Here is a 72,089-nt window from a genome sequence, read left to right as displayed (position 1 = left end):
CAATCTTTTGTTTGTTTATTTTATTTTTTTTATCTACAAATCAATACAAATTTAAAGTTTATATTGGGCTCTCTATTATGGAGCCTGGCAGCAATTCTGTATAGGTCTGGAAGAACTGGATTTTTCTTTTTCTTAGCAATTCAATTTTTTCCTCTGAGTGTATCAGTAAAAGATATCACTCATCTTATGTGAGCAAGGTGAAGTACAAAGCAAGTCAGAAGGGAACTCAGGTAGTGCCCCAGTTCATTAAGCTTTGGAAAATAAGCCATATTTTGTGTTTTCCTTTTCTTTTCTACTAACACACTGAGAAAGAGGAGGAAAATGATATGGGTAAGACAAAAATGAATGAAAAAAAATGACAAGAAAAAAATACAGTGGCTTCTGCTACTGAAGAGAAAAGAGAGAAATACAAAAATAAAATCCCCTTTTCAGGTCTTCAGGTACTAACTCATTAGAGATTTTAAATAAACATAGCTGTGGGGTAGCCAGTACAGTCAAATATGCATCAACATTTGTATAAATACATACATTTACATAACTATTTTTAAGTTTTGCAGGAAAATATAAGGGCAATGATAAGCAGATTAATTTGGACTAGCCAGAGTATTTAAAAATAGTATACTGTTTGTTCTTTTACTGTTTTCTCTGATATGTCTATGAAAAGTCAGTCTCTAGCCTCTTACATAGGAGCTGGAAAAAAGATAGACAATCTTTATGTAGACAAGTCAGTTGGTACACTGAACATTTGATCTAGGATTTTGAGAAAATAACCTACTAACTTACTGAACCACTGACTCATTTTGAGAAGATGATGACACAAGAAATTAGAGGGAAAATGAAACCTAAATAAATATGATCCTGACTCACATCTAACTTCCATCTTCAGAAAAATATTGGAACAGGTTTAAATGAAAAAGGTCACAAAACAAAGTAACTGAACCACCAGGAGTTAAAACTTTCCAAACAAACATGACTGCTTTCCCCATATTCTCCTCCCAATAGATTGATTGTAGAATTAATGGAAAATAGAAGAAGGTATAGATGCACTTTATTTAGATTTTGCAAAATATATAAAGGATTTTTCTAATCTTGAGCCTCTGCCTATTTGGAGAATTTTCCCATGGAAGAGTTTGAATATTGTCAACTATATGAGATTACAATGCATTACGTATGTGTTTTCTTACTGTATATTGTAAGAGTAGAGATAAAATTTTGAAGGGCAAAAATTCTATTTGGCTGCCAAAGCATGATAAATATTGAAACAGCTTCCAAAACAACAAGAGCTTAGCTACAAGAAAATAGGAACTGGTTTTATTAGCATAGCCAGCAGTGAGCCAGTTTTAAATCAGGTGAACCAGGTTTTAACCATGAAGTAAGGTAGATTAAAACAGAATGTTAAAGAAAAGGGTTAGCTATGGAGTTGGAAAGGAAAGCTCTCATCCCATTTTCAGAGATGTACTTCCTGCCACACTTCTTTTGTTTTATTACAAGTCATGGAATCATAGAGTTAGAAGGGACTTCAAGGGCCATGTAGTCCAACCTCCTAGTAATGCAGAATTCGCTTTTCCTAAGCCATTCCAGATGGATCCTTACGCAGCCTTTTCTAGAAAACCTCAGACAAAGAAAAGTCCACAGGTTTCCTAGCGTGGGAGGAACTTCATAGGTAATAGGCAGCAGTTGTAGCAGTGCCATGTGCAGGTCCTGCAGCTTCTCTCTTGGTTGTTCATTGTGTTTGGCTGCAAACAGCTCCAGCCTTCTACGACGTCTTCTACAACAAAATTTCTTATGGAAAGTGTGGGGGCCGAGTATAGCCGGAATTGGGGCCGCACCGATGGAGTGGAATTAGGCACAAACGCGTACTGGTTGACAAACTGACGTACAGGGACTTGCATCGATACACACAGTGTAGTCACACTCCGTTACAGGTTACAAGCAAAAGAAAGAAACCGGATGGCACACCGATGTTTTCCGAGCATGCAGGGTGCGAGGTACGTTGGGACGGTCAGCAACGGGGAGTGGTTGGTGGTTGATCGGGCCTCCAATTTTGCTCCAAGGTACACGAGGAACTCCTTCCCAATGTACACGCCGAGTTCTCCGGCTTGGGCGAAAACTACCCAAGCTTTTATACGGCTAGTGAGCCAATTGCTAGCTGTCGGGTATGAACAATTTACAATGAGCCAATCGGTAGCATGCATCCAAACAGTGCAGCTGCTAGTTTTTTGGCGGGAGCTGATCACTGCACCAAGGCTTTTCCTGCCGTAGCGAGGCATCCCTTGCACCGAGTACTCGCATCGTGCTAAGAATTCTGCTGTGTCAAGACACTTTTAATTACTAAGTACAGACATGCCCCCTTGCCGATGACACAGCTGAAATTGGAGCACGTGTGAGTCGGTTAAGTTGTCGCCTTGCCCAAAGGGTTCATAAGGCAAATAGGTATGAACAAAGGTAGATAACAAAACAAGTTCATTCTCTAAAGATCGGATTAAACAATAACCTAGCAGAACACAACTACACATTAACAAATTCATCACAAAAAGTTCAACCACAAGGATTTCGGTGGGTGTCATGATGACGTCGCACGTCGAGCCCTTGCTTCTTGGAGTATTCTTTCCCTCTTTTGTCCGGCTCCGGCACACGTCTCGGATCTTGGACCTGTGGAGAAAGAAACTCTCTAGACAATTAACCAACTTATCTTACAACATTATTTTAACAAGATGACTCATCATCTAGCTTAACTGAATATCGAAAACCTAGCTCGTATGCTAGTTTCGATTGACTCTCATCTCCCAAAATTTGCAATTGCCATTTCGTGAGTCCAGAATGCTGCAGAAGAAATCCGTACATTATCCGCTCTTCTGGTGTTCTCTGCGGCAACACGTGCGGTTGTCGCGAGCTGGACTTATGCGGGCATACGGTGGATCGATGCTCCGAATCACTGGTTGTTTCTATGCCCGGCTTGATGAGAGCTTGCAATCGTGGGAGTTGACACAAAAGATTACCTGCGGGCCGTCCAACTAGTGGGTTTAGTAGAATTTGGAGAATGGTGGCAGCTTTTCCTCCGTAAACCTCAACGCAGGCTTCCACGCCGTTGAGCATTATCGGGACAGCTCCAGGGTCTTGCAGGTAACGGTGAGGCCACGGTCCTCTTTGCTGGGGTGGTGTCAGTCCCAGTGCATGTGTTCTAGGATTCCAAGTGCAGTATGAGATTCCAATCGTTGCCAGTAAGATTTACTTTATATCAACCTTCAATGGGCAACCTCCATGCCATGCATAGGACTTGCGGCTAGCCTGATCTGCAACAAGCACTGGAAGTGGGATGGGCCAGTGGACATTACACGTCATGATAGTAATGTCAGTGGCGTGTCCTCCTCTCCACGAGGCTCGTCCAGCTAGAAAACTTGCCTTCTCTCTGTCCACTAGGTCGGACCCAAACTCCACAGCCAGGCGTCCCAGCCACATAACCAAGGTTTCTTCAGGTCTCATCTTGGACTTCTTGCATAACTCTTGCAATTCCGTCCAGGTTTTGGTGTGATAAGTGTTGGCAGTGATACAAGTTGTACTCTGCGCACCAATCACTCGGCTTCTCACTGCCACAGCATGTGTGGCCATCTGAGACGTCGCTGCATCTGTTAGGGGAACCAGATACAGCTGTTTCTCTGTTGCCCCCTTGCTGTACTGCGAGGGTGGGGCAGTCGGGAGCGACACAGCCTCATTGGGCGGAGTCATTGACTGAACTTCCGCCCGTCTGTCAAAGGATCCGCCTTTCTCTTCCGGGTCCTCCAGGCAGCTCCCTTCCCTCTCAATGCCATTTTGAAATGGCGGGGGACCGGTGTTTTTTCCCGTTGCCGTCTGCTCAGCCGCCTGAACGGCAAGCAGTCGGGCTTCCAGGTCTGCCTTTTCCCGCATCAAAGTTGTTATCATGCGGAACATTGCAGTTAACATTTTCCCCTTTCCGTGTTCCGAGCCAGTCCTTCTAATCGCGGGGTGACTCTCCCCTTCTAGCTTTTCGCAGAGCTCCGAAAGAAGCTCGGGGTCTCTCAGCTCAGGCGCCAGTGTTAAATTAATCAGCGCCGGCTCTTTGCCCTCCTGCGTGTAGTGCATGCAGCGGGTAAACTCCTGGCTGAGAACAGTAGTTTCTTCGCTCGGCTTTGGTCCGGCGAAGGGTTTTGTGCCCCCTTCCTCTCGGGGTCTAAATAGAACCCGCTCACTTCCCATCACACATCCAAACGCCCCGGGATGGAGATGTACTTCCCACTCTTTCACAGTTTCCTCTTCTCCTTTGAGCGAGAGGTAACTGCTGATGAGTCTTCCACCTGTTCCACCCACTTGGTGGTAGGCAATGTGTGCACCTAACTCCACAGCGTTCTGCACGTGGCGGTTCCCATTGCGCCAGGGGCAATTCTTAATTAATTCCAACTCCATTGCGTCTTCCTCGGATACTGATCCTGTTTGTGATGCCATGTGGGGGCCGAGTATAGCCGGAATTGGGGCCGCACCGATGGAGTGGAATTAGGCACAAATGCGTACTGGTTGACAAACTGACGTACAGGGACTTGCGTCGATGCACACAGTGTAGGCACGCTCCATTACAGGTTACAAGCAAAAGAAAGAAACCGGGTGGCACACCGAAGTTTTCCGAGCATTCAGGGTGCGGGGTACATCAGGACGGTCGACGACAGGGAGTGGTTGGTGGTTGATCAGGCCTCCAATTTTGCTCCAAGGTACACGAGGAACTCGTTCCCAACGTACACACGGAGTTCTCTGGCTTGGGCGGAAACTACCCAAGCTTTTATACGGCTAGTGAGCCAATTGCTAGCCGCCGGGTATGAATAATTTATCATGAGCCAATCGGTAGCCTGCATCCAAACAGTGCAGCTGCTAGTTTTTGGCGGGAGCTGATCACTGCACCAAGGCTTTTCCCGCCGTATCGAGGCATCCCTTTCACCGAGTACTCACATTGTGCTAAGAATTCTGCTGTGTCAAGGCACTTTTAATTACTAAGTACAGACAGAAAGGTAGCAGTGTGCCAGCATCTTAAGAAAGCCCAAGACCCAGTGCCTGTTCTGTGTGTGGTCTGTTGAAAAATGTGCAAAAAAATGAGAGCTGCACATGGAGCAAGAATGACCTGTAGGAGGTACCTAGACATCAGTATACTCGTGTAATTCAAGTTTATTATAGCCTATACTTTGCTGTGAAGACACTAAACCATCCTTTAATCCTAGCCATGGAGGTAGGAAGAGACAGCAAAACATATAGGTATTTAGAATTCATTTTATTTTGATGATAGAGACACTGGTAGGCTTTCAAACTGCTTTAACACTGTAGATGTATCAATAAAACATTGCTCAACTTATCGCTGTTTCTCTGTCTCTCACTCTCTCTTTCTCTATATATAGTGGGGTTTTGGTCTTTTTAATTGTGGAGGAACATGGAATTCAGGGTATTTTACAGAGTGACTTTAGGATTTTTTTATCAGGGATTTTTCAGTTTTCTCCCACCAATCCCCAAAACAGGTTTTAATTCTGAACAGTAGTATATTTTTTTATCTTGTAATAATATCACCGGGTTTTGTTTTCAAAAGGGCTGGCTAGTTTCTATCAAAATATAATCAACATTTTCGTATACATCACACAGGACAAAGGCCAGAATATGTATGTTTGTATTGTGACAATGCTTCCCTAAGGAACAGCAGCTTGTTGTCTAATGCAGGAGCTCCTTCTATTGGCAGGCACAAAATTAAAGACTGTTGCAGATGTAAGGTGGGGGGTGAAAAAAGTTATATGATAGTAGAAGAGGAAAGACAGAGTATAAAAAAAAAGGTATATGTATATAAAATTCTCTTTAAAGAAATTATATACAGTAAATTTTGCACTAGAGTGAACCAAATAATGGCAGTCAAGTACAGTATAGTGTCTTTATTAGACAGTATAGTGCCTTTATTAAACTGTACAGTATACAATTTGGTGCTGTTGTTAGAACCTCAGTTGTTTTAAATATCTGCATCCTCTCGTTTTACTGAAAGACTTTCTGCAGTTATTCTGAAAGATGCAGAAAAGGTAGAATTATGGTTAGGGTCATTGTGAAAAGGACTATGTCGTTGGATAATGTATAATTTTATTAGTATAATCTGTTCAGTCAGACAAGCACAAAGATAGAGTTGACATTTCTGTTGTCAACTGGATCAACTCTGTCTACTTCTGTTATTTTGGAATAAATTGAAGCACAGCTATTTCTTGTTTTATTTTATTACTGTCTTTCTACAAGTTTTACTTGCAAGTCAAGATAACTTTGCAGGATATTGCAAAGTAATTATGGCCACTTCTTTTTAAAATGTAACAATTTTATCAGTTAAATCCTGTAGATGGTTTTTTTTCAGTGGTTTTTTTTTCAGTGGTTGGAGTGGGGGGGCGCAGAGTGAGGGGTTAGCACATATGGAAGTAGAATATCTTGTAAACTGATAACTCGAAGAAGAACATACATAAGAACTGATCTTAAAATAAAAAATAGTTATTTTTTTTTCAAACCTAGAGTATAATAATAATAATAATGCTCCCTCTGATTCCTTAATAGTTTCATGTCTTGACTTTTTAGCTGGAATCTTTTTTTTTTTTTTTTTTTTTTTATTCCAGCACTACTGGCCATTTGAGGAAGTGGTGACAAGATTTTCTGATTCTGGAATTAGAAAGGCGAATTTTCTAATAGCAAATTTTGAGTGAAACGTTTGAGACAAAACCTACCATCCCATTCGTAGCGCTGGAAAACGGAACTCATTGAATGTTTGGGACAGAAAGATGCTAGAAGAAAAAATTAAAGTAAAGAAGACGAAGGTGCAGGCATGATCGCTAACCAGAAAAAAAAAAAAAAGTTTGGTTGTGTTGGCAAGTTGGATTAAGGAAGCAAGGTAAGAGCCAGTAAAGGAGTAACTGAGAAAGTAAAGATTTTAGACAAATCTTTAAGAAAAATGGTCTGAATTTCCATCTGAGGTTACTCTCTTGACCAGAATTTGGGTCATTTTTTTCCAACACTAAAGCAGCAGAGCCAGGCTAAAAGCAGAAACTGTCTCACCTGTTATGACTGCTTTCTAATCAGCACCAAAATACTGGACGAATCTCATATTACACCAACCATCTGATATGTAGGCAGCTATAAATTGCATTTTAAAAGAAAAAAATATTTGTAAAATATTTGTAAAATTGAAACAAGTAAAAGTCATTTTGTTTGCTTTTGGTAACTGCTTTGGGCAGTGATTGATTGGTACCTAATGTACCTGCTTCATTTTAAATCTAAAATCTAAGTATTCTTAAACTCAATAGCAAAAGTTTAATGAAGTTACTGGAATTATGTGATTTACATTGAATCATATAAATGCAAGTATCTTTAAGATCAAATCATAATGATCCAGTACTGCTGTCCTTACTTGCACTGAGTTGTACTTTTCCCAAAAAGCAGTCACCAGCAATTCATTTATTTGTTCATTTGGCTATTATTTGACATTCCTAAATCCCCATTTGTTATTTCACATACATGGCCATGGGTTTTTTTTTTGGTCTTTCAATCCAGCCAAGTAACATAATATATTGCCTTAAAGATTGTCAAGTTGTTCAGAAGCTTCTTTTATTTACTGACATTTTTTAAGTGTCCTTTACTTTTGAAGAACCTGTTTATGGCATGCTGATACTAATAATTCTATGCTATTTAAAAAATAAAAACAAGCAACTAATATTTTCTTTTTATCTATTATCATCAATAACAAATTTTACATCCAAAATATCAGCTATTATAATGTATTAACTTTTTGTATAATTATTGTTATCGTTTAGCCTGACAACTTTATAAGGAGAAAAAAAAACCCCATGGGACCAAAATGTCCTTCATAGCTTGTGAATATTTTGGGGCAGTCAAAATAAGTTTTCTCCGTTGGTGTTCTTTTACTGGTATTGTATATTCTTTACTTGTTTGGATCACTGAATAGTTGCAATGAACTAAAATAATATTAGTATTGAAAGAGAACAGAAGCTATAACAAAAAAAAATATCTTTTAGAAATAGATTTTATTCTGAAGTGATTATTTATATGGTACTGTATTATGGAATGCTTTTTCAGAAATGATTTTTAAATTGTACAATATCAGGTATGACTTTACAGCTGCTGACTCAATTTAAAAACCTGCCCGTTAATACCATGCCTATACATAAAACCACACAGACAAATGCTATTGAAAAAATAAATTTCAAAACGCACATGAAAGTTGTGATCCCTGTATATATGAATTATACATATAAAATAAAATTTTATTTATATTTTCATATTACACATTCCACATTTAAGAGTTATCTTATATTTATGCACTGGAATTTGGGTGTTAGTATTAAGATAAAACCATATGTTTATGTAGAATATTATATATTAGACTATAACATTAGCCCATCTGTGAAAATGATATGAAAAGTCACAGGCTTTTTTTTTTTTTTTTTTTTTTTTTTTTTTTTTTTCAAAATCTTACTAATTTTAAATTAGTATAATTAAAATGTGATCAAATCCCATTGGTATCCTTGTACACATCAAACTAAAAGGCAAATAATAGCATCTTATGTTCATGGATTTAGGGAAGGACATTTGCATAAGGGTTCTTGAGTTGACTCATAGATGTCTGCCATGAAGAACTATTTTCCCAGGCAGAAAAAGCTATAGATCTACAAATCTTTGTATCCGCTCAGGTATCACCCTGGCTTCCTAGTAATTTAATCCCACTAGATCAAGTTTGTAAGTCTTTGCCCCCCTCTTCCCCCACTTCAGCTATATAACCTCCTAGGATCACAGGAAGCTAAGAAAAGTTGTATTTCCCTCACATTTTATTATTTTTAGAAAATATTTCTACACCACCATATAAAGGTTACCATGCTTTTATTCTTTTAACCTGCCAATCCCCCCCCCCCCCCAGCTTTTCCCATCTCCCACTTTATCAGCCCTATGTGCTTGGAGATACACCTGCCAGGTCCATGTATGGATTGCAATTGTTTGAGGCCTTTCCATATGGGTTCCAGGGAAGGATGGTATTGTCATAAATAATGGCGTGCAATTCACAGGGATTTTCTTTTTGTACTGCAGTAATTCTTATGTGGTATCTGGGTGCCTCTTTCAAAAGTGTGATCTATCACTCTGGAGGAGTGTCCTTGTTGGGTGAAAGCCCTTTTGAGATTTGTGAGGTGTCAGTCATGGGTATTCTCCTCAATGCACCACTGAAAGTACTTTCGTATGTTTGACAGAGCCACCTGGATACCATGTGAAGAATTGCTACAGTACAAAAAGAAAAATCTCCATGAATTGTACACCATTAGTTATGACATACCATCCTTTCCTGGAGCCCATACAGAAAATCCTGAAACAATTGCAACCCATACTAGAAGATGATGCAATTCTTCAAGCTATCTTTCCAGAACCACCATCCTAGCCTTTAAACAAGCACCAAACCTTGCTAACCGCATCACCAGAAGCAAACTTCCTATGGGCAAAACCAGAACAAATGGATTCAGATCATGCCAGAACAAGATATGTAAAACCTGACAACGCATCTCCACCACTTCCACAATAACTACACCCCACAACATTACTATTCCTGAACCTTACACCTGCACTTCCAGAAATGTAATATATCTCATCCAGTGCACCAAATTCAGGGATGGAGAATATGTAGGAGAAACCAAATACAGCTGTTTATTAGAATGAATTCACACTGAAAATTCATCAAAGCAAAAATATCCAGTTACCTGTGGGTACGCACTTTTCACAAGACAATCACTCTCTCTCTGATCTCTTAGTTCTAATCCTCAAAGGGAATTTACAAAATACCTTTCATAGACAAGCCTACAAACTTCACTTTATAAATCTACTGGATACAAAATTCATGGATTAAATATAGATATTGGACTTATGACACATTACAACCTGCCTAACATCTGATAACCCCAGGTAACATTCCTGTTGGTGATCAGCTACATTCCTTTACACATCTCCCCCACCCCCCAATCTCTACCTATCGTCTCCCAAACTACCACTCATTTGCATTTTCACAGACCTACATGTTACAAATTAGCTTATTTTCTACCTTGGAGAACACATAACACCAGCAGAGTCTATTCCTGAAGAAGGGCATTGTGCCTGAAAGCTTGCAAAGAACATTTTCCCAACTATTTAGTTGGTCCAATAAAATATATCACATCTACCCAAAGAACCTTGTCTACAAAGCACGCAACTGAGAAGACACGATATGCCTATCAGCTAATGTTAATGTTGATTGGCACAGATATTCTCAGAAATGCTTATATTCATAAATCTGACATTGAAGTACATATTCATATATATTGCTGTACAAATTTCATTTTACTGACATTGCCTTGGAATTTTTTTCTTACTTCTGTTTGCTTAGAAACTGTAAACATCTCAAATGTGGTATAAACAACCTTAAAAAAGAGAGCACATCACTTTCCCTGGAGATATGCATGCTTTGTTTTATAGGAGAAAATTGTCAGTTGTGTAGAACCTTTCATGACATAAATCCCAAGACACCTCATAGTTCAGCAAGCTGAAAGCCTGTTTATAAAGAATATGAAAATATTTAAAGAAGAAAAAAAAAAAAGGAAAGAAATAGTTATAAAAATGAAGAATGTGCTAATGGCATGTTTCAACATCCGAACAGTATAATAAAGGCAAAAAGCTGCATGGCCATCTGTATGTCTAGAGAGGTGTTTCATGGACTCCATAATAATGTATTGCATTCTCTATAAAGTATTTGTTTAATAAAAGCAATAAGTAAGCAAGCATTATAAGGTTGTTCTACATAGGAAAAAAGAGAACAGTGATTCATTTGAGACAGTATCCAATGTCTGATAGTTACCAGAATAAGGTTGCTTCAGAGGGGGCACATCTACATGAGATGATTACTGAGCAGTTGACAAATTAACTGTGCAGTAAATGTCTCAGCGTCTACACACACGCCCCTATTAGGGTGCACAAAACTAATACATTCTGCAGCAGGTTAGGACCAGTAAATACAAGTCCTAACTTGCTGTAGAGTTTTGTCATGCTCAGCAGCACACGTGTAGACACTTCCCTGGCTAGCTGGGGCACAGGGTTCTTCAGTGCAGGGATACTGTCAGGTAGCCCTCATGCTGAAGCAAACTTGTGCCCAGCTGCTCTGCAGCATGGGGAGCCCCATCAAAGCAGCAAGCCTAGGCTTCTCTAATGGGTCTCCATGTGCTGTACTGTGGAGGGGCTGGTTGGCCTCATAGGTACTGCTGACCTCCTCAGATCTCTGCCAGCCCAGGCTGCTCTGACTAGGCTCCACGTGCTGTGCATGAATAAACTTTGGAGCAACACAATTCAGATGGCATGCCCAGGAGCAAAAAACTCTGGAGCAGTAAGCTATGGAGTTTATTTTTAAGCCTTAATCACATGTGTAGACATACCCAGCAAGTTGCGAGAAACTCCTAAATACTGTAGTTTACAATTATGGATTAGCTTGCTTATAGCTAAGAGGTCTTTTTAACACCAACAAGTTAATGGCTATCATAAGTATGGGTACAAAGATTTGATCCAAAGATAGTAGATCCAAAGGTGGATCTAGCTCTAAAACATTCTTAGAAAAAAAAGTCTATGTAATATCATTCATCATATAAAAGTCAAAATCTTAATCCTCTAAAACTCTTTGTCTCAATTAATATAGAATGGTACTAGAATCCACATGTTAAGCATTCACTGGGTAAAAGTTGGTTGAACATACCTTTGTTCCTGTACATAGAACTGGTCCTATGATTTCACCTTAGCCGCTGCAGAATTCACCTCCTTAATGTAGAATTGTGCTCCAAACCCAGACGTTTCATTTTCAAGGAAAAGTTTTTAGCTTTGACCATTACAAACTCTAACTCAAAACATTAAAGAGTGTAAATTGATGTAATGCCATCTGCAGATGTTTACTGAGCTCCTGAAACAATAGGTCAGAGAGGCATGATCTAATTTACCAAAGAATTACAGATTATTCACAAATAATTACCTATAATTTGGCATTTTCTGAAGATGCCAGGGTTGCAATATTTCCCCCACAGATTTTGAGCAGACCTAGATAGAAACTGGTCATACCACTTGTTAGTTTGTCTACCTTTTAAGTCAAATGACCTCCTCACCAGATTTAAACCCACATATTACCCTTGAAAAAATATCCTCTAGAAAGAACAATTACATTTTTTTGTTTAGGCAAAAAACAAAATTCAAGTTATTGTCAAAGTGTACCTCAAAGAGTAATAGGCTAGCTAATGTTATGCCAGTGACTTATAAACTATTTTAAGTTGTTCCATTTTTTAATTAAAAAAAAAAAGAAAAATCAAACCACAAGTCATAAAAGCTCCTTTATCTTTAAAATACATTAATCAGCAGCAGCCAATCAACACTCTTTGCCTCACGAGTATTGGTTTGCAATTAAGACATGCTGAGTGTCTAATTTACTGTTCAGCTGAACACCAGTACTAACACAAAGACAAATTAGAAATCAAATAATGGCTACAGAAATGACTGCTACAGTCCCATGCATTGTATTTGATTATTTTCTGCAGTAGGCTGTTTTATTAAGAACTTACATAAATTGTTGGTCAGCTTCGTAAATTCACAAAGCAGACCTTCTCCTAAAATAATTTGTATAGTGGTTGGAAAAGGGTAAGATTAAACCTCCATAACAAATGTTTTTTCTACCTAGTTGTGAGTATATTTTTTTCTAGAAATGCATATACATATTTGCTTTAACATGCATAATTTTGAGTATATATAAATTTTGAGCATATATGTATTTATATAAATATATATATATATAGTTTGGGATAGAAATGCATACCTAGAAACTATATATTCACAAGTATGCATTTTAAAACAACTGTTCTGTATTTACTTGAATACAAATGAGGTTTTTTCCCCAATCAGCATGGGGAAAAGAGTCCCTCATTTTATGACTGCATAAAAGAAATCCTCATTAACTGCATTGTCTATCATTAGATGGCTGCCAAAAGCAGCATGTGCTCAATAATGGAAACTAACTATGAAACTGATTAAGTGCAACCAACACTGAGCATGACTATAAAACACATGATCAATATGGGGTAAATATACTGATGGGTGCCTACCAAAAGGATAGGTTAGTGCAACCCATCTGAATAAATATATGCTAGTGCTCACTTCATGCAATCCCCCTTAATGCTGACTCTTTTTCAAGTCATGGTGAGCCACTACCTTGCATACACTGAATTCCTCCTCACTCCCACAGCTAAGTTCCACATTTTTCCCATTTCCAATTATTCCTGTTTCTTTACCAGCCTTAAAGCCTTAAGTGTCTGGCAAACATAACCAAACAGGGCCCCAAACAGTTCACCCAGAATCTCTCTGTCACCCTCCTCTCTTATCCTGTTGCATATGATTAATGTGTCCCCACTCTCCATGAGATTGCCCTGTGTCTCATCTACCTATAAATTTTTGGAGGATCCCAGGACTCATGACAAGAACACAGTTCCAATCATGAGAGGTGTGCTAATTAGCACATTAGATCCTTTGTGGGGGTATCCAGAATACATACACATACTGAACAGTGCTGAGTTGTCTCCATTGCTTGAAATGTTGTTGATTCCACTGGGGCCCAACCCAATGAACTATATGGTAAATCATAAGCCTTTTGCCTTTGGACTACTATCATGTATAGTTGGTCCTATATGTAAGGGGAGATCCCTTGATCACAAAGGTGGTTTTCCCAGGGTCAGGCCTGTCCACTGTATTCGAGGCACACTGACCACTGCAAGTTTCCCCAAATGTTGGAAACTCACCTGCACTATTTTGTGTCAATGGGGGACTGAATTCACACTTTTCTCCTGGCTTGCTCTTGAGACTTTTGGTTAGAAGCAAGCAAGATTAGACAGCATTTAAATTCCAAGGTCTATGGGCTTAGGGCTTGCACATAGGATGCCTGTCATGGATTTAGTGAGCATCCAAAAAGTGATATTGATGGGCCTGGGAGGGAGGATTCTTGCCCAGTGGTAGGGCCACACAGACTTGCTCAGTTGAAATTTGGAAATGTGTGTCACAGACACACATCTGCTCAGCTGAAATTTGGGACTTGACTACTGAGCTTTGTCCAATAGAATTCAGAACTGGTTTGGTCCTTGGAACAAAATTTTAAAAGTATATGTATGCGTGTGTGTGTGTGTATGTGTATATGTATATATATGTAGGTAGAAATGTGCTACTTAAAAGCATATTTATGGAGTACCTATGCTAAAACTTGCAGCAGTTTCAAAAAAGGTATACTACATCAATTCTGGCTGAACTAGGTCTATGGTTACCTGTAGTCATTTACTTTTATTCAAATTTTTCCTCTCACTTCCATGTGCTTAGGAAGACCAGGGTCAGGCAGAATGGTGAGGGGAGGCAGGAGGCAAGGGAGCTACCTGAACCCTCAGATTTATTTTCCCTACTGTAGCAGTGGGAGGGAACAAATTCAAGACCAATTTCCAATAATGAGATTCTATACCTAAAAAAATTGCACGTGCACCCAGGACTGTAGTACATTGAGCCACAGTGGAGCAGCCCCAAGCTGACAGGGCACCCGGGGGGTCAGCCTCAGGATCCGGGTGGTGGTGTCAGATGGCAGAGGGGAACTAGGGTGCTAAAGTGCAGGGCTAAGCAGCAGGCACCCCAGCACTTTAGCACCCTTGTACCCCAACCAGCCCCTGTCACCATCTACATGTAAATTTTGGCAGAGTAAATTCCTCTGCCATAGAATAGCACTGTCCCTTACAGTACTATTCTATGGTGGAATTAATTAATTTAGTGCACCCCAAAACTAACTCATGTGCATACAGTGATGCTTTACTGTAGAGCTAATTAGTCAACTCCACAGTAAAGTACACATGTAGATGCACCCACAATAAACAAAAGTGGCAAAAATTGTGTCTCACTCAACATAGATAAAAAGTAAGGATTTGAGCATTCCTCAGATTCTGCACCTCTTCCAAATATTATGGAAAATAATATCCTTTGTATTTTAATTAATGTCATTTCTGGGTGCACAGAATGATTCCTCCTAGGACTGTACAAAATTTTGGCAGGTATTTTGTTTTGAATCTGTTTCGATGCATTTTGATCTTGAAACAGTGAAATCAAAACAAAAGGAAAGGCTTTGAAACAGCTTCAAAATGAAACAAGAGCAGTCAAAACATTTCAAAAGTCTCTAAATGATTTGAGTTTCGAAGTCTGCTTGCAGCTAAACAGAAACTAAGGAGAGGGAGGAGGAAGGAGGAAGGCGGGGGGGGGGGGGAAGGACTGCTCTGATATTGATATGAGTAGCTGGCCAGTGACTGTCATCCTTCCCTGAGGTCCCTTCCAATTCCAGTGCTCTGGTGGAGGGATGGAAAAACTGCATAAAAAACAGTTTGAACTGAGCTTTCTCTGTAAGCGTGAAGGCACACGTGACACGAGTTTTGCTCTGAACAGTTTGAGGTACAGTTTCCCAGAAACCCCTGCACCTATCTCCTTGAAACTTGGCAGACTTCATGGTCTCATAAGGAGCTACCATTCCTGCAGTGTTCATCCCACTGTGCCTTAACACACACACAAAGTCACACATCCAGAGTTTTGCTTGTCACCAGTTTCAGGTGCAGTTTCCCACAAACCCCAGCACCTATCTCTTTGAAACCTGGTAGGCTTCATGGCCTCAGCAGGGGCTACCTTGCCTGCTGTTTTCACCCCCCTCCCATGCCTTCACACTTACAAGTGACATGAATTTTGCTCTGAACAGTTTGAGGTGTAGTTTACCAGAAACCCCTGGACCGATCTCCTTAAAATGTGACAGGCTTTGTGGGCTCAGCAGGAGCTACTGTCCCTGCTGTTTTCATTCAAATCAGGAAAGAAATGACAAAGTTATAGGCATTTTCCTGATTCCCCATTATAACTTATGGGCGAAACGTCGAAACAGCATCAAAACAGTGAAACGATTTCAACTAAATGAAATGGAACAGTGCTTCAAAACAGTGAAACAAAACACTATCCCTTCAAAATGGCAAAAAGGAAGTTGAAATGAAATGGTGCTGTTTCACAAAACCCTAATTCCTCCTACTTCTAGGAAATGTGGATGAGGTACAATAGGCAGGGCTTAACTCCAGTCCACAGTGTAGTGGACAGTGATCACTGGATAACTGTAGTCAGAGAAACTGTGACACAGTTCCAACACTTCAACTGGCTATAGTGCCAGTTCAGCAGGCAGAGTCTTCCATGTGGGTGGTACAAATCTCCCTTTGTTCATCTATGTTCTTCAACAGTGTCAATATTGTGCCAGGCCTTGAGGCCTATCTGGTTTGAGAAGCTAATCTATTTTCCCCGATGGGAATATTCATGAGATAATGGGCATTTCTTCCCCTAAACTCTCTCTTATAAGGGAGGGAACACTGGGTATGTCAGCCCCAAAGATTTTTCTCTTGGAGGGGGAATGTTTCCTCCAGGAGAAATTAAATGAAGACTTTTATGCTCTTAGTTTCTACTGGAAGAGCAGTAAATAGTAAATCTCCATGTAGAAACAAACTGTTTTGTACGTTGTCCCTCTGAAAGCAGCAGTCACCTCACTGTATTTGGAGAGGAAGAGACAGGGAGCAGTTTCAGAGGAAAACACAGCAAGGAAGAGAATAAAAATTCAATACATTTGGCAATAGGGCATTACCCCTCTAAACTGACTTCTACCTTGCAAATGATTTCAGGGCCAGGCTGCTTGGTAATGTTCCTTTTACAACTGCAGGGAAAGTTTTGACAAAGAACTGTAATAACCTTTCTGTCTGCCCTTGTAGAACAAAGGATGCTTGAATAATATTTTCTTTCAATAGGCCTTATACTGCAGTTTGGTTTTTTCACTATCTTTATATTTTAGAAATATTTTATTCAGAACTGTTCAACTATAACTTTTATCGTAGTTTAACAGGCTGTACCCCTTGTGGTACAGTACCTATAAATTGACTATACTACTCCAATAGCCATAAAAAGATTTAGTATAGTTTCAATACTTAACAGTTTTATGTTAGCATCTATTTAACTGCAGTTTTATTGTCATATTATAATTCAACCATAGTTTATGGTTTTGCTGCAGTTAAAATATTGCAGCTTTCCCAAAAATTAAAACAAATGAATAATTGTGCATGTTATACTTCAATTTAGTAAAATTCTGTTCTTTTTCCTTTATTATCATCCATGGAAAACATATAGACAGAAGATTATGTACTTTTAAAGTTTGTTCTGATCCTAAGTATAATGCCAGCTACAGCAGGTGTCCTCACTTTAAATAAAGGATTATCTCTGAAATTTTTACTATCTCTAAAAGCAGAATGGACTTTTGAGTTGTATCCATTACACCCATTTATGTGTTCATATACCATATACATGGTGCTGATGTCTGTGGATGTCAAACAGCATAGACTTCCTTAACTTTACATACCATTTTAATCTTGTTGAAGTCAGTTTAATGGTGTATAAAATTAAGAGTGAGCCTGATCTTAGGCTAGTCAAATTAATGAGAACTTTCTTCCATTGGCTTGAAAAAAGGTAGGATTTGATATGAGTAACCACATGTATTATCATATACTTTTGGTTTCATGTCCTATGGCCACTAACCCATATTTTTCACACTTATAACAGCATCCATAAATCCTGGATGACTTTAAAAAATACTGCCATAAAAAGGAAAGGAAAGGAAAGGAAAGGAAAGGAAAGGAAACAACTAAGTTGTCAAAAACCTGTTGGTTAGTTTTATTATTGTAATAAATGCCATGTATCAGTATGATCTGTGTGCAGAGTCTTGACATGATAATCATTTTCTTTTACTATGTTTTGACTGAGACATGAATTTGTCAAATTACCAGAAGTGAGAGAGAATTTGTGGGTTGCAAACTATAGTTTGTTTTGCATTACAAGGTAGGGTAGATTTGCACCTTATAGACTAAGTAAAGTAGATTTATGCTCTCTTTACATTAGAAGTCAAACTCCATGCTCATTCAGTGAATGCCAATAGCAACATTTTCTGAAATGTTAAATGTATAATAGATTTTAGTCCTAAACTTAGATAAGTTTGACTAGGAACTAAAGCTCTATTAGCATACTGTTTTTCATACATAAATTTGAATTTGTGGATGAATGAATGCCTACAAAGTTATTACATGTACATAAAGGATATCACAAAATGTCTGATTATATGCAGTTTTTGAGGAATACAGACAAACATACAGATAGGTTTCTTTCTGGCTGAATATAACACATGCATATGCCCTCACATCGGGGAGGAAGGAATAAGAGGATCTTCTGATCACCTTTCTTTGGAAAAGAATAAAATAATCTAACCCACTCTCAAAGACCTGTTCAAATTCACTGCCCGGATGGGAGAAGGTGACAGATGAGCCTTGTTACTTATTAAAGTAGGTTTTTAACAGGATGAGACACCTGAAAGAATGTGTTGTTTTTCGGAAGAGATATATTTTTCTAGACTTCTAGTTTGAAAGGCTCCTGTTTACAGAGCTCACTACTGAAGGGTGAGAAACTTCTGACTACTTTAGGACCATTGTGGTTAAACCAATCACTTGGAATAATAAAAAACTCCTATTAGTAATAGTATATCCAGTATTCTTACCAGCTATAATGGTAGTATGCGCTGATGTTTGCCCTCATATTTTGTTGCACTTTAGTGAACTGATTAAAGTTGCCAGCTATCCATAATAAGCCTATTCAACCTGTGCCAAAACCTGTGCTAATATAAAAACTGCAGCATTTTACATGTGGATCATATGATAATTTTATTAATGATAAAAATTATTCCACTTTATATTGGAATAGCCATTTTGGGCCCCAGATTATAATGGAGAGCTTATTGTGTTAATTGCAGGCTAGGTCATTTTCTAGGAGTTTATGCAGTTTCAAGAACGAGGTGTTGGGGTGCAGGTGTAATAGGTGGGACAACAAAAATAAGACTGTGTGGTTTCTAGCCACTAAAAATAAATTGACACAGCTTGCTTTGCACTAATCACACAACAATGAGTGTGGCAGATACCTATGAAATTTGGAATCTGTTTCTTAAGTGGTATCTGTAATGTGTCAAGCTTTAGTTTGGGGAACTGGTCATATTTCGATAACTTAATTTGAATGAATGTTGATGCCCTAGTAACTTCTCAAGAACACTTGATTTTCAAATTTTACACCATATTTTCCATTTTAAAAATAGGAAATAACTGTCTAGACTTCCAAAAGTATTTAACCTTTTTCCAATAATGTATAACATAATTAAACCATTCTTATGAACAAAGCTGCATTGATTTCTTCCCCCTCTGGAAACTTTATCTTTTTTGTCAAAAAGCTAACAATTGTTTTGCTTCTGGCTTGTTGATGAAAACTCAGACGTTTCAAGGAAAACAATCACTGTGATCACTTATTTTTAGCCACCCCATTTCCAGTACAAAAGATTCCACTCAATTATTTTGACCAGCTCTGGTGTTCCCTTGGCCACAGGATAGATTTTGCTAGGAGCCCAGATAGAGAGAGAGTGGGTAGGGATGAAGAAGAGCTGAAGGTGTATGTTCATCTCCCTTTTCAATGAATCCTATATCCCTAACATGATATTTGACAAGGGTGGAACTTCAAAGGCTATTCAAACTCATGTAATACTATGGAAGAGACAAAGCTGTACACCTGCATCATACCCTAACCTTAAGTTAAAAGAATTGATTCTATTTCACTTGAAAATAGCCTAACAATTCATGGTAGGACATGCTTAACTGTCTAGTGGACTAAAATAATGGTTAAATATTTAAAGTAAAGATGAAGTACCTTAACAAAAGTTCTGGTGGATTCTGTATTATGTACAATCTTAAATCCAGATTGGATCTTTTTCTAAATAAAAGAAGTTACAAGCATAATATGCAGAAGTCGTTTGGCCTGTGTTATGCACCAGATCAGACTGAGTGTTCATATTGGTCTTAAAATGTATGAATCTAGGTAACTTCCATAAAAGCACATAAAGACACATTTTAGTTAAATTATTTATTGCTTGATTTACTTTTCTTTCAGCTAATAAAGATGCATACAGGGTACGTGTATGAATCCATGCATGGACACATGAAAAACCGAGTGAAGATATCAAATTATCACTATTATTCTAAGTCAAAGGACATTTACAAATAGAAATCTTTCAATGTGTGAATTTCTTGTAAGATGCATTTTAAGATTAAGCCTATTGTGTCCAATAACAAGTAATAATAATATAATTTGTGGATGTATATAGTGATTTCCATCCAAGGATCATGAATCCAGTTGGTTAGCATTTATTTCAGTTTCCTAGTCTGCTAGCAAGATGTTTTATATTTCTGGGAAAGATGTTTAGCTGGCCCTTTAGGGGGTACTTAAGGGTTATGAGTATGTTTGGTTCTTCTGTTGCTGAATAAGACAGTAAAAGAACATTGATGTCAATTTTAGCATGTTAAGTTACAGTCTATATGCATGATAGGAAATTCCATGCCCCATTTTCACTGAAGACATACTACTCAGAGAATCATATTCATTTTGATCATGTTCATTTTTTTCACATTATAAACTTTTGAGACAAAAGTAAGCTGCAAGTATTAAGTCATTTTTACAAATGCAAGCCTTTCTCTACCCTATAATTAATACTGCTCTTGTTATAGCAACTAGACTATTAAGTGCAGACAAGTCTCAGTCATTTTTACCCATGTACCCTGCTGAATTTTGAGGTAATATAGAAACTATTTTTTATATTGAAGATGAGCCCTAAGGACCAATTCCTGTAGTGAATTTTGTGTCAACAAAACATCGGTGCTTGTGTGGAGCCCATTAATGATGTAGAAATCAGTCCATGAAAAATCTATTTGAGGACTAGGGTGAAAGGGTAGAAATTCCTCAGCACAGAGACTAGTGTTTACCTAATACTTCTCTCATTGTAGGTGCTCAGGAGAATCAACAGTGGCTGGGTTGTAGTAAAGGGATTAGCTCCAAGTAAGGGGCAGTACTATGCTCTACACCTCCTTATCCTTCCTGCCTGTCAAATAACAAGAGATATACAATAAATAAAAAGAGAAATATAACTGAAGTGAAAATAAACTATTGATTTCCCAGTGTGGGTAACGTAAAATGTGTGAAAATTTGTGCATCATGTGACATCCAAATAATTGTTCCTGCCAGCTGGGTAATACACTTCTCCCAGAAGAGTAGGTTCATGCTCAGGAGCCATCTCAGTAGCTTGAACTGTGGCGATTACGTCTGTAGGAGTGATAACAAGACTAGGGACTTTTAGCAATTCTGTTACAGCTGAGCAGCAATATTACCTTAGAAGCAGGTTTCTGTAAAGGTAGAAGGCAACTATGGAAAGTAATGAGTGTGTAGGGAAGGGACAAGGAAAGAGAGAGGAATGCTACAAATTCAAGATGCAAACTACAAATTAAATTTGCATCACATCATACGTATTGGAGTTTCTTGCACCAGATGGAGGCATTTTGAATACAGAATCAGCCATTTAAGGCTTGAGATGGTATCATTAAATAGAAGTGAGAGAAAAAAAAGGTAGCTGAAGTTCATGTTCTGAATCACTTTCTTTTTTAACTACATTTTAAACCCAAGGTAGTTTACAGCTTTAGCAAAATATTGGGAGCTATTATTGCCTCATGATATATTTGGGAGGGGATTACTGACTTTATCATAAACCGTTATGGTGCCAAGTCATGAACCTCAGAAAAGTATAGCTGGAAATCATTTTAATGCTCTGTGCATAAGGCATTTTAAAGTTCCATTCAGAAAGTCACTCTGTTCTGTCATTTGCTGTAGTTTTCATAGTAATTCAAAGAACACTGGGTGCTTTGCCATTGTTTGTAGTACTGCAAATAATGTCACTGGCACAGCTTCTATAAGAAAAATCTCAAATGTTCTTTATCTACTGACATTTTCAAGTGGAAAATCAACAAGATGCAGGCAGATGGCAGAAGATAATAATACTTTAACGACTGCAAAAATTCAGCCTATGTAGTTGCATGTCATTAAATTATTCAATGCTTTGCAGCTAGGCATAATAAAGTGGTAGTTACTTATGCAAAGGCATAATGAGAAGGATTGTGGGGTAGACAAAAGATCAAAATTGCACTTTTGGCATATAAAATGGCAGTGAGCTCATTGATATAGAAAAGCCATAAAAATGGTGCAAATATAAACCATCACAAAAAGCCAAGATGTTTTCTAAACCAGTTTTGCCAATGACAGTGATAATGCAAATGAAATTGTAAATATGGTATAATGATCTGACAGCAGCAAATAAGTCTCGTCAAAATGGCAATCAGAGCTGCTGAGATGAAAGCTGCTAGATTCCTGCTGGTTGCCTAGTAATCAGAACATCCATCAATCAAAAGTACAGTGCTTTAAGATCTTTAGTTTCCTTGGAGTATGTGTATGCAGACACACAAATGGTGTTCTGTTTAAGAGAGCTGGTAGGACTTCATTTTGGGATTACATTTTAGTTGGACAACAATACATCTGAAAAAAAACCATGCCCATCCCTCCTGTATTTCTGCTCATCCCAGGAAATGTAAAACTTAAGTCATTTTAGCTTTATTTGAGTATTTCTCTTGGGTAAGTCACTTTTACTTCCCCTCTTAATCTCTTTGGCCCTTCTTAATCATTTTCATATATATTTTCCTTTCTTCCTTTTCTAAAATTCATTTTTATACCTCACAGTCTCTTCCACTCTTTCAAAGAGTCTGTATTTTATATGATGTAGCTAATTAATAAAATAATAGTTGAGTTCTTTGTGAATAATCTAGTATATGTATTCTTGTAACCACCATGGATATATGGTTATCAGTATTCAGGCTAACCCAATTATTTGCCAGAAACTTCATCATAATGTTAAGAATTTCAGTCTCTCAGATTTTTTTTTTAATCCATGATTTCATCATAGCTCTGTTTATGCATAGGCATGAGATGGGTGAACATTTTTTTTTTGTTGTTATTTTGCAGCCAGAATTCTGACACACAAACATTGAAAGTCATGGCCAGCTGTGATGAAAAATGAATAATATTTGATCAAATGGATAGTGCAATTTAGAGATTACAATCAAGTACTGAAGCATCTGGTTTGCATTCTGTTATGTTCTTGGGATGCAAGGAGACATTCAAAAGGTGTTGACCCATTTTCAAAAGAAAATACAGTACAGAGGTGATATTAAAGTCCTTACAACCTTAGTAAGACTGCTAAAAGAATGCCCAATATGAATAAAAATGGTGATATTGCTGGTTCTATTCCTTATAAGACAGGCTAAGTGTAGCATTGCTACACATGCAGGCATGTGCTCACACACATCTTTTCTTTGTTATCTTTGCTTTTTAGAAACCCAATCAGCCTTAATGAATATATCTTCCAGCCACAGGTTAATATCTGAACCCACATAAATACCTAGAATTCTAACTGTGGTATGATAAGGGAGGATGAGGGGAAATCCACATACGCAAAGCAGAGGAGCTAGTAAAGGAATCAGAAAATGATGTGAAGTTTTGTTTGTAAAGTTGTCTAGCAACTATCCTTGCTAGACAGGAGATGGACAAACAGCATGGTGCAAAATGTTATTTCACTTTATACCACCAAAAGGCAATTTTCCAGCAACATAACTTCAATTTTTTTTGGCACTTGTACACAGTTTGTGACCCGCAATCATGTGCAGTGTGAGAACACAAGCTCAGTACTTAGTGCTCGGTATGGGGAGGGATGTGCTCCCCTGTGTACATACCTGTTACTACATCTTGAAAGTGTAGCAAAGGCCAGAAAGAGGAGGGTCCTCCCATTTTTAGTCCCAATTGCTTAATAATTAGAGCACTTGTCCAAGAATCAGGACAGAGGTTATAGACCGACCGTTACCCACAGAGAATTTGAATCTGCATTTCTCTGATGTCCCAGCCAGTGCTCCAACTAGAAGGCCACAGCTCAGGCATCACTCAGTCTCTTCCCCAGTTCTCCTTTTTAAACTTACCTCCTGCTCCTTGCATTCAGTATTCACTGAGTAAAAGGGACAGAGAGTAGCACAGAAGTTTCCACTAGAATGGGCATGTCTATATAAGACATTAAACTAATTAGTTGTGCAGTAAATGTTGTTCATGTACAGGTGCGTACCTATTAGGCTGAAGTAAAATAACTTACTCTGCAGCAGGATAATACTTATAAATACAAGTACTGTCCTGTGACAGAGTAAAACTTTCCCGTGCCTCCTGATTTCCTATGTACATGTAAGGAAAGACTTCTACAGCCATATCTAAAGATCAAAGTAGAGTGCAGTGCTAATTAGCCTGTGCCTGGAGTGGTGCAGACCTGGGTATACTGCTTTTATTGTGAAACCAGCGTGTGCAAAGCAGAGCAAGGCAGTGGTATAGGGGGTGCATGAGGGTGCATGTGCACCCCCTGAGAGGAACAGTACATCCCCTGACAGGCCATGCTCCCCACTTAGGTAATGGGCAGCAGGGATGGGGGAACACTGGTGTCCCCTCAGCAACTGCTGGCCAGGGAGTGGGAGCACCAGATGTAGCACTTTTGCCACTTCTCAGTCAGTGAGTTTTGCCATGGGGACCCCCTCCCCCCACCCAGTCAGTGAGATGGCTGCGGGGGGATCCCCCTCCAGTTACTGACTGGTTACTGGGGGGGGGGGGGGGTGACGTGTCCCCCTGACTAAGATGGCACCAGTTGCCTGAGGAGCAAGATGTTTGAGGATGCTGTTGACAGACTTAGTAAATTTCCTTTCTAGACATGATTTAAGGGACAGAGGACTATATGTTCCCTTTCCTGAAACCTATCAAGTCTGAAGCAGACAAATCTTTTCAATTGCCATTGATGACAACAATGTGCATGTCAGAAAAACTTGAGACAAAAGACTTATCAAAAATAACCTCCCCCCTCCCCTACTCCCTCCCCTCTCTCCCCCCACAAAATATTCAGAGCAGAGCATTCTCTCTGTTGCCTTCCATATAGCTGACATGCTGACAGCCAGCTGTCCATTGCACATTGCACACATGCCTGCTGAACTTTCAAGCTAGCCAAGAGAGATTGCTGAATGATCCAAAAGGGCTCAACCTAAAGACCTGTAATGAACTTTAAAAACCAGCAAACAATTTTTTCAAAATGAGGGTCAAAGCAAAGGCATCACATAATGAAAATGCTGTAGCTACTGAATGGATGGACAAAAATGGAATGTGCCAAAGAAGGACACTTCCCACCACCTTAAACCAATGTTGTATCTTCACAGGATCTCAACTATAAGGAAAATAGTGGCCTATAGTAGAGAAACAAGGCCATGGCTATTGGTTTTCTTTATGTTATAAAGAATTTAACCTGTCATAGTTAGGCATTCTTCTAAGTCTAACCTCTTGAGTCTCTTCAGTGTGAACTAATGTACTATAGAGCTATTGTAGGAAAGGAAGAAAAAGTTCCCTTAAAGTCTAAACCTTAGGTACCCAACTTTTGAGTGGCCAGGAACTGTACACCACATGGGCTTCAAGCTGCACAAACCAAGGGCCTCTGAGCTCTTTGGGTCTCTGGATTTCCCATGTTGTCCCCAGGGCAGGGAGAAGGAAGTGAAAACTGGAGAAGATAGTAAGAGCCCAGAGATCCCAGTCACCACAGCAGCAAAAGCAGTGGGGGAAACGGCATCCAGGAGGGAGCTTTTAGGCTAAATGAGGCCAACAAGTTACCTGTTGAACAGCCCCGTCCTAATCAATAGCCAACACAGAGCAGATGCAGCTATACCCTAAAGTATAGCTGTGAAAGGATGCCTTCTCTAAGCATTGCTGTGCGTTATTGTATTTCTCTGTAATATGAACTTTATCATGTAGTCTTTGTTCCTTACTTCCAGAACTGCATTAGGAACTTGCAATATTGGATAGCAGCAGTTACCTCAGACAATCAGCATCCAAATAGGTTTATAATTGCTTTCTTTTCAACATTTGTGCAAGTGCATCTTAAAGAAAATACCGTTATTTGAATATTGCTCTGCTTCTTGAGGAGGAAATAAATCAGAAGAAATGGTATTCATGACCTGCAAGTGCAACTCACAAGTTAAGTGCACATACTGTGCCATAAAGTTCAAAATGAACATATTTAGCTATTTTCTGTAATGAAACACAAAATAATGAGGGTCTTATTAATTTAAAGACCAAACATGCTTCTGATAGATAAGTATGTTTTACATTATGTTTTACTGATAAAAATAAACGGATAATTTAATACAGATAGTCACTAAATAAAAAAATGTTGATTGCACAGAAATTTTCTCTTATTTTCACTCTTGTTTTGAAAATGTATTGGGGTTTTAATTCCATGAATCTATTTCTAATAATCTGATAAGAATACAAGCTTTGCAATGATTAAACATTACCTTTGTTTATTTTTGGAAAGAGAAAAATTATTAGTAGCCAGATGTTTCATAGCAGAAGTAGCTGACCAATCAATGCATTTTGCCTCAGCTCCAGAGCTCTGAGTTTGAGCCTTGCTCTCAAATTTTGCCAAGAGCAGCATAGCTCCCAGTTCATTCAGCTGTTCAATGGGTACCTGGTCATTTAGTGTGAGAATTCAAAAGTAGCTAGATGTGATGCTAGTCACATCACTCTCTTAGATATTGTCAGCTATAGAAACTGGTAGCTTAATAATATTAGCCCAAAGAGCTGCTAGGCTAAAGTAGACCTTTGACACAAAGGCTCCACACTACATCGATGCACCTTTATACTAGACATAGTACATATAAGAAGCTGCAGTCCCCTTCTTAAAAACATTATAATGCTAACGTTCTTATGGATTTCATTTTTTCTCCGTTTATTGTATGCTACTTTTACTATATTTTGTACATAATCTGGTTTAAATAAGCTCACCCTTTTCCTACAGAAAAAGATTAATGTAAGGAGTTGACCTTAATGGAAGTAAAATTGAGACCAATATATAAAAATAAAGCAGTAGGTATGTAAAAAACAAATAAAGTAGTACTACAAATCAGCCCCAAAGTCTATGCTCTGCAAATATCATACTCAAATGTCCAATCGAAAAAGTTCAGCTGAACTTTGGGGAAGATCACATCACACTGTTGGTATATAGCATGAATATGAACATAATTTTTTCATTCAAAGAATAAAAATTAATAGGAAGTGGAAAGAATGGTTTAGCAGTTACAAAAATCACTTCGACAAGCAGACCAAGACTTAGATAAAACTTGAGAAACTTATAACTCTGGCACAGACTTCCTGCTTAATTTTGGATAAGTTATTCAATTTGGCTAGGTACAGACATTCAAAAAGTCTTGGAGGCAGAAGTGAGTTAAGCTACATGGTTTTCTGTAAGTGATGCAGTTTAGATTGGTAGCAAACAGAACACACATTCTCCCTTTGGTTGTGGGGTGGGGTAGAGGCAAATCGTCTTAGACCGGGTTCCACCACTTTTAAACCAGTCTATGAGCATCACGTTTCTGTTCTGTTATGGGTATAGACTGGTTCTGTGTGCCAAACTTCTGTTCTGTTATGGGTATAGCCCTGATTCCAATCACTTGAGATAAAATATATTGTTTTCTTCTGGGAAAGCAATGATTGTTTAACATCTATAGGCTAATTTCATAGATGATGAAGTATGATGAAATTTCCTTAATGAAATATTCAAGACATAGGATCATAGGAAAGTAGGGCTTTAAGGCAACTCATGAGATCATCTAATCTGACCCCTTGCTCAAGGCACAAACATCACTGACTAAAGCAGCCCAGCTAAGTGTCTATCCAACCCACTCTTCAAAAATTCCAAGGATGAAGATTACACGGTTTTTCTAGGTAGCCTGTCCCAGTGCCTGAGCACCCCTATAGTCATAAAGTTCCTCCTAGTCTCCAACCAAAATTTCGTCTCCTGACTTTGGAGGCCATTGCTCCTAGTCCTGTCCCCAGTGACGACAGAAAAGCTCATTTCCCTCCTCTCTGTAACTACCTTTCAGGTATTTGAAGATGGATCAAATCCCCTGTCAGTCTTCTCTTCTCCAGGCTAAATAACTCTAGTTCTTTCAGCCTTTCCTCATACTTCATGTTTCTCAGCCCCCTAATCTGCACTGAACTCTTTCCAAACTGTCCATATCCTTCTTGAAGTGCAGGCCACAAAACTGGACACATTACTCTAGGGGAGGCCTCAGCAATGCTGAGTAGAACTGACAAATCACTTCACTTGATTTGCAAGGAACACTTCTGTTAATACAATCTGGTATGCTGTTCACTCTTTTGTTTTTTTTTGTAACAAGAGCACACTGTTGGCTTATATTCAGTTTATGGTCCACTATAACCTCAGGTTCTTCTCTGCAGTACTGCAGCTTGATCAGTCTATATTTGTGAAGATAATCATTCCATCCAAATACAGGACTTTGCATTTGTTCGTGCTGAATTTCATCTGACTGATTTTAGATCATTTCTCCAGTTTATCAAGGCTATTCTGGATCCTAGCCCTACCCTCTGGAATATCTTCAATTCTACCAAACATGGTATCATCCACAAATTAAGCATCCCCATCATCCAAATCATTAATGAAGATATTAAACAATACTGAACCCAAGACAGACCCATGAGGAACCCCACTTGACACCTCCTCCCAACTAGACATTGCACCATTGAGGACTATTTGTTGAATATGACGATGTATCCACCTTATAGTATTTTCAACTAGTCTGTATTTCTTAACTTGTTAATGAGAACATGGGAGACAATATTGAAAGACTTGTTAAAGTCAAGATATCTCACATTCACTGGTCTCCCCACATCCTAAGCCTGTCACCTTATCATAGAAGAAAATCAGGTTGGTCAGACATGACCTATTCTCGGTGAATACATACTGGCTGTTTCAGAACCAGGTATGATTTTGTTTTCCTCTATTGTGAAATATGTAGATTCCTTGAAGAACTGCTTCATGATCTTGCCAGGTATCAAGGTCAGGCTAACTGATCTGTAATTCCCTGGACCCTTCTTCTTCCCTTTCTGAAAGTTTGGCACTATAATTGCCCTTTAACATTAATCCAGCACCCCACCTAACCTCCACAAATTCTCAAACAGGATAGCTAATGGCTTGGAAATTACCTCAGCCAATTCCTTCAGTAACTGAGGGTACATCCCATCCAACTCTGCCAACTTGAAAGCATCTAGCTTCTCTACGTGATCTCTAAGCTATCCTTCTACTACTCTAGGATGTTTGTTTCTTTCCCTATATTTGCTGCCAACTGTGCTTATAATCTGGTAGCTGTCCCTAATTGTGAAGGCTGAAGTAAAGAAGTCATCAAATATTTCAGCCTTCTCTGCATCATCTGTAGCTAGATTGTCTTTTGCACTCTGTAAGGAACCTGCGGTTTCTCTTGTTTTGCTCCTACTTTTGACATACTGAAAGAATCCCTTTTTATTGCCTTTATGTCACATGCCAGCTACATTTCAAATCATGCCTTGGCTTTCCTAATTTTCTCACTGAATGCCCATGCAATATTGTTATCCTTTTCCTTTGGACCATGACCAAGTTTCCACTTTTCATAGGATTCTTTTTTGAGTTTTAGCTCATTGAAGAGATTGTTGTCTACTCAGTCTGGTCTCCTGTTATACTTCCCATTCTTCCATTACATCAGGATTGTTTGTTCCTGTGCACTTAAAAGGGCCTCCTTAAAGTGCAGCCAATTCTCCTGGTCTCTTATTCCCTCCCCTACCTCAGACTTGCTTCCCAGAGGATCCTGCCCACCAGTTCACTGAGTTTGTTGGAGTCTGCTTTTCTGAAGCCCAGTGTCCTCATGTTGCTGCTCTCCTTTATTCCTCCACTTAGGTTCTTGAACACTTATCACTTCATGGTCCCTGTCACTAAGTTACTTTCTACCTTCACATTTTCAACAAATTTCTCCTGGTGTGTGAGTAAGTCAAGAAGAGCTGCCCCAGCTAGTTGGCCTGTCTGCCATCAATATCAAAAAGTTCTTTCCAACATCCTTCAAGAATTTGCTGGATTACTTGCTCACTGCTGAGTTTGCTTCCAGCAGATTCCCCAATATTGATATCCCCAGTAAGGACCGAATCCTACGATTTAGAAGCTTCCAACAGTTATTTAAATAAAGCCTTATCTATCTCCTCCTCCTGGATTGGTGGCCTGTAGCAGACACCCACCATAACATCATAGGAGTTGCATCAGCAGAGAGTTTTGCTTAACGCAAATGAATTTTTATTTGTTTTTATAATATTATTGTATTCATCTTTCTTTAAGTATGCTTCCACTTTTGTAAAATTTACTTTGAAAATGTACAGGAATCTGATTCAATGTAGAGTTTATTTTTTAAAAGGAGAGAAATTGTAATTTAATAAAAACAATTTAAAAAAATCTTAGGCTATAGAATAGGGCTAGGTGAGGGCACTCTTATCTTATTGTGCTTGGTAACTGGTCAGACATGAATAAAAGAGTCAAGAAGCCAGATGGAAAACAATTTAGGGAAAGTCCAACTCTTCATCATAGTGATTATTGCATTCCCCTAAGAGCAGCAGGTTATGGTTTCTAGCCTCTGCTGACAGAATTTATTTCTATTTTTTAAACAAATGATAAGCTAATGTAAAATGCATTTAAAAGTGCATGGAGCAAGCCTCTGGGATGTTAGAACTCTTGAGAGCTGGCATTCCTGGATTCTGGGTCCTGATTCCCAGTATGAAAATATATATGAAGTATATTTTGCAGATAGACAAGTGAATAATCAGCAGCTTCTATTTAAAATATTTCCATTTTCTCCATTGGGACTACATGAACAAGGTATGTAGAATTAGGCCACAAGCAAGGAGGTATGTTCCCAAAATAATAAACTGAGGGTACATACAGGCATTTAAATCAAACTAACTAGGATTAGGTTGATCTAAATGCCATCCTGTGTAGCCATTCAAGAAAGTTAAATCAGGTAGAAAATGGGAGGCCTAATCTAGTTGGTAGGATTGGAAGGGACCTGAGCAGATCACCAAGTCTGACCCCCTGCCATGGGCAGGAAAGAATGCTGGGGTCAAGCGACCCCGGCTAGGTGATTATCTAGCCTCCTTTTGAAGACCCCCAAGGTAGGAGCAAGCACCATTTCCATTGGAAGTTGGTTCCAGATCCTAGCCACTCTGACTGTGAAGTATTGCTTCCTGATACCTAGCCTGAACCTACTCCCAGTCAACTTATGGCCGTTATTCCTAGTTACTCCTGGTAGTGCTTGGGGGAACAGGGTCTCTCCCATTCCCTGCTGGTCCCCCTTGGTAAGTTTATAGACAGCCACCAGATCCCCTCTCCGCCTTCTCTTGTGAAGGCTGAACAGGTTAAGGTCCCATAGCCTCTCCTCATAGGGCCAGCCCTGCTGCACCCTGACCATGCGAGTGGCCCTGTTTTGGACCCTCTCAATGCTGCCCACATCCCTCCTGAATTGCGGTGCCCAGAACTGGATGCAGTACTCCAACTGCAGCCTGACCAGTGTCGCATAGAGGGGGAGGATCACCTCCTTGGACCTGCTCGTGATGCATCTGTGGACGCATGACAAGGTGTGGTTAGCCTTACTGACCGCATCCTCACATTGGTGGCTCATGTTCATCTTGGAATCAATAGTGACTCCAAGATGCTTTTCTGCCTCTGTGCTGACAAGAAGGGAGTTTCCCAGCCTGTAGGTATGCTGCTGGTTCTTCCTCCCTAGGTGCAATACTTTGCACTTGTCAGTATTGAAACCCATCCTATTCTCATCTGCCCACCCCTGTAACCAGTCCAGATCTACTTGTAGCCTATCCCTTTCTCCTAGCATGCCCACTTCTCCCCACACCTTAGTGTCATCCATGAACTTGAACAAGGTGCCTTTCACCCCCTCAAGTCACTGATGAAGATTCATAGATACATAGATGTTAGGGTCGGAAGGGACCTCAATAGATCATCGAGTCCGACCCCCTGCATAGACAGGAAAGAGTGCTGGGTCTAGATGACCCCAGCTAGATGCCTATCTAACCTCCTCTTGAAGACCTCCAGGGTAGGGGAGAGCACCACCTCGCCTGGGAGCCCATTCCAGACCTTGGATACTCTAACTGTGAAGAAGTTCTTCCTAATGTCCAGTCTAAATCTGCTTTCTGCTAGCTTGTGGCCATTATTTCTTGTAACCCCTGGGGGCGCCTTGGTGAGTAAAGCCTCACCAATTCCCTTCTGTGCCCCCGTGATGAACTTATAGGCAGCCACAAAGTCGCCTCTCAACCTTCTCTTGCAGAGGCTGAAGAGGTCCATGTGCCCTAGTCTCTCCTCATAGGGCTTGGCCTGCAAGCCCTTAACCATACGTGTGGCCCTTCTCTGGACCCTCTCCAGGTTATCCACATCCCTCTTGAAGTGCGGTGCCCAGAATTGCACGCAGTACTCCAACTGTGGTCTGACCAGTGCCCGATAGAGGGGAAGTATCACCTCCTTGGTTCTGTTCGTCATGCATCTTCTGATGCACAATAAAGTGCCATTAGCTTTCCTGATGACTTTGTCACACTGCCGACTCTGTTCATCTTGGAGTCCACTACGACTCCAAGATCCCTTTCCACTTCCGCGCCTCCAAGAAGGTCATTTTCTAGGCAGTAGGTATGCTGGACATTTTTCCTCCCTAGGTGCAGCACGTTACATTTCTCTTTGTTGAATTGCATTCTGTTGTTTTCTGCCCATTTGTCCAACCTGTCCAGGTCTGCTTGTAGTTGTTCCCTGCCCTCCGGCGTGTCCAGTTCTCCCCACAGTTTTGTGTCATCCGCAAACTTGGACAGAGTACACTTCACTCCCTCGTCCAAGTCGCTGATGAAGACATTGAAGAGTATCAGTCCAAGGACCGGGCCCTGCGGGACCCCACTGCCCACACCCTTCTAGGTCGATACTGACCCATCCACTGTGACTCTCTGGGTACGACCCTCCAGTCAATTCGCCACCCACCGGACTGTGTAGTCATCCAAGTCACAGCCTCTTAACTTGTTCACCAGTATGGGGTGGGATACCATATCGAAGGCCTTCCTGAAGTCTAAGTAAACGACGTCAACCCCTACTCCTGCATCCAGGTGTTTTGTAACCTGGTCAGAAAAAGAGACTAGATTAGTCAGGCATGATCTACCTGCTACGAACCCGTGCTGGTTGCCCCTCAGCATAATTTTTCCTGCCGGGCTCTCAAAAATGTGAGCCTTGATAATTTTTTCAAAGACTTTGCCAAGGATGGAGGTGAGACTGACTGGCCTATAGTTGCCTGGGTCCTCCTTCCTCCCCTTCTTGAAAATGGGGCCCACATTGGCCCTTTTCCAGGCCTCCGGGACCTGGCCCATGCGCCATGAGTGTTCAAATACTCCTGCCAGTGGCTGCGCAATGATGTCGGCCAGTGCCTTCAGTACCCTTGGATGAAGCTCATCCGGGCCTGCCGACTTAAACGCATCCAGTTCCTCCAAGTGCCTTTGCACGATCTCAGGGTCTACGCTTGGTAATCTGGCGTCCTGCTGCTGCCTCTCTACAATCCCAGTGAGAGCCTTGCCTTGCCTCTCGCTTAGGAACACTGAGGCAAAGAACTCATTGAGGAGTTCAGCCTTGTCCCCCCTGTCCATCACCAATTGCTTATGCCCATTTTGTAGATGTCCTATTCCACCCTGGGCCTTCCTTTTACTCCCTATATATCTAAAGAACAATTTTTTGTTATCCTTAACTTGGGATGCCATCCTCAGCTCCATGGTAGCTTTGGCCTGTCTAACTGCCTCCCTACAAGCGCGAGCAGAGGAGGTATACTCCTCTTTAGTAATCTCTCCCCGTTTCCACTTTTTATATGCCCCCCTTTTAGCCTGTAGACTGCTCTGGTGTTGCACAGGGTGCACAATGCGGGCCCAAGGACTGAGTCCTGGGGAACCCCACTGCCCACATCCCTCCAGGTCAAAAATGACGCATCCACCACCACTCTCTGGGTGCGGCCCTGCAGCCAATTTATGACCCATCTGACTGTGTAGGCATTGACACCACAGTTGCCTAATTTGCTAATGAGAATGGGGTATGAGACAGTGTCAAAGGCCTTCCTAAAGTCTAGAAAGACTACATCCACTGCAACACCTGCATCCAAGGATTTTGTGACTTGGTCATAGAAGGCAAACAGGTTGGTCTGACAGGACCTGCCTCTAATGAACCCGTGTTGGTTGCCCTTGAGCATAATCTCCCTTGCTGGTCCCTTGTAGATGTGCTCCTGGATAATTTTCCTCAAAGAGCTTCCCCAGGACTGAGGTAAGATGTACAGGCCTATAGTTTCCTGGGTCTTCTTTCCTCCCTTTTTTGAAAATGGGGACCACATTGGCCCTTTTCCAGTCCTCTGGCACCTCACCAGAGCACCACAAGTGCTCACAAAGCTGTGCCAGGAGTCCCACAATGACCTCTGTTAATTCCCTCAGCACCCTGGGGTGGAGATCATCTGGACCTGCTGATTTGAACATGTCCAGCCCCACCAGAAGTTCCCTGAATAGGTGTTCTCTGATCCTGGGCCTGGCTGTCCCTGGCTGTGGGTTTGTCCGGGATCCCAGTGGGGGGGGATGTCCCAGTCTCTGCTCAGAAAAATGGAGGCAAAATCCTCTAGGTTCACCTTAGGATGTGAGCTAATTTAGATCAAGAATGGGTTAACCCAATTTATCAAATGCCATTATTTATTCAAAATCAGAACTCATGGTAGAGGTGATATCTTTATTAGACCAAGTAGCTGTTTGCAATTTTTTTTTCTTTATTTGGAAGCTTTTGGGCACAAGCACCCTTCTTCAGACATATAAGAAAAGATTGTAAAAGTTCTCCTAGGTAGAAATTAAACTTCATACTTCATAGGAGATTTGAAGGTGTGGTGAAATCTCCTGTTTGGAACAGTTCATTTTGTGTAGATTAGGCTCAGAGAAAATTTGGAATAGTCTGTTCATCTCAAAGTTGTTTGGTGGCAAGCAGGATGAACAGTCATATTTCCTTCTGGTTATGATGTTTCATATTACATAGAAGAGTTAAAAGATGGAATATTCTTAATAACTAGAGGGAAATATGACTCTATACCCTGCTTGCCAACAAATAACTTTGAGGTAAACAGACTATTCCAACTTTTTCTGAGCCTAATCTGCGTAAAATATACAACCTGCCTGACAGTTGATTCACCAGGTATCTTCCAGACCTGACCTGTTACATTTCTCTTTCCACCCCTGCCCCCACTTCCTCTCCTCCCCCACTTTTCTGCCCTTTGTCTTCCTAATTTCCAGCTATTTTCTTTTTCACAGACAGCGTCTTTTCTACCCTGAATTACTATTACAGTAGAGTGTCTTTTTTTTTCTTTCCTCCTGCTTTTTTCTCCCCTCCCTTCCCTCCTTTACCTTTTGTTTTCCTTAGTTCCACCTGTTTACATTCTCACTGGCATCCTGTCACACCTTTAGCTTCTCTCATTCCTTGGAATCTCAGAACAGCAGAGACTCCCTGTGCCTGAAGAAGGGTGACTGTACCCAAATGCTTGCTAAGAACTTTTTTTCCAACTACTCAGTTGGTCTAATAAAAGATATCACATCTACCCAAAGAACCTTGCCTGCCTGTTCCAACAGGAGATCTCACCATACCTTCAACTCTCTTATGAAATATGAATTTTCATTTCTACCTAGGAGAACTTTTACAATCTTCTCTCCTATGCCTGAAGAAGGGTGCTTGGGCCTGAAAGCTTGCAAATAGACTTTTTTTTTGCAAACATCTAGTTGGTTTAATAAAAGATATTACCTCTACCATGAGTTCTGATTCATTTTGCCTCCAGACCAATATGGCTACAACCTGGATACCATTATCCATTTTTGGGGCATATTCCCAGGGCTGGGAAAGCCCAGCCACCTGCCTCAGTCCCAGGGCTGTGCTCTTTTGACCACCCCAACACTGACCAGGATATTTTTAGCCCTCGAGCTCTCACAACTGTGGATGCGCAATCCTCCATGCAGATTGATCAAACCCCTCTCCTGCAGACCTACCAACTCTCCCTGATCCTGCCAAGACTCCCCCACAATGAACTTGCTCACCCCTCCCCCAGGCCTGAGTTACTCCAGGTTCTGTAAGACTAATGACTGCACATGTTGCTCTGGGTCTATGTTTGCACAGCTTAAAGTAAGCCACACAAACATATACCAGATGTGGCTAACACCTGTACACACCTTAAATGATTAACCATGATATGATAGTTCACCAAGTATGTGAATTGTATCAGTCACCTTAATTTAACCATTTTAGTTTAAATGGGGAAAATTCAAGTACTGACATAGAAGACAAATTCTGGGAAAATTATATTAAAACCAAACAAATATATTTACTTTTGGATTTATTTTTGTCAGTTGTTCAGAAATGAAAAGCCAAGTCATAAGGTGGTTTTATTATTTTATGTTGATTAATTTTTTCGGCTTAATTCCTTAACTCCCATATTGGTAATTACAGAACAGTTTAGAGTTATTAGATATTTATAATCCCTTAGTAATATCCTCTAATCTCTCCTTTTTCCCCTAGGTAATTGCCTCACAGCTCAGCAGATTTTACTCTTATTAATCACTTCCTCCATAACAACATGGCAGTTTAAATACAGTCACTTATGATAGTCTTTAGAGAAATACCTGGATCCACACATCCCCAAACACATAATATGAATCTATTATGGGGGGAGAGGGATGAATACTTCATTCCCTGTTAACCCTCCATTGTCACAGTTTCCCTATTCTCTTTCTGTTTTAGAGTCACAAGGGATATATGCTAATTTTTTTTTTTTTTTTGCTTTTGCTGTACTATTCTGTTCTCCACCCTTGAGCATTTACAATGTCAGACAAAAGGAATTAACCTCCTTTTTCTAATATTTTCCCACTTTGTTAAATATTCTCTCTAATCCAATGCCTCCCTCTATACTTTTATCATCTAGATCTTCCTAAAACCACTGACCCTCTTAAGAAAACTTCTTTTTACAAAACATTTTTCCTTACATATTTTTCATCTTTCCCCTTCTATCATCATCATTCTTTAGTTTTTCTTCTACTGTGCTCTGACTGTCACATTTCCCATTATCCATTTCCATTTTATATTTATCTTTAATGAAATAGATGTAATAAGAAAAAAATCAAGGAGAATATTAGGAGAAATATATCGTTTACAGATGTATATTTCCTTAAAAACCTTTCTTGACTTTACAGACACTCTATCTTACTGCAAACTAACCCTCCCAGTCTCGGCAGTGTACTTGAGAAGGTAACCTTTTATCATCTCTGAAATCACTTCTCACACAACAGTACCCTTGACTGGTTTTAATCGGGGTTTTGCTCTGGCCTTAATATGGAAATTGCTCTCCTCCATGTAGTTAATGATTTCCTCATTTCTCTGCTAATAGGCTCTTCTCTTTGCCCTTGGTTTAGCCCTCAATCTTTTGGACTTTTCCATGCTCCATGACCATGATTGTCTGGTATTTCCTATGGTTCTAGCCATGGGAGTTTCTTTACAGCCATACATTTCCTCTGTAGAATTCTTCACCATTAGCCTTTCTTCAGTTTACTGTCAAATCATCTTTAACCTTAGTTAACCTTAATCAGGGTTGTAACTAGGGTTGGGTCATAGAGCCAACCACTACCTCTGCACAATTATGGTAGTGGTGGCAGGAGCAAACAGAAGTCACCACTCCCCCTGTGTATGGCAGTTGCCCTGAGCATCCATCTACAATGTTACAGCTCTAACCTTAACCATCAGGTATGACTAGATGTAGAGTCTTAGCAGACATGGCTAAATATATGGGTAATGTTCAAAATGTAGCTTATGTTGATATATATGACTTCATGTTCTCTGTATCACCTCAAATCACCTCAGTCCACCACTAAAGAAAACCTGGCTCCTTCCAATTGTGTCAGGGAAATACAGTGTAATTGAACAAACTTTTTCTCAGTTCCATAGAGATGTTCACTGTAATAGGGCTAGTCAGTTTGCTGCATCATAATAATGAAAAATATTGCTTCTGTTGTTGGGGATTGTTAAAAGCAATGAGGTTGTACAGTGTAGGAGAAAGATCACTTATATTAAAAATGTAGTTTCATAATAACTAATCAACATAGCAAATGGTTGATTTTTCAAACATATGAATATACCATTAGAAATTTAAATATTTTTAGGCAGTTAGCACTAAGGTAAATAAATAATTGGATCTTAAAATTACATAATAAACAATAAAAAGGTGACAAATATTTTATTTCTTATATTGTCACATAGTGAACAATATGATGCAATTGTCCTTTCATAGTACAATGTCAGAAAAAAAACACTTTTCCTTAATGTTATTGCCATAATATTAACTTACAATGATGCAAAGAGGTTTTTTCTTCACAAGGCAATATATGTTAATAAATACAAAATAGAAGGTGAACTGAGTGAGCTAAGAGTGGACTAATATTATTGATGACAGAAAATTTTGGAGGAACTGGTAGTAGCAAAGTGGATAAGATGATCTTAGTATCGTATCAACAAGAGGCCATCATAAAGGAGCCTATCATTTCTCATATTTTTATCATCACTTTTATTAGGAAAAAATAATGAAAAAAAAAGAATAATGGACTATATATTCAAAGATATTTATGCACTTAACTTTTATTTTCAAGCTAGATGCCTAAAGCTCTGTGAAATTAGTAGTTTTGTGACATAAACCATAGATCATTCATGAACACAAGGTACCCTAATTTATTATTATTCAGGGTATTTTCAGAATCTATTTCTGGAGCTGTAGTTCATTCCTGAATATTTATAATTTTTCCTCTATGATTAGAAAAAAAATTAATAGTCTGTCATTGTTTTTATTCGCTGATTGATGGATTTATGTAACTAATCAAAATGGTACAAAATGCAAATTCTAAATTGCATCTACTACAATCCAGTGTACACATAGAAATTTACATTATCATGGATAATTACATAGGTCTGCAAAGGAGGAAGAGAAACTACCATTTGTGACCAAAGTAACTAATCACTGTCATGCACATAAACTGAATATTCAATTAGGCTCACAATGTATTGTATAGGTTGATTCCAAAAGTCACTTGATCTTGTTTCAATTCCCAGTTTTGATAACTTCTGCAGGTATAACCAACACTGTTTGAATTCTAAATTAGAAATGTGAAAAGTTAAAATTTGTTCTGACATATGTTTGAATACTGGGACTAACAGAGAAATCCTTTTTAGTAAGTGTTTGTGCTAAAATAAAAATCAAGCTCTCAAATGTTCACATAAAATTTATGTGAATTATTTCATGAATATGAATAACCTATCATTTATTTTTCAAAAGTTTATAAAAGAGTGTTCCACTCTTCGCTCAGCTGTAATTTTGAGGATTGTAATAAATACAAATGATTTTTTCACAGCATTATGTAGCTGTGAAAGCACATATGAGTTCTCCTGAGTACATTTAAATAAATAAGCCATTTATAAGAAGTTATTCTCATGTAAAACCCTTAACTTTGAGGTATTGAGCACCTATAACTACACTTCAAATAAATAGGAACTCCAGCTACAAAGTATTTCTGAAAAAAATCAAACGTTTAGGTCAGAGTTGGAAGGTTTTAGCATGCATTGTGTTTTAGGTATTACTCCTACATAATTGTGGACTATTTATTCCAGAATGACTGTTTAAAATGACCTGGTTAGGCACCTAGGATGACTACACCTTCAAAAGAAAGATTCACGTAAAGTGTCTAGGGGCTTTAGTAAAAAAAGAGAGGTCAGGTGGACAGAGGGAAAGGGTGAGCAGTAGGCACCTCTCAAATGGCATTCAGAAATCCCAGGGACACTGATAGAAAAACAACAGGAACCAGTACAGTACACAGGCAATTTTGTACTCCACTCAGAAACTTAGTTACCTGATTCAAAATATTCTTTATTCATCTCCATTCAATTGCAATTAACAGCTCCTAAACCCACTGCTGACATAGCAAATTACTGAGTTTCTGAACACAGATTGATTCACAGCTTGTTCTTATCATCATAATGTCACCTTCCTGATGCCCAGGATACTGGTGGTTATAGCATAGACCATGCTGGGAGCAAGTGAGTCTGTAGTTTATTATGTCACTCCCTTGCTGCAGTGGAGTCCTGAGTTTTGGTCTCTGTTTTTGCACAGTTAATTAGGATGTTATTACTTGAAAACAAAACTAAACCTGGCAGTAGAGGCTAGAACATAAGGCTTCTTACTGTCCTCGTGACTGTGGCACTGTTGGCTGCTCACTGGCTTAATTTAAATGGGAAGGTTAAGAGTACCTTTACTTAGCCTAGTATATAGCTTAGAGCAGTGATTCTCATCTAGGGTGTCAGGGCACACTGGGTGCTGCCAGATCCTTTGAAGTGTGCCACAAGGTGTGAGGAGATAAGCAGATAAGTAGGGACCTATTTAATTTACAAATTTGCAGAAACCACAAAATCTTAATTTGTTCATGAAATCAGCTTTAAAAAAAAATTACTAAAAATAAAATGCTTCCTCCCCCACCCTCCATGATCCTTAACCTTGCAGCTTGTCTTGGAGGGGAGGGCACCGGCTGGTGGGGCTACGCGAATGGTGGCCAGTAGCTGAGATGGCAGCCACTCCCTCCTTGGGGCCTCTCAACCAATCAGTGACAAAGGACAAGGCTGCCAGGAAATGCAGAGAAATTGGTTCTTTCTTTGGCCAAGACCAAGCCACAAAAATTCCTTTGTGTGGATGCAAACTAAGTAGGCCCCTACTGATAAGAAGGCTCAGATTTGTTCCTGTCTAAATCATCCCCCACCTCCACTGCCCAGCCCCACTGCTGGAAGTAAGCACTGTAATATAAATTAGTTTTTGAAATCAGGTGCCACTTAATTCATAAAAATTATAGGAGGGTAGCCTTGAATCTTGTCCCAGGGATGCAGGGCTAACCAAAGGGTCATTCAGAGGCAGACCCCAGGGGGAAGTAGAAATAGAAAAAACCCTACCTGTTGCAGAAGTCCAGGGGAGCGAGGAGGCGTGTCAGGGAAAACCGCCCATGTGGTTTATCAGCCGCACTTGTCTCCAGCTGGATCCGGGTGACATCACTAAGACATGTCACCTGGCGAAGACAAAAACTGGCCCTGTAAGTGCATGCAGGGAGGAGAGGGGAGGCGCTGAGTGTAAGAGGAGCAGCGAGGGACTGCTGTGTGGAGCGTCTTCAGCCGCCGCGTCCAACAGCTGCGGTGGCAGCAGAGGGAACCGCGGAGGATCTCCATGCCAGGGAAGACCGGCGAAGATCAAACGAGTTGTTAGTGAGGTCAGCAGGAGCCACGGAGGATCTTCGTGCCGGGGAAGACCGATGAACATTAAAGGGGCTGGTAGCGAAGCCAGCAGCATCACCAGCCATAGGTGCTGTGGGGAATCCCTGCACTGGGAAAGACTGCTGGGGATCAGGTGAGCCAGCAGGGAGGCAGCAGGTGCCACAGCTTTAGGGAAGAGGTGGATCCCGGAGGGACCCCAGCCAGGGCGAAGGCATGGGCCCCAGCCCAGGGGACGCGCCAGCTTAGGGGCGAAGGGGACATAGGGCTCCCTCCTTCCCCATGTTTGCCCCTCTTTATTTTGCTTTTGCTTTTGTCTCTCCCCTTTCGTGTTCCTTTTTTTGTCATAATTCCTTTTGGTTTTTTTACACTGGGGCTCCCACAGTGTGGGGGGCTTCTCCGGGGTTGAGCATTTAGATCATGCTTTCCTTTTGCAGTTAGATTTATTTTCGGTCCTTGTCTACAGCAGGGTAGCTTGGCACACTATACCAGGCTCGGGGAATTAGAGACACCACTTGGAGACGATAGACCACATGAGAACGTGGCGACAACCAACAATGTCTGCCATGTAACACGCAGGGCGTTGAGAGGGATAGTACCAAGGACAGAGCGTCACCAGGCCCTCTGGCTTTGGCTGGAGTCCAAGACACCAGGCTGTGGAGCAGGACATGGGAACCAGGGAAGACATCAAAAGGGGCCAGTCATAAAAGATCCTGAGGCCCATCTCATAGATTGGTGCATGGCCGGGGTGTAGGGAAGGTTGGAGCCCCGTAGGCATCCACTGAGACCCGTGACAACTCTGGAGGCATCCTCCGAGGGAACCCCCTCCACTGAAGAACCATCCGAAGTCATGGCAGGTGAGTTTGAGGGTCACCCAGAGGGTCATCGAGGAGTCCTCCGGGGTCTACATGAAAGTCCCAGGCTAGTCAGACCAGTTGCCCAGGCAAAGGCAGCACGGGATCGGGTCATCAAGCAGAGACAGGCACAAATCCAATAAGAGGCAAGAACCACTGGCTTGGAGGCCAGTGTCCTCTTCTGGGCAATAGGATTTAAACTTTAAATAACTTTGGATATACACATGATAGAAGCAAACTATAAACAGTGATTGAAAGCATAATTCATTAATGTGTGGGCATAATTCATTAAGCTTTTTAGCACAGTGTAAGCTATGCATAGAGTAAGAATCATAAATGCAATTCATGAACTCAGAGCACCAACTGGAAAATGTTTCCTATGAGTTGGAAAATCAGATTGAACTATGTATCATGAAAGATGGTGGTTATGTTAAAGTCCAGTAATTTTAGCTGTATTGTGTAAAAAAATAATAAATTATTTCAGTTTTATAGTTTTAGAGTTATTAGGGGCTAGAAGGGACCCTACAGATCATTGGGTCCACCCCCCCTCCACTTGGGCAGAAAAGACCACTGGGAACAGATGACCCCAGCAAGATGGGCATCAAGACATTTTCTGAAGGCTACCAGGGTGGGTGACTGTACCACCTCTGGGGGGAGCCTGTTTCAAAGCCTCAGCACTTGACTTGTAAAGAAGCTTTTCCTTATGTTGAGCCTGAAACAATCTTCAATCAGTTTGTGCCCATTATTTCTTGTCCTCCCCCAGGGGGCCTTGGTGAATAAATGTTCTCCCAAGCCCTGATGTATGCCCCTGATATACTTGTAGGCTACCACCAGATCTCCTCTGAGTCTTCTTTTCTCCAGGCTCAACAGCCCCAAGTCTTTCAGCCTCTCCTCATATGACCTGGTCTCTAGGCCAAATTTACAGTTAGCTTCTACCATGTGCACATCAAAAATTATTAAAGTTTAAAGTTGCAAAAAGACTTCATAATCACCCTGTATTATATGAGACTAGACTGAGAAAGATAATTAATATAAAAACCGTAATAAGGCTAATAAGAGTACACTTAGAAAGTAGAAGGTCAATGGTTAATCTAATTGTATTTTTTATAGTAGTTCTTATTTATAGATGCCTGGGTGACCATGATGCTTTACAAGCCTATGGAGAAAAATTCTCACTATGCATATGTTCATTTTGCATTTTTTGTCCATATTCAGATTAGAACTTTACACCTGTTTTCATCTCTATATTGTATTAAACACACTTATGGCATGTCTATACAAGATGCTGCTGGACAGTAGCAATAAACTACTGTGCTATTAGTAGCTCGTTGCTATTGTGCAGTAGCATTGGTGGGCACTAGCTATGATTCTCATTGTTACTGCACAGTAGCATCTGAAAAAACTTGCAGTGACAGTACTGAGCAGGAACACTGGTTACTGTACACTCATTTAGTACTTGCTTGTGCAAGAACTAAATGACTGCATACTGTGCAGTTCACTACTCATGTAGATGTGTCCTTAGACTTTAAGAAAGTTCTTTTTCAGATGGAAACTTTACGTCTTAAGACTAGCTCTTTATTCTTCTTCTAAACCCTGGACTTCGTACATACTGAGATGCACTCCAGATTCAATGCTCACCTGCAGCTTTAAAAGACCAAATTAAATAGCTACAGATATCAAGAAGGGCACTAAGAACTTTTTTCTGACAAAGTCCTGGTATGTCTTTTTCCTCAAATTTCACACAAGTGCATGAAACCTTATAAAATATCTTTCTGAACTGAAGTCTGAGTTAAGTCTGAGCATATTTTCCTTGTTATTAAATGTCACAACAAATTCACCCGTACCATAGCTTATAGACAGCAGGTATACATGACCTGGATTTCCACATCTTTATGCCTTTTTACTTTAAGATTCAGCTCTGCTTCCTTAGTTATAACCAATGAAGAAGCCAAATGCAATTAGAGAGATCAAAATTAAATGAAGTAGTTTTGCCGATAGCGATTAAGTCCAACATCATAAAAAGCACAGAGAAGGGATGTTTACATAAAAAGATGTGAACCACAAAAGTCATTTGTCCTCCCTTTAAAAGTTTCTTCATTTTCTTTATCTAATTATAGTTTCACACTTCAAAAATCAGTATCTCTTGAGTGCTTTCCCTACCACTGTTGTGACTCCATAAAGGCATTCATTATACAGTGAGCTACTGAAGACTGCCATTATTTCCCCATTCTATAGTTCAATTGCATACTCTCATGCAGCATTAACACACAAGACTTGAACAGCATTATAATTTCCTCAGAATTACTAGGAATTTCAGTAAAGTTCTGGTTAGAAGTAATATCATTCAAACAAATGCCCTCACTGATATTTTGTTTCTCTCTTTGCCTGCCTGTCAATGCTATTAGTTTTCTTCATCCATCTAGTCTGTCTTTAGCTAATCAAGGCTCTGATCCTATATTTATTATCATAGTGCTATACACTATAGGATGCCCATTATACCTTTGTGCCAGGATAGGTCCTGAATGATTGAAAAAGGGCAAACACACTGCCCATATTGAAGGAAGATAAAGAGGAGGATCCAGGGAACTACAGGCTGGTCTGCCTCACCTCAGTCCTGGAAAAACCATGGAGCAGATCCTTAAGAAATCCAATTCTAAGCACTTGAAAGAGAAGAAGGTGATTAGAAACATTCAGCATGGACTCACCAAGAACAAGTCATGCATGACCAACCTGATTCCCTTCTGTGATGAGGTGATTGGCTCAGTGGATGCAGGAGACTAGTGGACGTGGTATACCTTGATTTTAGCAAGACCTTTGATCCAGTTTCCCACAACATTCTCACAAGCAAGCTAAGGAAATAAGGTGGATGAATGGACTGTAAGGTTGAAAAAAAACTGGCTGAAATATCAGGCGCAGAGGATAGTAATCAATGGTTTGATTTCTAGTTGGCAGTTGGTATCAAGTAGAGTGCCCCAGGGGTTGGTACTGGGGCCAGTTTTAGTCAATATGTTCATCAACAACCTGGAGGATGGCATAGAGTGTGTCCTCAGCAATTTTTTTGATGACACCAAGCTGGGAGGAGTAATAGCTATGCTGGAGGGTAGGGCTAGGATTCAGAGTGACCTAGACAAATTGGAGGATTGGGCCAAATGAAATCTCATGAAGATCAACAATGATGAGTGCAAAGTCCTGCATTTAGGATGGAACAATCCCATGCACTGGTACAGACTGGAGATTGACTGTCTGGACAGCAGCTCTGCAGAAAAGTACCTGGGGGTTACAGTGTAAAATAAGCTGAATATGAGCCAAAAGTGTGCCCTTATTGCCAAGAAGGCTAATGGTATATTGGGCTACATTGGTAGGAGTGCTGTCAGTATGTCAAGGGAAGTGATTATTTCCCCTCTACTCAGTACTGATGAGGCCACATCTCGAGTATTGTGTCCAGTTTTGGGCCCCCAACAATAAAAAAGATGTGGACAAATTGGAGAGCATCCAGCAGAGGGCAACAACAAAGGTTAGGTGTCTGGGGTACGGGAATTATGAGGAAAGTCTGAAGGAACTGGACTTATTCCGTCTAGAGAAGAGGAGACTGAGAGGGGATTTAATAGCAGCCTTCAACTGCCTGAAGGGGAGTTCAAAAGAGAATGGATCTAGACTGTTCTTAGTCATGACAGATGACAGAACAAGAAGCAATGGTCTCAAGTTGCAGCAAGGGAAGTTTAGGTTAGGTATTAGGAAGAATTTTCTCACTAGGAGGGTATTAAACACTGGAACAGGTTACCCAGAGAGGTTGTGGACTCTCCATCCTTAGAGGTTTTTAAGACCTGGTTAGACAAAGCCTTGGCTGGGATGATCTAGTTGGGGATGGTCTTGCTTTGAGCAGGGGGTTGGACTAGATGACCTATTGAGGTCCCTCCCAACCCTAATTTTATATGATTCTATGATAGGTGGACATCTTGCTACACGTCTTCAGTCATGAGTTTGAAGCCCTGACAAAGATTGCCCCAAGTTAACCCAAATGTAGAGGGCCACCTGGTCATTTAGGTTGGGAATACAAAAAGCATGATTACTGCCTTGGATGTTGATGGCCTGGGAAACAGAGGTGAGGTAATTACACTCACCCAACACACTTAATTTCAGGCTAAGCTTGAACTTTTTCTGATGAGCATGGAGATTTAAGATTATACAAGTCCTGCAATAGTGTTCATGTTACTTAGATTTTGTAAAGTATATGCTAATCCTTGGTAAACCTTTAGTCAATGATTGGAGTTGCAGGGGTAGAATCCCTTTTGACAGAAAGTAGTATAGCTCAACTGGAATTATGGTAATTTATACCTCGTAAGAAAGTGGCTAAATCAATACATGAGTATCATGTTAGATTTTGGCAAATGACTTTTCTGGATAGTTTTCCTGTTTGCATTTAACCTATTAAATCTGCCAGTTTCGCCTGGACATATACGTTAGAATTAAATGCCTATTCATAAATTGCCTACTCATTTGGACATCTAGATGGAATAATCTGCTGAAAAATATTCCAGGAAAAATGCAATCTATTAACTAAACTGTAAGAAAAGATGCAATTTATGTTGTTTATCATAGAAAAAACATAATAAAAACAGTAGTTTGTATGCCTCCTATCAGCAATTTCTTTAATTAGTGAGGTCTTTTATAGAAACTGAGATAGCAGTACTCTTAGATGACTGTAGTAGACTTATCATTAATGATATCCTTGAAAACAGTCCATGAACTCAGCCCAAATGAGTACCATATTTCTCTTCAGAGTTAGTGGATGGTCAGTTGTTTTCTGACCTCATTTTCTAACATCCTTGCTTAGCTGCAGTGTCTGATGGTGTCCTTCATCATAACACTATTTAATACAGCATCACATGTTTTTAACAGACATTTTTATTATTAAAGGTTTTCTCCTGCTATAAAATGGTGACAGCAAAGAAATTGCTTTGGGAGCATGTTAAGTGCTTAGGTATAAGGTTAGCATTCATTGTAGTACAAAATAACTGCAAAATCTCTTATAACCATAGGAAAAGTTTTGTCTGATCACAAAATAAAAATGGACTATACAATATGATTTCAAAATGATTATTTATTTTAGAAAATTATTATTCTGAGTGTACAATCTAATCCACAGAATAAGCCTAGGACTCTTTGCTAAGTTCTAATGAAGTCAACTGTACTCTAAATGGACAACCTGACTGCAACCATTGCAAACCATAGCTCGGCAGACACTAAAATCAATGGGGCTATTTGTTGTGTCAAAGTGAAGAACATGCACACATTTGTAGGATTAGGGTTAAAAAAAACCAACTTAACAGTTCCATTAAGATGAAATTCCCAGAAATACTCAGTAGGTGCATCTGCACATGTCCCTGACTGTACATTTGGTACTGTGTAGTCATTTAGTACTTGCTTTAGTACTAAATGACTGCACAGTCCTGGCAACACAAGGTTATTTTTAGATGCTACATCACTGTAACGATGAGCTATGGTGATGTAGCTCATTGCTATGGCAATGTAGCATCTCATGTAGACATGTCCAGTGTTGGCCGAACTCCTCCTCCTCTAAAATAAATTAATTTGTTATGATGAGAGCATGGACCAATACTTGGTGTTTCTGAATATCTAGCGTTAGTCTTTCTTACCTCACAACTGTTCATAAACTAAACTTATCAGAAATATTATTACTATTCCACCCCCCCCGCCAAAAAAAAAAACATTACAGAAGTTTTGCTTATTCTGAGCCTCATTTTGAACAAAAATTACTGACCATCTGGTGGGGTCTTGGTATTTTACTTTTTGATGTTTAAAATTGAAATTATTTGTAGCTTCTATTTCTATGCCTTAAAATGACCGTCTTTTTCAATCAAAAAGTGATATACTGTGACTTATCAAAATGGTTAAAAACATTCTGATTTACTGAAAAATAAGTTCTGGTAAGCAAAACATTTCAACAACAGTTTTGATAAATTAAAAAAAAAACTCTTGAAAATTTAGATAAAATTTAAAAAAGCTAATACTTTTTCTTGCAGTTGTTTTTGCAGAGAAGACATTTTTAATGAAAAAATTATATACTTGGATTTTTGGGGGATTCTGATGAACACAAGTACATTTGCACTTAAAAAAAGCTGGGCCTGGCTTGTTTGTTTGTTTGTTTTTGCAAACAGGAAACTCCTATTAACTTCAAAGTTGTTTGCACTGTTTTTATGCTAATAGAGCCTCATGAACTCTTGCTGTTTCTCCTGATGGAATGAATAATTAACAGTATGGGCATGTTATTTTTTCTGCATAGACATTCAGTACTTAACATTTCTTGAAGTAGTTCACCTGAGTTGATAACCTGACTTTACACTTTTTTTTCAGTGCTTAACTTCAGCCAATTAAATTATTTAGGTGAAGAAAGTCAAGCATAACTAAAGATATATAAAATCAGGTTCTAAGTGAAATCGTTGCTACCACATTGTATGATTTTGTTTCTTTAAAAAAAAATAACAATGGAGTTGTGAGTTTATTGCTATTATACACTTTCTTTTACCATTATGTAATCTTAATGATTTTTTGGAAGTAATGATTCTGGGTTGTAATTTCAATGGCAATACTGTGCAGAAATCTGATTTTTTGCAGCTTATTATGCATTAATATGGAGCTAAAGATTATCTCAAAGCAGAAACAATCATTAGTGTGAACATAAATTAACAGTGAGGGGCAACATCACAGCAGTCTGCTCCCAAATACTGATACCACCAACCATTAGTAGCTTAGAATCATCGAGAAATACGGTAGGAAGGGGTATAAGGAGCTCATCTAATCCAAGCCTCTGCTCAAGGTAGGGTCATCTTTGTTTAAATCATTTCAGACAAATATTTGTCTAACTTGTTCTTAAAAACTACCAAAGATGGGGATTATTCCACAACCTGTCTAGGTAATCTGTTCCAGGTTTAACAATCTTCATCTATCTTTGCTTTCAGTTACAAGTAATTCTCCATTACAGTATATTTTCCAATCTTGGATTCAGTAAAAAAGAAGTAGCATGTGTTTCCAATCACAAGGAACAAGTTAAGTGAAGACTATGTTCACTTATCCTTCTTGTCTAAGACTATGCAAAGCTTCCCAAACTGTTAAAAAACTGGTTAGAAATAGCCATGAAATGCACCAGACAGTGTGTTTTCACTGATACTGTTTTGGACTGATTGAAGTTCATTACTTTGCTTTTTTTTTTCCTAAGAGGACTTCACTGTTTGACAGCAGTGTTTGACTACCGATTTAGTATCCGTTGTTGAAAAATGGATTTTTTCTGGAGTTTATAAAAATATTAAGTATAACTTTAAGGATTTATCTTTCTTCTTTTTTTCCAAAAATATGGCAAAGGCAAGGTAAATTGCTATTTATAAAGATTAGTGAAATGATTTGTGCACATTTGTTCTCAGATGCTTTGTGGGAGGGATTTGCAGGTATGTGTTACAAAATAAGCACCAAAAAATACTGAATGCATGCTAAAACAAAATACTGTAGACATAAATTGCTTTCTGTGAGACTCTTCAATAAAAATTAAAATATTTAGATGATAATTATATTACTATTTCTTTATCAAGATGTTTTGAATATGTATTCTGTTCTGATCATGCAGGCAGAAATTAATCCAGACATAAAACTAGACCTGTAAAAGATTACTGTAGGATTAATTCCTGAAAGAAAAATCAGTTAACATGGGCATAATAAGTTCTCTTTTGCTGTGTTCCTCCTCACCCTAACAAGCATTTAAAATGGCAAATGATTTGGGGATCTGTTTTACAGAGGATAATGATCTGAGCATTTGGATTTCCAAATTTTTAATGGTAAGTTATAATAAAATGTGCGGTGTTCTTTTAGGGTGAAATTTTCAACTATATTAAGTATAGACCTAATTAATTAGGCCAATGATTAGAATGTTTCCACATCTCACTCTTACAGTATTATTTGTAAGGTATTATTAACCCAAGCATATGGCCAGGAAATATTTGACATTTTTGAGAACCTTAAAATTAGCAAGAAAATATTCTGTTTAGTAAAGCCCATACCTATATTTTGTATAGAAGTTCAAAATGCATAGAGACTGTAGCCATGGTTGAGACTGCCATTTTAAAAAAGAAAACAGGGCTTAAGAAGGGACAAAAAGGATTATTTTCCTTGCCTGAGCATTAAATGCTCCAAAGCTAATTGCTCTCTAGGGATGGAGTAACTTAATGACAATATTTTAGATAAATATTGTGACTATTGTAATTAATGCCCCTTGAGCCACATACCCATATACAGAAGTTGGTAATTACTGTACCACTTGCAGAAAAAGCAAAATGCAGGACTGTATGGTTTAGTTAATGTTTATTGTTATGGTTCATAGCCTGATGTTAGTAGAGCTGTTAATGGAAACATAATAGTTTGTAGTGATGATGACTCAGTGGAAAGGGAACTTTTTTATTTTTATTTTGTTCTCTACCAAAAATCTGAACATGCCCAAAAGCAAATCCTTGCCTTTAGCCACTTGGCTTGTATAATGGGAGCAAAACAGTGGGTCCTGGCTTCCCAGTGGGCTCAAAATGAGATCTGTTATAAGGTATCAGTTAAGCACACATTAAGATATGTATGCACTGCATTGCATGCTCATACATCCAGTGAAAGTTTCTACCTTGAGTTGATCTCATTGTCAGAGCAAAAATGATCTTTTCATCAAACCTATATCTAGCCCCACAGTTTCACACTCAAGTATCACACGCAGACTAGAAGGATAAATGAACATAGTCTTCGCTTGACTTGTTCTTTGTGATTTGGAACATATGCTACTTTCTTACTGAATCCAGGATTGGAAAATATATTATAATGGAGAATTACATCCAACTGAAAGCAAAGATAGATACAGATTGCACAAGCATTGGAAAAGATTACCTAGACAGGTTGTAAAATCCACATCTTTGGTAGTTTTTAAGAGCAAATTAGACCAATATTTGTCTGAAATGATTTAAACAAAGATGACCCTGCGTTGAGCAGAGGCTTGGATTAGATGACCTCCTTATACCCCTTCCTGCCCTATTTTTCGATTATTTTAAGTTACTAATGGTTGGTGATGTCCGCATTTGAGGGCAGACTGCTGTGATGTTTCCCTTCACTGTTCATTTATGCTCACACTCATTATTTTTTCTGCTTTGAGATATTCTCTAGCTCCATATTAATGCATAATGAGCAGTCCAGTTGCAGTCCAGTTCTATTTTCGCACCTAATGTGCCTCTGAAACTGAATGAAGGATTTTTCACTTCAGTATCACTGGGCAAGTCTACCCATGCCCCTGATTGCGTAGCTGGTACTGTGCAGTCATTTAGTACTTGCTTTAGCAATAGGTTGTTTCTGACCCTTCTGCACTGTAGCTCATTGCAACTGCACAGTAGCAGCGGCATCGTGGTTAGTGCCCACTGATGCTACATCACTGTAGCTCATTATAGCAACATAGCATCTCATGTGATGCACCCTCAGCGTAACAGCACTTGACCTTTGAAACTAGCTGTGGTGAGCCCTAGCAACCCCACCTATCCTGATTTGCTTTCTGTCCCCTTCCCCCCCATAACCTATCCTTGATGTTAATATGATTACTTGGGGAGGATGTCTCTAGAGGCCAGAGTAGCTTCTTCCCTCTCTCTTGGTTCAGTTCTTGGGGCTTCTCAAACAAACTCAGGGACTGGTAATGAATCCTGCCAGAGCTACTCTTCTTTTGTCAGAACTTATCTGTTTCATAGATTTCATAGACATTTGGGCTGGAAGGGACCCTGGAGGATCATCAAGTCCAGCTCCCTGCCGTAGGGGCAGGAAGTCAGCAGGGATCATAGGATCCCAGCAAGATAAGCGTCCAAATGTGTCTTGAAGGTTCAAAGTGGGTTGAACCGCCTCTGGCAGCAGTCCATTCCAAACCTTGGGGGCTCGGACAGCGAAGAAGTTCTTTCTTATGTCCAGCCTGAATCAGTCACAGTAGAGTTTGTAACCATTTGATTTTGTCATCCCTTGGGGCACTCTGGTGAACAGATGTTCCCCCAGATCCTGATGAGCACCCCTGATAAATTTATAGGTAGCCATCAGATCACCCCTGAGCCTGTGCTTTTCCAGGCTGAAGGATCCCATAGCTCTCAGCCTCTTATCATATGGTCTGTTTTCCTGACCTCTGATCATGTGCATGGCTCTCCTCTGTACTCTCTCAAGCTTCACCACATCCTTTTTAAATTGTGGAGCCCAAAACTGGATGCAGTACTCTGGCTGTGGCCGCACCAAGGCCAAGTACAACAGGAGAATGACATCCTGGGATTTGCTTGAGAAGCATCTATGGATGCAAGCCAGTGTTTTGCTCACTTTACTAGCCACAGCATCACACTGAAGGTTCATGTTCAACTTCTGGTCAGTCATGACCCCCAAGTCCCTTTCATCTGTAGTGCTAACCAGCGTAGCACTACCAAGCCTATAAGCATGCTGCAGGTTTTTCTTCCCAAGGTGGAGAACCTTGTATTTTTTGGTGTTGAACACCATCAGGTTCTCATCTGCCCATTTCATGAGCTTGTCAAGACCTGCCTGGATCACCCTCCTGTCCCCAGGTGTGGATGCTTACCCCAGAGTTTGGTGTCATCAGCAAACTTGGCCAGTCTGCTTCTGACACCAATGTCCACATCACTGATGAAGATGTTAAATAGTACAGGCCCTAGGACAGAGCCTTGATCCTGTTCTCCGACTTGCACAGGCCCCAAAGCACCAGGTGGCTCCTAGGCATCCTCATGACCTCCAAATCACCTCCCTGTAGACACATCCCAAGCCTCTGGTAGCAATAACAGAACACAAAAACCACTCAGTTATAAAGGTCTCTTAAGTGCTGCAGCACTAGGGAGCTGGCTTGTTCCCCAGACTCCAAGGTAGTTCTCATCATTCCTGGCAGCTGGCTCTGTCCATAGCACTTCTCCCTTCTATATACGCTTAGTCTGATTGTCTAAGCCCAGGTGGGCTTCTATGCACCTAAGCCCTTTCCACTTCCAATTACCTGAGCACAGACTTTGAAAATGGGTCCGAGGGTTTATATTCACCCCCTTGATCAGCTTGGTTTCCCTACCCTGCTGTCCTTCCTAGCTGCTCAGCAGTCTGAGGCTTCAGGGTTTGAGTTTGTTTTTTCTCGCTAATGCAGAGTTCTGCCCCTGTGGGCCACAAAAGTCCTATTCTGCTGGGGACCCCTCTCTTCCCTCCTGCTTCCCTCCCTATAGGGTTAACAGGATTGAGGTTTCCTGTTACACTCAGTTTATAGTGAATTACAGGAATGCAGTTTGAAGTCATGATTTTTAAGACCAGGTGCTTGAGGCTAGGCTGTCCATATTTAAGCTTCTATAAAAAAGGCTCTGATTTAGCCATCCAAGCAACTAAGTAACTCACTGAAAGTAGCACCATGAAAAAGAAAACATCCTCAGCCATCCTACTTGACCACAGGTTTGTGCATGCTTATGCATATGTATTATAGTATGACTATAACTCCAGTTCCTCTGTTTTTCTTTCTTTCTGTTTTCTTCCCAGAGCCAAAGGTACCAAAGATGGCTACCATAGCATTTCCCATTGAAAATTAAAATCTCTGAAATTGTGAAAGATCTAAATATTGAAACAGAAGTAAATTTTACAGGTACACCTGAAAAAAAAACCAAAATGTTAACATGTTGAAGCTACGTTACACATATTGGCAAAATGTCTCATGTTGTATATCACTTTAACATAAATATATGACATTTTCTAAAGCATGCATGTGCACTGATGGCTTTGAAAATGCTTTCAGAACTATTTATAGAAATATTTCTAAGTCATCTTTTCTACATTGTGCAGATATTAAAGCTAGGTGCAGTAGGAATTTAAAGACTGCAACACACAAATATTTAGTTGTTTGTTATACACAATAAATGGAGACCCAAAAAAAAGGCTTTCAATTTCAGGCTCTCGCTCTCTTTCCCTTCCCCACTCATTTTTTTTTTTCCTCTGTTTTTCTCTAATATAGGATATTGATTGTGTTAGCTTGTGATTTGTGTTTCATTAGGGAAACTGCAAAGGATTTGATATAGTGTTCAGTATTTGAAAGCAGGTTAAATTTGTTGTAAAAGGTTATTAATAAGGAAATAGGCTTAAGTTCAATGTAGCTTGTTCTTTAATAGTCTGGAATCACTTAATAAGGGACAGATTGTTGAAGGTATTTAGTTGTCCAAAGAAGAACACAGGAATGCAGCAAGATTTTCATCATTTCTTAATTTGAATGGGAGTTAGACACTTAGACATTAGGGGCGCGTACAGACGAGTGGGCATGTGCCTCTTGCACTGTCTCAAACCCGTTTGAGGTAGGGGAGAAGCAGTGGGCTGGAGACAGCCCTGGAGACATTCCCCTGCTGCTTCCAGCCTCCTGCTTCTTCCCCTGCATGTCTCCAGCCTTGGGAGAGCAGGGGACAGCAGGGGAGTGCCTCCGGGGCTGTCTCTAGCCCCCTGCTTCTTCCCCTGCTTGTCTCCAGCCTCACGGGAGCAGGGGAAGGGGGATGGAGACAGCAGAGGAATGTCTTTGGGGCCGTCTCCAGCCCCCTGCTTCTTCCCCTGCTCGTCTCCAGCCTTGGGAGAGCAGGGAACAGCAGGGGAATGCCTCTGGGGCTGTCTTCAACCCCCTACTCATTCCCCTGATGTCTCCAGCCTTCTGAGGAGAGCTCCTTTCCAAATTGGAAAGGATAGAGAAGAGTCCAACAAAGCATCATTTGAGGACAGGACAAAATGCCTTTTTAGCTCCTGAAGGAATTAATTTGTTTAGTTAGTCAAAAGAAAAATCAACAGATACCTTTATTACTGGGTACAAATAGGCTCACCAGGACAGAACACCAGGTACCAAAGAGTTCTTAAACCTAGCAGAGAAAGACATGACAAGAACCAGAAGCTGGAATTTCAAGTAAAAAATGAAGCATACATGTTTAAAAGTGATGACGATTAACAACTGCCAAAATAGTTCATTTTCTGTCTTGTGAAGTCTTTAAATCAAGACTGGATGTCTTTCTAGAAGATTTGCTTTAGTCGAGTACAAGTTATAGAATGAAATACAGAAAAATCTGGATGAAATTCTGTGGCCTAGATTGTAGGACTTTACTCTCAATTATATACAAAAGTATATCTAATCCACTGTTTATTAGTGTCCACGGTTTTATTGTAGTCCTGGCTGTTCTGAGAGTCTCCTTTAAAAGACGTGAACTAGTATTCCTGATAGATACATACATGTCTTTTGGAGTCAGTAGCTGGCCAGAACACCTTTTCTTAGGCAAGAGAAGAGAGGAAAGACTTTTGTTTCATTCTAGGTAGCTTGGTAACCAATAGCATTGAAGATCTAGCAGCAGGGTCTTCATGGTAGGCTACACAAGCCTACTTGTACCCCAGGGTTCACTGGGACACAAGCATATTCACTGTCTGCTACCTGAACTAGCTAGATTAAAACTAATTTGGGCATGGTTGTGCATAGTACATTGACACCAGCAACTGCGATGTGGATACAACCTGCTTATCAGTGACAGGTACCAGGCAAAAACTATTGCTAATAACCAGGTATCCTGGTTCACTCTGATTTTTTTTTAAATCTCCCATTGTTTTATTAAAAAAAGTAATGCAAAATTTTTCTGTGATTAAAATGATATACCACTATTATATAGATTTATTTTCCATGATTAAAATGAAACAATGAAGCTCCTGAGGTCAAGTAACCCTGAGCTGCTGGCCAAGGCAGGTTTTTGTACTGCTGATGCCAGGACAGGGCAGCTTTTTATACTGCTGGAGACAACACAGGTGCTGGCCTTGGTCTCTAGCTCCCCCTGGCTGCAGATCTGGGAGGAGCCAGACAGGGTTATTTTGCTCCAAGTGGCACAATTTGCTCCAAAACAAAGTGTATGTCCGAGCATGTGCACTGAAGCAAAAAGCCCCGGCTCAAATTTACACTGCTTCTATCTGAGCTGCTGCAAGCACACGTGCTTGCATGTGGACGTGCCCTAGGAGTGCGTCTCCATAGTTAAACACCTAAATGCTAAAACTATCCAGAAAACATGATTTACTTTTACCATTTCAATACATTTTTGTCTCAGCTTTTTAACCCAGAACTGGAAAGGCATAAAGGCTAATTTGTATTTGAATTGTTACTGTGTTGATTATTCAGGGCAGGAAAGACTGAAAGGAGGACTAAAAAGGAACTCTCCAAAGTAGCAGTCTCCCTAACATAGAGGGGAAGAGGCTCAGGTGGGAGCAAGTGGGAAAAGGATGTCTAGGAGGGAGAACATTGCCGTTTTAAAAGCAACACTCTTATCCTAGCAAAAATCTTTAATTATAAAGGTGCAGCACTTAGGAGTTAGTGGTAGAGATCGCATTCAAAACTGGCATCTGACCACCACTCTCTTGCAAAGGAGATGAGAATGAGACTAATAGTCTTTGGTTGAAACTCAAAATAAGGAATTCAGTAGTGCTGGGAGGCATCAAGGAAAACTTTTTCAAACCACCAGCCCCACTATGGAAACTCCTACTGCCCACCCAAAATCAGGGTGCAGGAGAAGAGGATAGAATAGTGGCACTGATAGATTTGTTTTCCTGGATTCACAAATACACGATGCAACCACTATTCCCTTCTCTTCATTCAGATGATCTTCATGTAAAAAGGTACTGTCACCACATGTTCCCTCTGGTTACATATAATTACGGATGAATTCTGCAGAGCAACGTTTGGTGCTCAGTACCCTATTGAGGTGCTAAGCTTCCTAGCCATCATTAGGAATGCCTACATCTCTGCACCCCCTGGCCTCCCTTTCAAAATGATGTATAAATCCTTTTTCTTCTGCGGCAGCTAGTTAAGCAAGAACCAGATGGAAATTAGTGTAGGGTGCTGCCTTTGTGGTCTTTGTTCCATTGCCCATTGCTCAGAGAGGTTAGGGAACTTGGTGATTCATCCATGTCAGCATGAGATTTCCATCTGATTGTTGTAGAAGGATTTCAAACCCATAAATGAGAAACATGTGCTGTTGACTGAGGATGAAGAACTTGCCAGTATTATCACTAATCTTTCTATTCCTGCTCACCCAGGGGATTGAAATAAGACCTATGGTCAGCAATCTGGCCACTGGTCCACATATCAGAGGTCAGATAAAGTTATCCTAGCAATGCTGCACAATAGCACACAGATCTCCCACCTCCTCTTTTTTCTTTTTTCAAATCAAAGCAGGAGTAGCAAGTGATTTCCTATCTGAAAGCATCTACAGCCATAAAACTTCTGAAATCCTCACCCTCCCTGTGAAGAAAGCAAACATGTTCAAAGCAGTCATCTTAATACAATCTTTGGTCAGTTTTACTGCCATAGAGTACCTGAAATCATGCATTTACTCTTCTGTGAAGACTTCACTAAGCTTTGTTTAGTATCACACTGCTGACCTTATCTGACAAAATCCCAGAAAACACTAGTGATGGTCAGAACTCTGCCTCTGCAGTAAATCCATCCAGTGCCTATTTACTCATCTCTTAAGCTAACCTCTCCTGGCATATTTGTCCTGTGGTTATGTAGAATGTGTTTATCATAGCTAAGACCCCCCAGACTATAGGTGTCAGCTGCCTTAAATTTATTTTTAAAATAGCTGGCAAAGGGAACTGTCACAAACCTTATCACCAAGTGGGAGATGTCTCATCAAATCCCATAGGCAAACTGGGTTTTGGAGTACTGGTTGGGAGACCTCAGCTGGTGATAACTGCATTAAATGCATTGTGGAAGCTTTGCTTAGTCCTGCAGAGATAAAGGAGCTGTGTCTAATAACCACAACTTTCCATAACTAAGATGATGGTTCAGCATTAGACAGGAACTTTAGGAGGAATGCAGAAAGCTTATGGTTTCTCATAAAAATATAAAATTCATTTTTCTTCCTTTAGATTTCTTCAGACTACATCTTCAGTACTCCTCTTTGCATCTCACTGAACACAAGGGAAGTGGCAGCACAGAGGTTGACACAGTGGAACCAGAAACCAGCAGACAACAGCGTAGGGTTGAGATTGACTGTACTGGTTATTTGAAGATGGCACATTATGGTTATCAGGGCTGTGAAAAATGGCAGCGTTCCATTTCGACCAGTATTTCAGTGGAATAGCATTTCATTCTGAATTTTGTTTTGATTTAAAACAGCTGTTCTGTTCCATCCCGTCAAAACAGGGTCGAAATGGCGAAACTGTTTCAACGTTTCGCCTATAGGCTATAATGGGGAAGGCCAAAACAGCCTGTAATTTTGTCATTTATGGCTTGATTTGGATTAAACTTGCAGAAATTGTAGCTCTTTCTGAGGGCATGAAGTCTGCCAAGCTTCAAGAAGATAGATTCAGAGGAGTTGGAGAAACTACACCCCAAGTTCTTTAAAGCAAAACTCATGTCACGTGTATGTGTTAAGCCACAGCAGGGTCAAAACTGCAGATGTTCTAGTCCGTGCAGAGGCCACAAAGCCTGCCAAGTTTCAAGGAGATAGGTGCAGCAGTTTGGGAGAAACTGTACCTCAAGCTGCAGACAAGCAAAACTCATGATATGGGTGACACTGTGTGTATGTGTTAAGGCACAGCAGGGTAAAGCTGCAGGCCTGCTAGCCCCTGCCAAGGCCACGATGCCTACCAGCTGTCAAGGAGATAGGTGTAGGGGGGTTTGGGGGACCTGCACCCCTAGCTGCTGACAGGCAAAACTCATGACATGGGTGCTTGTGCAACTGACTGTGTCCGTCTTGGGACAGAGGGGGATGAAAGCTGCAGGCCTGCTAGGCCCTGCTGCGCCCATGATTTTGGCTACAAAGGACCAACTCTTAGGATCATCATAAAATTCTAGTTTATTAGACGGATGCAAAAGTCAGATCATAAACCTTGGGGCTGATCCCCTCAAACACACACACATTCATGCACACACACATACACTCACAGTAGCTAGCTATGAATACTAAGCACCGGGGTCAAGATATACCTATCCCCAAGTGCTAGAGTCCACCGTTGGTGGCCAGTCAAGGCTTCTTTCAGTGTGATGTTGCTTCAAAAGGGGGTCGCTGGCTGGTCCTTCTGGCTGGAGAGGCAGGGTACTGGTCAGATCAAAGAGGATGCCATTGGGGGTCATTCTTTGCTGCCTTTTATCCCTCTCTGGCAGACTTTGGTAACTCCCCAATTCTCGGGCTTACCCAATCCAGGGGTCATTGACTTCATTGGATGTCATCTTTGGTGGCTGCTGAATGACAGCTGTCAGCCCCAGGAGTCACATCCATGATTATGTGCAGTCTCTGGAGTCTGTTGATGAATTTTGATTAATTCACTGCCATGATAAATACGGCTCTGGGAGCGGTTGATCAGGGGGTATTCAGTCCCAAGTGTCGGTCTTCAGAATTCATTAGTTCAAACCAGGGCTTCTGTACCTTTAACAGTGAATGTTGAAGAAGTTCAATGAAGTATTGTTAAGCATTGTACAATCACGGAAGTACTGAGTCTTCCCTCTCATTAGTCTGTGGTTTCATAGGTGTTAATCCTTGCTCATTAACTTATCATCATAGCTAACTACTGTGTATTGAGCTGGTCCCTGAGTGAATCGTGATTGATTGCATAACACGAGTGATTGCATGTACTTGTGGACATGACCCCTGTGAGTGTGTGCATGAATGTGTGTGTTTGAGGGGATCAGCCCCAAGGTTTATGCTCTGACTTTTGCATCCATCTCATAAACTAGAATTTTATGATGATCCTGTGAGTTGGTCCTTTGTAGCCAACATCATGGCCGCAGCAGGGCCTAGCAGGCCTGCAGTTTTCATCCCGCTCTGCCCCAAGACAGACACAGTTGCACAAGCACCCATGTCAGCAGCTAGAGATGCAGGGCCCCTAGAAACCAGAAATCCCTGCACCTATCTCCTTGACAGCTGGCAGGCTTCATGGCCTCAGCAAGGGCTAGCAGTCCTGCAGCTTTCACCCTGCTGTGCCTTAACACACTCACAGTGTCACTCATGTCACATTTTGAAACCTAGCAAGCTTTGTGGCTTTCACAGGGGCTAGCATGCCTGCAGTTTTGACCCTGCTGTGGCTTAACACATACACATGACGTGAGTCTTGCTTTCAAGTTTTTGGGGTGCAGTTTCTCCGAACACCCTGCATCTATCTCCTTGAAGCTTGACAGGCTTCATGCCCTCAGAAGGGGCTACCATTTCTGCAAATGTCATTCAAATCAGGCCAAAAGTTAAAAAATTATAGGTTGTTTCAACCGTCCCCATTATAGCCTATGGGCAAAATGTTGAAACAGCGTCAAAATAGTGAAATGTTTCGACTTGCCTCATTTTGTTTTGAGGCTGTTTTGGCTATATCTGTTACATTTTAATTCTGCTGTTTCAACCTCAAAACAGGTTGAAACAAAACTGGCGGCAAAATTTCGTACAGCCCTAACGGTTATGGCATATTATAACCTGCCTGCTGTCCAATAACCCCAGGTAACCTCTCTACATTTAGCAGCTACATTCTATCACCAGGTCAGCATTTCCATCTTCCCCTCCCTCCGCTTTCCTCACATATCTGCCTCACACCTATTGTCTCCCATCACCTCTGATTCTCACTGCCATGCATTTACATTTTCACAGACCTGCATTTTGCATATTGGTTTCTATTCTATGCAGGAGAAATCAAGATAATAGCAAACGACTCTCCCTATGCTTGAAGAAGGGTGTTTGTGCCCAAAACCTTGCAAAGAACAATTTATACTAATACTTGGCTTTTTTTTAGTTGTCATATTTTTTCATGCAATTTTCCATTGTCTTTTAGTGTAAAAGAATAATTTTCTCACTTTCTTAAAACCTTCTTTCACTAGAAACAGGATAGGTGAAGGGAAAAAACAGTTTGGCAGATGGAAGAGTATTCCCCCTCCATCTGCCACTTCTTCAGAGCTTAATATTGCATCACTTAAACCAGTAAAAATGTTTGCTAAGAAATAGAGAGGAGCCCACCAGAATGCTTTGTTGTTGCTGTTTTGCAATTCACTGATATTCTGATTTCCAGCACACTGCTCAACACCTCAGACCATATTGCTGTACCTGCTGTCCAAATTACTCCACCAACTGGATTTTACATAGCAAGTGAATGCTACATAAAATAGATACATGGAGAGCAGAATTTTATTGCCTTTTGTGTGCTTGAATGGTACAAGTAGAGTTTCGGGAAATTGCATGCAGTTTGTGATTCTATTATTCCTGCATGGTGAACGCGCACATGCGCGCGCGCGCGTGTGTGTGTGTGTGTGTACATTAAGTATGCGTGTTCAATGGGGGCAGGGAAATTACTGGCTATGCTTTAGCCAATAACATGTGCATAAGCCTTGAAAAGTGGTGGAGAAAGAGGGCTCTCCCATATTTCAGTTTTAATTGCTAAGTGGTAAGGACAGTTGCCCAGGAAGCAAGAGACCCAAGTTTTAGGCCACCCTTGCATAGAGGGCAACATATACTGTATTTACTGGAATCTAAGATGACCCTAAACATAAGATGACCCCCCGGTAATTAGATATTATACATGAAAAAAGTATAAGTTTGTCATCATTTTCCATTTATAGAACCTAATTATTAGAGGGTCATTTTTAATTCATCCCCTCCGCTGCTTCAGGTGGGCAGACAGTAGTGGGGCAGGTAGTATGGGGAGGTCAAACAGCTTACACCCTTCTTGTGCCTTCTTCCCTGCCACCTCTGTACCCTGCCTACCTCCTGCAGCGTTGGGCTCCCCCTTCCCTTTCTGCTCCGCCTTCTGTTCCCTCCACCCCCTCCACACCTTGTTCTTACTCCAAGCCTGCAGGATCCATCCCTGTTCTAGCCTGGGGCACTAAACAAGGCCCCAGCCCAGCTCTCACAATTGCTGTGTGGGATGCACACCAGTGCTCATTGTCCCAGTATGTAGTGTGGACAGAGCATGCTGGTGCAGAGCAAGGGCAAGGGGGGCAGGGAAATGAGAACAGAGGCTGTATGGTGAGGGGAAGATGGGGGAGGAAGAGACTGAAGGGAGGAGATGATGGGGTTCAGAGGTAGTAGGAGCAGCAGCTGTGGCTACAGTCCTAATGCTGTGTTGGGGGTGAAGTCCAAGGCACAGCAGCCACCTTCCCCCTCACCACCCTCATACTTGATTATAAGATGAAAGGCTCCATCCCATCCCCTCCATAAGAAAAAAAAATCTTGTCTTAGAACTATGTAAATATGGTATCTCTGACTTCCTAGTGTAGTACTCTAACCACCAAGCTGCAGATTAGGCACTATTCAGTGCCCTCTCTAGTTCTGAAGCTGAGCTACTGCTAAATGTAAATGTTAATAGTTATTGGTTAAAGTGGATACAGACTAGTGTGCTAGCCAGAGTGTAGCTCAGGGGCAGGCAAAATACCACCCACTGGCTGAATCTAGTCCACCAGGCACTTTCATCCAAACTGCAGGCATCCACCACCAAAATGTACCCCACCCAGCCCTTCCACCCATGAGGGTGGGAGTGAGACACCCACATACATTCCCCCAAAACATACCCTACTGCACCTCACTCCAATTCTGGTATGCAGAAGGGCCCAGCTGCCAGCATGCAGTTTCTGGGTAGGGCTGCTGCTTCTGGGAAACCTGCTTGATTTCCCCAGCAACCCACAGTCTCCGGGCAGGATGTAGGGAAGTGGCAGGTGTGGGGGGTGGGGGTGTGAAGGGAGCTGGAGCTGGTGGCAGGGTAGAGCACATGCCCAGAGAAGAAGTGGGAGTGCAGAGCTCAGCTGGGCAGGGTCTGGGTGTGAGAGAGGGTGAAGGGGATGTGGGGACTCCACACACTCCGCTCCCATGGCACACAGCCCCCACTGCCAGAAGTAGCAGCAGGCAGGGATGCTCAGGGCACTTGTGCACAGCCCAAGCTGTGGGGACAAGGACAGCAACCTGCCTGGCCCGCCACTATCACCGGGGCTCCCCGTCATGTACATGAAGCTCCCAGCACCTGTGCGCCACCAGAGGAAGCCACACACAGAAGCCGGCTGCCTTGCCTTCCCCCTGCCATGCAGGTCCTGGGACTCCACAGGGAAGCAGGGGCCAGTGCTCCCATCCACTTCTGGCAGAGTCCCAGGACCTGCGTGGCAGGGGGCAGGCAAAGTAACAGACTCCAGCATGGGGCTTCCCCTGGTGGTGTGTGAGTGCCAGGAGCTCTATGTACATGGTGAGGAGCCCTGACAATAGCAGCATGTTGGGCAGGCTATGCTCTTCACCCCCTTATGCAGCACTGGCCATAGTCGTGCATCACTGGGAGCCAGCACCTGCACCAGGCAAGAGCTGAATGCCCCTGTCTGCTGCTACTGCTGTCAGAGGAAGCTGCATGCCATTGGGGGGAGTATGTGGAGGGTGCCCACACCCCCACACCCTCCCTCACACTCCACAAACCTCACACACCTACACATTGCCACCTCAACCCCTCCAGACACATCCCTTAACCTGCCCTATTCCCCAAAACACAGCCACACCTCATCACCCCACCATACGCACATGCCTCCCCAAAATATACAAAAGTAAGACTTTATTTTTGAGTTATTATGCAATCACTTCTATATACAGTATGCAAACACAAATCATGCCAAATATTTTTTTGTAATAAAATTTAAATATGTTATAGTAGGTGTTTGAATTTTAGTATATGATTTGTTTTTCTTCTGGTTCCAAGATGGCAACCTTCCCCTCCCAAAAAGAGTATTTGCAGAGGGCAAAGGGAGGGACTTGTAGTCATAAGATGGCGACCAGGGGGCAGGGCAACTAGCAAGGGGTGGGGCTACTCATGCAGCCCTCAACAATTCACCAAAACTCATTAAGCAGCCCTCCACCTGAAATAATTGCCCACCCTTGATGTAGCTGAATGTGTATGTCAAGTCTACACTTCCATGCCTATGAATCCATACAATTTCAAGTTTACATTTGCATGCTTATGAGTGGCAAGGGCCAACAATCCCACTTAGCATGGCCAGAACACTGCCAATTGGGTACTGTGGCAGGGCACTGTGTGTGCCTGCCACTTTAAGGGCCTGGAGCTGGCAGCCACCAGGTACCTGATGAGGGCAGCCATTTTGAGTCAGGGGCTGTCTATATAAACAGGGCAGTTCGGCTGCTGGAGGCCAGGCAACAACATCGCCTGGCCGGAGGGCTGCTGAGATAATCTGAAGGTAAGGGAGGATCTGTAGGGGGTGGTCAGGAGGCTCCTGGTCCTGGGCATGACCTAAAACTGCACCCTGTTGGGAGTGGGTGGCCTAGGGGTGCTCTCAGTGGTGCGGGAGCCCCCAGGAAATGCCAGGCCAGTTACCACCCTGGTGAAAAGCGGGTTGGGGCGCCTTAACCCCTAGCCTCCACCACCGGGTGGGTAACCCAGTTTGTGTGAAGGGCCCAGAGGGCAGACCCCTGGAGAGAGTGAGGGGCTAAAGACTCAACCTGATCAAGAGAGTACCCTTGACTGGACCATGCTGGGGCCAGGATTAGGATGGTCAAAAGGGCCAGGGGCCCACGGCGAGGGATGCCCAACAGCTGGGAGCCTGGGGTCCCAACTGGCCTGGAGGTGGGCCAGGGCTGGTAGCCAAAGGTCATGGGGGGACCACACCCGAGAGGGGAAAATAGTTTCAGGGAGCTAGGTAGCCTGAATGAAGGTGGGGTAGGCCGTCTGAATGGAGGGATCGTGGCAGGGTCCTGTTAGGAGGATTCTGGAGGCCCAGTGTGGGGTCTGCTGATAATGAGAACACCTAGATACCATCTGTGAGGCTCGGGCTGTGGTGTAGGGAAGGAAAGGAGCCGCAGAGAGCACCCCCTGGCATCGCGGCAGCAAAATGGGCAGCCTCCCGCTTAATTGACATCTATTAATTAATCAATTAACATCAAGACATGCCAGGAGAGAAGGCAGGTGGTTGGCCCAAGAACAGGTAGGTGGACCATGGAGCTTGGTCCCAAGGAGGACCCCTGTTACAGGTACACAAAGTAAAATATAATTCTACCCATAGGATCAAGCAGGAAGAACTAGGTAACTTGTAGTACTAGAGTAAGAGGAAAAGGTTACCACTTAATATTATGAAGTGAAATGTCAAGGAATTAGAGATGAAGAACTTATACTATATATTCAGAGCTTACCTGATGAAAAGAATAAAGACAGACATTAGATGCATTAGTCACAGGATGACTATGAGTCACCAATGTGGAACAGATATGGAAAAAAAGCAACGAAAAAAGGTAGGATGCCAAAAGAACCATTTCCAATAGCAATAAGGAAATACAAAGTGCCATCTAAAATACTGTGTATGATTTTTTTCACCTATGCACAAGAAAGATTTGTTCAAACTAGACTGAAAAACAGCAGTAAAAATAATCAGGAGAGTGAAAATCCTATTTTATGACATGAGACTGAGAGAGAGAGAGAGATTTGTTTAGCATATGCAAATGAAGGATGATAGTGGATAAAACTAGTAATTTCTGGCACAAGAACAAATGGCTATAAAATGTCAGTGAACACATTTAAGTCAGAAATTAGAAAGGGATTTCTAACTGCAAGGAGGCAGAAGTTCTGGGAGAAGCTTTCTAACTAGTGTCATGAGGACAAGAATGCCCCCTAACTAGCTCTAAAATGGAGATTAATACAATTTTTAATAGGATCTTATTAATTTGGCTACCTACCATTAGCAAAGAATTGACCTCAATGTGTTATAAAGTCCTTTTCATTCCTAAAATCCTATGAAGTATATTTTAGAACTATATTGTGCTTTTAAGACATGATACAAGAAAGCCCAGAGCAGTGGGACTCCCTGGAAGCATTTTTATTTAAATTACACTCAGTGAGCAACCATGGAGTAAAATATGGTGAAATTTTGCAACTCAGACATGTTGGGGTGAAATGCTGTCCCATTATGTCAGTTTATCCATGCATATGAGTCACAAGCACCTCTACATTTTCTGAGGTGTCAGCCAAAGAGACATATTTCTTCTGCTCAAAGAGTTCAAATACTGGCATTCAGGCTAAACCCTGTACAGAGACACAAACTGTAAATGATTTTTTACAAAATCCATTTTCCTTTGTGTACCCAACTGTGAAATCAATCCTCTAGCACCCAAAATATTTAGCGTCCACTATGGGGTAAAAGTTCACTTATTTCTTTGGGCATTTGTGGCTGCTATTACTGCCAGGATTCAGTGTTTAATCTGTGAAGCAGACATTTATTAAGGCAGGGTGACTAGTTTATGCCATGAGAGTTTAGTCTGAATTTTAAAGTTACATAAAGGAGTTCAATATAAGGCATCACTGCTTGAGGCTTCTAGTTTTAGAAGCTTCTAGTTCTCAGATTAAACAAATTATATTAAATACGTTAAACACTCATTGAAGTCAGTGTGAACAGGACTGAGTCAGGCCTGTGATACAGGCATCCGATTCTCTAATATTTCAACTGTCTTTGAATGAAAAGGATTCACCCAGTGGACAGAGAGATGTATGCAAATGTAATTTTTCCTGCACTATATCTTCCTCCTGCAATATATAAAGGGGGCAGATGACATGTCTGAAACTGAAACCTTAACTTGTGCTCATTAGCCCTGTCTGAGAGTGTAATTTTTCTCCCCACTTTGCTTTATAATATGTTTGATTTTACACCTTGGAATAATCAGAACCCTGCCATAGTTTACTTTCATAATATCTGGACATCTCACTTACACTTTGGATAACTTACTGTGTCTCTGTTTTACTACTTAATGCTTATTATACCCTGAAGTTACTTGGATCATTTACTACAGAATTTTCTGATCTCTTGATAACTTTGAGATGTTCTTTTGAACTATTTGATAGTCCAAGACTGTAATCTTTACATTGATGACCCATCTGCTTTTGGAGTTTGCAGTTGTCTCATAGCACTACAGTGCTTAGCATTTTATTAGCTCATTAATTTTTCTGCTCAGTCACAGTCCCAGTGTAGATTTATAAACTAACATACCATGTTTCATCTTTTTTAACTGAAATTTCATAGTCTTACTGGTCAGAAATGACGTTTTTTTCTTTCCATTATAGTTTACTATATTTCCCACTGTACACTGTTGAAACAGTGAATAATCATAGCTTCATAGAAAAGTAAGACTGGAAGGGACCTCAAGAGGTCATCTGTTTCTACATACTGTTCAAGGCAGAATCATCTCTGTCTAAACTATGCAAGACAAATGTTTGTCTAACTTGGGAATGCTTAATACCTAAAGAGGTTGTGAAATCTCTGTCAATCTGTTCAGGTGCATAAATTAAGAAGTTCTTCTTGATATCTAACCAAAGTCCATTACTATTCTTCCTGTCATCTGTGGACATAGAGAACAACCGATAACCAATATTTTTTGGAACAACCCTTTATGTATATGAAGACTGTTACCAAATACTTCACTAGTCTTCCCTTCTCTAGACTAAACAACAGGAGTTCTTCAAAACTTTCCTAATTTGCTATTGTTTTGCTCTTCCTGTGATTGCTCAGGAATGGATCTGGCTGGGCAGGGAAAATAACTGCTTTCCCCACTGTCAGATCCATACCCCAGGTCTGGCTGGGCCTTCTCCACTCAGACCAACTCCTCTGTAATAATGAGGGTGGGGAGAAATGGGTCCATAGGAACAGGGAACCCCAACTTCGCTGCTTATGGAGAGGCTCCTCGAGATTGCCCTAGAACCCCTGCTCAGGGTGGTAGAAGAATGCAATCATCTCCAGCTACCTGTATTCTTCTACCACAAAGGTAAAGGACTGTTGCTTTTTTGTGGCAGGAATCTTTTGCCATCTTTTGTTGCGTCCCTCATTTTCTTTCCATGTGATGCAACAAAGGGTATCAATGTCTATTTGCTTAGCATTTGTGCTGCCATAAAAATCTTTGTGGCGGCATAAATGAGAGCACACAACATCTGTTGTGAGGTCACACAAGTTCTGAAGAGTGGAATCACCACCTCCCATGAACTGTGAACTCCCCCATGAGTTTAGTAGTAATTACATACACATATACTAATTAGTATGCAACTAGGTTTTGTTGCAACAGTATTATTCTGTTGATTCATTTTCAACTTGTGATCCACGGTAACCACAGATTCTTTTGTCCTGTACTGTAGCCTGGCCAGTCTTTCTTCATTGTGTGTCTGTACATTCGATTATACCTTCCTGAGAGTAGTACTTTGCACTTTTTTCTCATTAAATTTAATCCTATTTAAATTGATACATTAGCAAGATCTTTTGAAATCTTAATCATGTCCACTAAAATGTCTGCTGATTCCCCCCCAACCTTGGTGCCATCTATAAATGTGATAATGAAAATGAATGTGCATTTATTAAATTAAACTGTTAGGCAATGATATGCCCAGATCAGACTCCTCTGATGCCTCCTACATTTGACATTGAGCCATTAATGCTTTCTTTGAGCACAATTATCCAATCAGTTATATACTGACTTCATAGCAGTTTCATCTAGACCTCCATAAGCATCTGTTTAACTGCATAATGATCACTTCACTACTCCTTCCACCCTACACATACTTCTTACAATTTCATTTGATATCCTATTTCACAAGTTAGGACCTACAACTGAATCTCCATTTCACAAAGTTTATGATTTAGTGCAGCACTTGTGAACTGATCATTTCCCTCCTCCCCCTGTCCCTTCAATGTTAGTTTCTTTTGTTATTGCAAACGAAGGTAGAAATGTGATTAAGGCCTCATTTCTTCAAGGATCTCCATATAGACTTCAGAATGACTCTACTTAGGTCCAAGGGTCTACCTATGACAAGCTTGCTATTGGACTCACTCATAAGATGGAGCTTCAGAATAAGATTAAACAAACAAACAACCCCACCTCCCCCCACAATCAAACCAAATTCTGTTTGCTTAAAATAAAACAACGTAGGATTTAAATGTTGTGAAACGATGGGACTTAAATAGAAATAAGTTATCTTTGAGTTGTATAATTGGAACCATCTGGACAATTTTAGAAATGTGAATTTCCATGCAGGCCCAGACTGAAGGCTCATCAAGACAAGTGCTGTGTGTCCAACAGTAGCCAGGACTAGATACAGGCAGTCCTTGACTTACAACGTTTCAAGTTACAACATTTCGCACTTACAACATTTATAAAGTGACACCCTGTTTCAACTTTATGACGTCAGTTTTGACTTACAACGCTTGATCCAATTTGCGCCATGCCAGTGAACAAGTTTGCTGCGTCGCTCATCTCCCTGAAAAACATCTGTCCAAACTTCCTTGGACACTTTGAGAAAGCAGACAAAATTCCAGAAAAACCTGCAGCCAAGACTCCTGAGAAGACTCCATCCAAAAGACCTTCAAAAAGTCCAGCAAAGTCACCTCAAAGAAGTCCTTCCAAATCAATGTGATTGCTATTTACAATATAAATATATTAACGTAGCTATATTACTCATCTATAATTGATCGAGTACAAAATTCTGGGGTATTTTTTATGAAAATAGGGTAACGGGCCTTGGTTCAGGAACCAATTCCCCATTTATAACATTGTTTCTTATGAGAAAATTGGTTCCAAGTTACGTTTTGACTTAAGACGTGTTTTTCAGGAACCAGTTGTTTCGTAAGTCCGAGGCTGCCTGTACTTTAGAGGAAGATAAAAGCATTGAGTAGGCTATTTCACATCCTTCTAGCCCCCATTTTTGTCTTACCATTATCTCCAATAGTTATATTAAGTTTTGAAATGTAAGACTTAAGATCACTTTCAAAAATCTCTCTCATCTTTACGTATAACTATGAATATTTTTTTTATATCTACATTATCCAATACCTTAGGTTTTTAGTTTTAGCAACTTCCTAGGGTTACACACACTTCTTAAATTCTGACATTTTAAAAACTTCTCAATAATTACTTGAAAAAGAAATAAATTAATACAAAAGTAGAATAAAACCAATACAAATTGTTGGATAATATGCTGGAAAAATACGATCTTGTTCTTATATGATTCAACATAGCATTAGTCTTGTCAAATGGATTTGTTGATTATTAGTTGTAAGAATCACCAAGTGACCTGAGACTGAATGACAGTCGCATGTTAAATGTGTGCACAGGATACCTTCTGGTAATAAAAAAAGCACCCTATAGAATGGTAAATAATAGCATGTTATCATGACAACAGTACGACCAAAAGGTATTAGTGGTATACACAGAAGACAGTGATAGCAGCAAAAGGAGCTATATAGCTTCACCATCACGTAATAACTGGTCTTTCAGTTAAGTGACTAGATCTCAAGAGATGACAGATTTTTGCTTCTAAATGTCACATTACTAGCTACAAGTACAGAAGGGTAACTGAAGAGAAGAGAGTTACACAGCAGAGACTATTAGGTACAAGCTCTAATACTAATAAAGCAGGATCATATAGGACTATGTTAATCTAAACCATCTCTACTTTAATGTTTTTTGACTGAAAGCTCTAGAGATAGGGATGCTAACACAGGGTTCCTATTATATTAAGTGTTATACTATCAAGTGTATTACTATAACATATATTACTAGGATGACCATAATGAACATACTAGTAAAACTAAATGAGTATCTGCCTTTGATCCAGTTTAATGGTCATTTATTTTATCATCATTTGGGTAGAAGCCTGTTTGGTGTTGCTGTTAGTGACTGTCAGCAACAGTCAAACATTTGGAACTATGAGCATGCAAACTGTTTGACCAGCTGGCTTGCTTAACTGCTACTAGGAGACATAGTAATTATATAAGCAAATGGCCAGTTAACTTCTTATTTGCATGAGAAATCCTGAATATTGCATGCACAAGGTAGATGTACAAATACACATACATACTTCTTACATGCATACATTTTGGAAAATCTGATCCACAGCATTTAATAAAGAGCACTGTACAGTAGATGAGTCATGAGACTGGAAGTAAGGAAACCTGGATCCATCTTCTGGACCTCTGGCCTACTAATTGTAACTTTAGGCAAGTCTTTTTACCTACCTGTAGCTCTTTCCCCTCCCACACTGCTTTCTCTAGTTAGACTGAAAGCTCTTTGAAGGCATTTACACACCCGTGGGTTCTTGCTTTACCCAGGATGGCCTTAGGCCCACTCCAGTAAACCATGCCTATTATGTAGGCTGCAAGCCTGGAAATAAGCTAGTAAACCACTCCAGAGTTATCCCTAGTAGCTGGCGAACTGTAGTTTCAAGAATGCCATAGAGGGATATGTATGTTGGGGTTTGTAGAAACCGAATGCCTGTGGGAATGGCTATTCAAGAGCATATTTAGGAATATCTTGGCCAGATATACTGGTGGTATGGTGAAGACATGTTCTTGAAGTCAAGGATCATTTCATACTTGTGGTCATATAGCACCATTGGGTCTCTACATGCTGCCATAATACAAGTGGCAACAACTTGTATGGTGGACTAGATCCACCTCCACGGAAGAATATTCTGCACTGGTCCGGACTTGCAGGGAGTGAAGCAGGAAAGCCAAGGCTGTGATGGAACTCCAATTAGCTACAAGTATCAAAGACAATAAAAAGTCCTTTATTTAGATATAGATTCATAGATGTTAGGGTCGGAAGGGACCTCAATAGATCATCGAGTCCGACCCCCTGCATAAGCAGAAAAGAGTGCTGGGTCTAGATGACCCCAGCTAGATACTCATCTAACCTCCTCTTGAAGACCCCCAGGGTAGGGGAGAGCACCACCTCCCTTGGGAGCCCATTCCAGACCTTGGCCACTCGAACTGTGAAGAAGTTCTTCCTAATGTCCAATCTAAATCTGCTCTCTGCTAGCTTGTGGCCATTGTTTCTTGTAAACCCCGGGGACGC

This window comes from Alligator mississippiensis, chromosome 3 (assembly GCF_030867095.1).
Source record: "Alligator mississippiensis isolate rAllMis1 chromosome 3, rAllMis1, whole genome shotgun sequence".
Classification (NCBI taxonomy): domain Eukaryota; kingdom Metazoa; phylum Chordata; order Crocodylia; family Alligatoridae; genus Alligator; species Alligator mississippiensis.
Note: the sequence above shows the minus strand (reverse complement) of the source record.